We start from the raw sequence: 72,089 nt of genomic DNA, 5'->3' as shown, positions 1-72,089 counted from the left end.
CGCGTTCAAACTGTTTCTTAGCGCATAACACTATTGACAAATTTTCCTGTAGGTGTCGACGCCGGCGAAACACAGATCAGCGCGTCTACCTGACATATTAGCGCATGGACCCAAAGTTTTAGCGCTTCACCTCCTTATTCCAGCGCGTATCAATAGACAGTTAGAGCATTAAAATTCAAAATTTCCCGACAACAGACCGCGGAAAAACCAAACCATAAATCAACGCGTCTACTTGATAGACTAGCGCATCGGCCCAAAATATTAGCGCTTAGACTCCATCTTCCAGCGCATTTCAACAGACAGTTAGCGCATTGAAATTCAAAATTTCCCGAATAACAGACCGCGGGAAAACAAACCATAAATTAGCGCTTTTGAACCACAGAGTAGCGCATCCGGGAAACAGAATAGCGCACGGAAACAAAACAGTAGCGCATCCGCAGAGTATTGTAGCGTGTACAGTTTGTTCTGTAGCGCATCACAAATAAAACAAACAAAAAGATTTTGTAACCGAATAAAAAAAAATTTAGACTTGTGGAAGTCCCCCGAAACAAACTAACAAATTTCTTTCTATTTGCAGGATTTTTAACAAGTTTCTTGCAGGAAAAGCGAGGAGATTTGTTTTTACAAGCAAAACATTTTTCTTTTTGTCGACCTCGAAAATCAAAATTTGCTTTGTTGACGATCTATTTTCCATAGATTAGATAAATATTGCTATAAAGGATTAAAAAGAACATCATGCTTATTGGAGCAACATCTCCAATTAGAAGTTAGCAAATTATTGTCTTGAGGGTTAAAAAGAACAACTTGATTGCCTTGTCTCGAAAGTGGAAGGTATATGCTCTCCCCTTAACTGGGTGACCAAAAAGCCACACCACTCTTATGCTTTCAGTGTTTCAAGCAATAAATCCTTTAGCAGGCTTGCCTTCCCGAGGAGTTGCAATCAACTCTTAAAGCCGTTTATGGCCGGTGTGAAGGGAACGACCTAAGTGGGGAACGGTTTTGACGCCAAGAATTCCAACCCACTATAATCAAATGTGGAAAGTGACGAAAGTCCTTTTCGACGGTTGCGCGCAGCGATTAGCCTTCCCCCAGTATCCTTGAGATACGTAAAGCCTTTGTTTTAAAGGTTGGGAAGCCTCCTGAGGGAGTTTATCACTGACGGCCGAACGGGAAGCCTGATTAAGAACCTTAGCATTAGAAACTTTGAGCTGAGTCAGTATCCAAACATTTGTAACATCATAGTGCAAGGGTGGGGAAGAATCCGCCCACAAGATTACTCACCATATATCTCCCAATATAACTACTCAACTGTGAAGCAATTCACTTTGGGTTAACTTCTGGCAAAAGGCAAAAAAATGGGCGCCCTCTAGGGGGTGACATGGCTGTTTGAGCTGACGGAGTATCGAGACTAGTGAGCTATGATGTTGCTTATGACCCTTGAATAAAGAGTCTTTCTGAAGTGTTTATCTTGTCTCCAACCTGTTAAAACATTGGGGATTTGAAAACATCCTCGACAGAACATACACTTTATGTTAGATTAAGTGAAATGATTGTACTTTGTGTGCTGGGCTTACATTTTATATTTCAGAAAATCATCCATCCTACTTGAAAATTCTCTCAACAAAAGTCAAAAACATCACAAAGACACCAAAAGGAAAAATCAAAGCAGTTTAGCGCTTAAGAGCAACATATTAGCGCGTCAAACATTTATTTTAGCGCATCTGCAGAACAAAATAGCGCGTGCCACAAAAACAGTAGCGTTTCAAATGAAAAGCAAAACAGAAAGCAATATTTTAGCGCGTCCAAAACATATTATAGCGCTTGTTAGGAATCTTTTAGCACATTAACAGAAACATATAGCGCGTACATGTCACAGTGTAGCGCGTGATTTTCCAAAAAAACTTCACAGCAAATTTCAAAACAGCCTGTTTTAGCGCGTGGAACAAACAGCTTAGCGCGTAGAATTCCTGTTTTAGCGCATTAGCCAAACCAGTCAGCGCGTGGAAAACACAGTCTAGCGCGTGCATATTTCACACTCGGCAAAACAAAATTTTCCAGAATCAATCTTTTAGCACGTAACCAGGGGCAGAGTAGCGCGTAGGTAAATAATTTTAGCGCATAGAGAAAATTTAGTAGCGCATTGAGCAACTGTTTTAGCGCGTGAGAAAAAGGATAAAAACAGAGAGTTGAAAAACCAAAAATTTTGAAAATTTCAAAATATTTAAAACACAATTTTTCATCAGAACACGTCTTTTATCAAACCAGAGTGACAAAAACAAGCCGTAAAACTATTTCTCAAGTCAAATTTGTGACAAACAAGGTTGTCCGAATCTGAAAACGAATCGAGCAATAGAGGACGTCTTTCCTATCATAATCCAGAAACTTTTCATCATCAGTATCAATTCAATCCTTTAAATATCTTACGGATCTTATCTCAAAAACACTTGTCTAGAAATTTCCAAATTGTCAAAACCAGTTTCCAGATCGGAAAACTCTTATCCATATCATTTGACACACTTTATCGTGAAGGGGCAGCTAAACCTTCATCCTAATAAAGTAAAATTTGAAATTTTCAAAACAAGAATCAATTGAATCCAAACAAATCAAAGGAAATCATTGATCACTCATGCATGACTAATCCTCTCATTCTGAAAAGAAAGAACCTATATCGCAACATCACGTTGAAGAAACAACAACCTAGCTTTTCCAAATTCATCAAGAGAAATAAATTTTTATACATCAATTGTCAACTCTTTAAATCCCATCGGGTATTTCTTCATCACGTCAAACGTTATATCCAAAACAAATCCAGTGAATTTGACAAAGAACCCTTGAAAACAAGAGCATACTGTCAAAAGTCTGCTTTTAATCAAAAGATAAACCGCGGAGGAAAGATCAATCCAGCATTCCTGTCCGACGAGTGCATTACATATAACACATCTAGATCAGAACCACCAACGCCAGAGCAAAACATCAACGAGGACTTTGTTCCTTCCATCACTGAAAGTTTCTATTGAAATGCCTGTCACTCGCTCTCAACGAAACAAACGAAGCGAGACACCCGCGGAATCAAGTATGAATCGCAGATTATCAAATCCTTTTGAAGTTCCATCCTCAGAAGATCTTGAAATTACTGACGCAATTCTTCAGGAATGCCAAGAAAATCCTTCATTCCAAAAACTCATTGAAAAACTCATGGAAAATGATAAAGAAAAATATCTACTCATGCTTACAAGCAAAGGTGTCAAACTTCCTGAAGATTTCGACACAAACGTCTTTCAAACAGGATCTCAACAATACACATATCAAGAACAACAAAGGGAAGAAGAGACTCGCATACCTGAACAACATATTCCAGAACAACATATACCAGAAATGCGAGTACCTGTATTTGAAACCCAGAACAACGCATACCATTTACTGCACCTTTTCAGTTGAGAACAAATACGAGGGAAGAACTCTTCCCTCGGCAAGATAATGCGCCTTTGGTTGCTCTTACTCAACAAATGCAAATGTTGCAAAGACAAATACACGATATGCAACAAGGGACAAAAGTGCGGTATTCTATAAACAAAATCTGTCCTTATCCATTTGACAGAAGCTTAAACATGATACCTTTTCCTCCAAACTCAGATATTCCCAAATTTGATAAATATGATGGGAAAGGTGATCCTCGAGATCATGTTCGAGAATTTTGTACTATGAGTCTTGAATTTGCTCATAATGATACGTATCTGATGAGGTTATTCCCAAGAAGCCTGGGAGGACAAACAATGGAATGGTTATCCAAGATTACACCACCTGTTAGATCATTTGACGAATTGGTTAACAAGTTCATCACCCATTATTCTTACAACATCCAACATGCCATAACCATGTTAGATATCTGCAACACCAAACAAAAGAACAATGAAACATTTATGTTATTCCTTCAACGTTGGCGACGCATGGTATCAAGATATCCTTGAGATATTCCTGAAAAAGAGAAAATGGAAATCTTCATTGATAACTTGAATGGGGAAATGAGTTATAGACTCAAACTTCAATGCATATCATCTTTTGACAAATTGATCGAAAATGGCATCCAAGTAGAGGAAGCTTGTGTCAAAAAGGGAACACTCAAGTTCTACAAAGAAGGAACAAACTCATCAAACTACAATAACCAAAACAATACCAATCTAGACAAAACTCGATTTTGGACTCGAAACAAAAACGAAGGCAACAATGAATCATATGATCCTAAATCTAAACAGCCAGTGCTTGCCTTATCAGGAAATACTCAAAATACAAAAAATCCTAAAAATACTACTCCCAGTACTAATACATATGCACCAAACAATGCTCAAGGACAACTCAATACCAACAATGCCAACGATAATCAAAACAAAAACCTGAATCCAGGGCCTAACAACAATTCACACAACAACACCAACAATTTCCATAAGCGTATATTCACACCATTGGGCCAATCCTTAGAATCCGCATTCAGAGAGCTGTTAGCTAACAAAGTTCTTTCTTTACCTCCAATCAACAATTATGAACCCCCAATCAAACCACCTTGGTGGAATGATTCACACTATTGTGATTTTCATCGAAACAAAGGTCATAGAACAAACGAATGCATGAGATTGAAACACATAATCCAAGACATGATTGATCGAGGTGACTTAACGGTGGATGGTCTCAAAACAAATAATGATCACGAAGCCTTCAAAGATCCTCTTCCAAATTATAACAAAGATGGAGCATCCACTTCAAATGATACCCGCGGAGCTCGTATTAATCACATCTACAACAATACAATCAATCACATATCAGCCGAAGACCATCAAGTCAATGTTATAACCATTCGAGATAAACGTGATCATGAATCTGTCAATGTAACAACCCGGACTCAGAAATATGTCTTGAAGGGACATACTACACCTTCAACTACCACACCAAAGATCCAATACGACTTAGTTAATCAACTACGCAAAACTCCGGCTCAGATAGCTATCCTGGAATTGTTGAAACTATCTCCAAAACACAAAGACATCTTGGAGCAAGCGCTATTAGAAACAAATGTACCTCAAAATCTGGATACAGACAGATTTCAAGCTATGGTGGCCCACATGACAGAATCTCACAACCTCACCTTCTCAGAGCATGATAATACTTCATTGAGTCATCCGCATAATACTCCTCTACATATTGAAGTCATTGTTTGCAAACACCGTGTCAAAAGAGTCTTAATAGATGGAGGAGCCGGCCTTAATATCTGTACTTTAAAGCTTATCTGTGCATTAGGCTTCTTAGAAGAATCTATTGATCCTTGTAAAAAGATTACCATAAAAGCATATGATGATGAGGAAAGGTCCTCTAAAGGAACAGTGATATTGCCTATTCAGGTAGGACCAGTACAAAAGGATACTGTATGTCAAGTTTTAGATATTGATCTCACCTACAATATCTTATTAGGCCGACCCTGGATACATGAAATGCAAGCAGTACCTTCTACATACCACCAGTGTGTCAAATTTCCTTATGATGGACAGGAAATCTCCATATCAGCTGATCACAATCCATTTCAACATTGCAATGCAATGGGGGCAGCCCAAGACAGTTTGGTTTCTTATAACAGAGAAAAGCAGCGGTCTCCAACATCTGATCCACCAACCGTAAAATCCAACTCCTTATGGGGAGATTTCAAACAGAAAATGCAAATCAAAGACCAAGGCATGGGCGAATACTCTATGGAGCCTTTGTGTTTGACCAGATTGCCAACATCACCTAGATCGCATGGTTTACCTACTCTATCAACACATCTGGCAACTCAGCCCATAACTAAATTTGATGGTACCTTCATCCAATTGGGGACTCTAGCACATGAATCAGAAGATAAAGATGTTCTTAACTGGCTATACAAAGATGAAGAAGAAGCTAATAGAGCGGCCGCTCTAGACATTGTTCTACCAACACACCTGTATGGAAAAGGCTACTTGATCATGAAACAAATGGGATATGGCGGTAAAGGACCTATTGGGAAACGCCAAGAAGGAGTCACTGAACCTATAGATCTTCCTTCACAACCTAGTAGAAATAAAGCAGGATTAGGTTCTAAATTCACTTTCCTATTGAAAAGACCGCCACACACAAATGCAAAACCTCAATGGAAGGAAAAGAAGAAATACAAAGAAGAATCATGGCAGGAAGCTCTCTTTGAATCAACAGAAACAATCCGCAAGGCAAGAGAACGTCAAGATCAGAGGATGCATCAGGGAAAGCTTTTGAATCATAAGAAGGCCATATCTGCAGCAGTGGCCCATATTCACACACCGGTGGCTCAAGAACAAATCATTTCATCACAACTACCCATCATTCCTCCCCGAGGAAGCACAATATATGAACAAATTCAGAATGTAGAAGATGGATCAGATACATAATCAACACAGAATGTCAAAATAGTATCTATCATCAAGGATTTATTTTTGCCATACAACATACCTGTCTACAGTACAGATAGAATTTGGGATGATGCCTATGAGACAAATTCAAATGAATATGAATGGGGTACCTGCTCAGATACTACTACAAATATCCCAGATGATACTGATTTCATATCCATTTCTCAAGAAGAACATAACATAGAAGATAGACCTCTTGAATTTGGACCACAACATATCTATGACGTTCAGGAAAGCGAACAGAAATATTATGAACAAGTCTATGTAGAAGATGATACCATCGAAGACCTCGATAAAACCCTAAATTTCTTTAAAAACAAGACCCATCGCGATGATAACTCTATTCTAACACTTACAGTAGCTGAAATTGACCCGCCCAATGATTCCTTACCACTTGTCTTCCCTGATCTCATCGACTGGACTGAACCGGAGACTCACGATATCCCAATTTTTCCAGATGATAACTCTATTATCCACTACCTATGTACCATAAATCCCGAAACAGGCTCTACCAGTGAACCGCATGACAACGTCTATTCTTCAGGGAGTGCCGAGTCTCTTAGTCGCAGAAATGAATCAAATAATGAATCTAATGCTGAAAACCAGTCAATGGTAGCCATGGATCCCAAAAAAGTAAAAATAAAGGACGTATCGGAGGGTGAAAACCTTTTTAAGGCACCTAACGATGGGAGACTTGACACTCTTCCTGAGCACTTTCATGAGCGATCGCCCATATTGATTGAGCCCACTCAATCAATCAACATTGGTACTACAGAAGCAGCCAGAAATATACATCTTGCAGAATCTCTAACAGAAGAAGAAAGATTGGCATTCATCATCTTCTTTAAAGAACAACAAATCAACTTTGCTTGGTCATATGCTGATATGCCCGGAGTAGATCCACACCTAATCATGCATCACTTGTCCATCTCTGCAGGAGTCAAGCCAGTCAAGCAGAAACTACGAAAGATGAATCCACAGATAGCACTCATGGTCAAAACGAAATTAAAGAAATTATTAGATGTCGGATTCATTCGACCTATTGACTATGCAGAATGGATTTCCAACATTGTTCCAGTCTCAAAACCAGATGGTAGTATAAGAATATGTATTGACTTCAGAGATGTTAATAAAGCTTGCCCAAAGGATGACTTTCCTCTACCAAGTATTGATATAATTGTAGATCTCACAGCAGGCCATGCAATGCTCTCATTAATGGACGGTTTCTCAGGCTATAATCAAATCAAAATAGCTCCTGAAGATCAAGACAAAACAGCATTCACCTGTCCTTGGGGAACTTACTATTGGAATGTTATGCCTTTTGGCTTAAAGAATGCCGGAGCCACTTATCAAAGAGCAATGACAACAATATTTCATGATATGATGCACACATTTATGGAAGACTATGTGGATGATTTACTAGCAAAATCTTTCACCAGAGCTGAACATCTTGGCATCCTAACAAAGATCTTTGATCGGTTGCAGAAATTCAAGGTCCGACTCAACCCTAAGAAGTGTGTCTTCGGGGTTACATCAGGCAAGTTACTAGGTTACATCGTCTCAGCTAAAGGTATTGAAGTTGATCCAGCAAAGGTACAAGCCATCATGGATATGCCACCACCAAAGAATATCAGTCAACTTCGATCTCTCCAAGGGCGACTTCAATCAATCAGGCGATTCATCGCTCAACTAGCAGATAAAAGTCTGCCATTTAACCACTTGCTACACAAAAATGTGCCATTCAAATGGGAGACTAAATGTGCAGAATCTTTTTACCAAATTAAACAGTACCTGATGAATCCACCAGTCCTAGTACCACCAATTGCAGGAAAGCCTCTTATATTGTATATATCAACGACAGATGTTTCACTGGGGGCATTATTGGCACAAGAAGATCAACAAGGAAAGGAACGCGCCATATATTACATCAGTAGAACATTGAATGGCTATGAGCTCAATTATACATTCATTGAAAAGGCTTGCCTAACAGTTGTTTTTGCATCTCAAAAGTTCCGACATTATATGCTAGCACACACTATCAAGCTAGTAGCCAAAATTGATCCTCTCAAGTATCTACTCAGCAAGGCAGCTCTCACAGGCCGATTGGCTAAATGGGTTATGATTCTCAGTGAATTTGACATCCACTACACAGAAAGACGAGCCATCAAAGGACAAGCAATTGCAGATTAGCTGGCTGAAGCACCGCTACCAGGAAAACAAACCATGGACATTGACTTTCTAGACAGGGACGTTTTTGCTCTCTCCTCCAAACAATGGACCCTATACTTTGATGGATCCTATACACAACATGGTTCAGGGGCCGGCATTCTATTCATCGCCCTTGAAGGACACACTATGCCGAGATCATACAGGCTTATGTTTCCCTGTACAAATAATATGGCTGAATATGAAGCATTGGTCATAGGCATCAAAATGGCTGTCGAATGGAAAATCACAGAATTAAAAGTCTATGGAGACTCACAATTGGTCATCAATCAGATCAACAACAACTATCAGACAAAGGATGATAAGCTACTACCCTACAAACGGATGGTGGATGACTTCAAGCAGTATTTTGTGCACATCACCTTTGAACAAATACCAAGGTTAAATAACAAAGCAGCCGATGCAATGGCTACGATCGCTTCATTACTACAAATTCCAGAACAACAGAGTCGTTATGAGTTCCTGGTAGAGCAACTGTTCTCCCCCGCCTATGACCACTCTGAATCCCATGTTATATATGCCTTAACCAGTTCAGATTCTCCGTTATATGGACCAATATACGACTACCTCAAGCATAATATCTTACCCATTGACCAATCCCGTAACCAAAAACGTAACTTTATCCGACAAGCTGCCCATTACACCCTTACCGCTGATACCTTATATCGTCGAGGTCTAGATGGTACTCTTCTTCGTTGTCTTGATCGTAATGATTCTGATTCAGCTTTACACGAGCTTCACGAAGGTATTTGTGGCACACATTCGAGTGGCACTACTCTTGCTAAAAAGCTTCTACGAATGGGATACTACTGGCCTACAATGGAGAAAGACTCATATCATTTCGCCAAGAAATGTCCTAAATGCCAAATCCATGGCAATCTGATACATGCACCAGCACAGGAACTGCAACCATTTACCACATCCTGGCCCTTTTGTCAGTGGGGGTTGGATCTGGTAGGCAAAATACATCCTTCATCTTCAAATGGACACAAGTTCATCATAACCGCAACAGAATACTTTACCAAATGGATCGAAGTAGTTCCCATGACCACAGTGACTGGGAAACAAATTGCCTCTTTTATCCTAAATTATCTAATCTGCAGATATGGTATTCCAAGTTCAATCGTCACAGATAATGGACGACCTTTCAAAAACCAAGATGTGCAGGAACTATGTGAAAAATTCAAAATCCAGCATCGATTTTCTACACCATACTATCCACAAGGAAATGGTCAGGTAGAAGCATCTAACAAAACGATCCTAAAAATCCTCAAGAAAACGGTGAATGATGCAGGTAAAGATTGGCATGTACAACTCAATCCAGCTCTTTGGGCCTACAGGACTAGCATCCGCACACCTACAGGGGCAACACCATATTCCTTAGTATATGGATCAGAGGCTATTTTACCCTTGGAGGTAGAAATTCCATCTCTTAGAGTCTCTTTGAAAGGTTTGATTCCAGATGAAGAGTATCGAGTCAACCAACTGCAAGAATTGGAACTATTAGATGAAAGACGCCAACATGCTTATACTCATCTCAAAGCATATCAGCAACGCATGTGCAGGAGCTACAATCATAAGGTCATTCCTCGTAACTTCAAGGTTGGTGATCTAGTCTTAAAAGAAAATCCAAGAAACCAGCAAGATAGAGAAAAGAAAGGGCAATTTGAACCTAACTGGTTGGGTCCCTATGTCATCATTTCAGTCTATGGATCAGGTGCCTATCAGCTAACAAATTCTGAAGGAGATGTGCTTGATGATCCAACTAACAACATTCATCTAAAGAAATACTATACTTAAGGTAGCCTAGTGCACGGAAAACGCCAAAAACAAACAAACAAAAATAAAATAAAAATAATAATAATAATAATAAAAAATCCAGAAAAAGTCAAAATATAAAGTACAATAAAAACAAATGGTGAAAACCTGGTAAACAGGCGCCCTTGTGAAAGGTAGGCTCCTCTATCTATATCCATGTCAGTTTATTCATCAAAACACTATCGGCCATTGCCCGACACTTAGCATCTATCCATCCAGGACATACTTAGCGTAGTCACTATCCTGAGTTATCCATCTGTATCTATTCTCTTATCGCATTTCACCATGGCTTGGAAATCACTGTACATAATCATATCCGGGCGAACACTCATCTAGGGACATTACACTATTCAAAAACTTGCAAACATTCAAGACATACCAACTATTGCAAAACTCAGACATATGACAAACACAACAACGCTTCATCACAACAACCAAAAACACGAACAATACACCAGAAACTTAAGGATGGATGATTTTCTGAAGTATTAAATGTTGCATTATCACATTAAAGTCTTGATCATTTTGCATTTTAAACTTTTTAAATAAATTGGAATCTTTTCCTTATCTCATCAAAATCTTCACAGCCGGAGATCATGAGGAACTTCCAACATTTTCTTAGTCTTCTGTCTGGGAGACGATCACTTGTATTGTGTGAATATTTGCCTCGAGACGTGATCCATATCACTGAAGGCCTGATTCCATTCCACGCATATAACTGATCTAATCTTGTCTGTTTACGCAATACACACTCAGGTCGTCCTGGTTTAATTATACCTTGACGCTTGTGCTATCTTGCAAAATTAAAAATCATGTAAATTTTACTCAGGTCATTATGGTTCAATTATACCATTATGCTTGTATAAATTTTCAACATATCCTAAACAAATCAATGCTTAATGATGATATTTACAAAGAAAGCAAATAAATGGTTCTATCGGATGGCAAATACAGAATGAGAGATGCTTAAAAAACAATTAATTGCATTTCATTTTACAATTAATTGCATTTCATTTTACAATTAGTTGCATTTTACAAATTAGTCGCACATCATTTTACGCTATTATCCCATATCATTATTACATCATTATTACATCATTTCATATTACATCTCATAGCATATTAAACCACCATCTCATTTTCAAGATACATCTCATAGCATATAAAAACATACATCCTACATAACACATTACATCATATATGTAAGCATTACATCATCATATGAAAGGAAGTAGCACACATAAAATGCATCCATAAACACATCACATCGATCAAAAATGGTGCTCCGTATATATATATCTCTCAAAAAATGATCAAAATCTACAAAATATGTCTCAGCCATGTGTCCAGTACAAAGAATACAAAAATCCAAAAATACAATGGAGACCATGTCTCTCAAGTGTGACTATCCCCTGATGGAGATGGTCTCGCTCCAGATGCACCTGCCCCTGGATCTCCAGGAGGATCCTGCCTAGCTCCAGATACACTCGCCCCCGGATCTGCAGGAGGGTCCTGTCTCGCTGGCCCTGTCACTCCTCGGCTCTCCGATCGTGTCCCGGCAGTTCGAGATCGACTCGATCTCGACTGTGCAAAACTCGCTACACGTCGCTCTCTGGGTACTGCATCCTCATAATGTCGCCGATAATACTCGACCTCCTGTACCCTCCAGGTCAGCTCTCTCAGGGTGTCTCTCAAGGGACCACCCGCCGCTGCTCTCTGTACGGTCGCTAGGGCCTCCTCTGCTCGACCCCGTCGCTCCATCTCGGTATCTCTCTCAGTGGTCAACTGAGATATCTGCCGCTGATACGTCAAAATCTGTGCCTGCAGCTGCTGCACAGTAATCTGTAGGGTCCGGATCTGTGCATCCTCTACATGACCCGGCACTCGTACCCGCAGTGGTCCCTGCGCTGGAGGAACCCCTCCCACTCGGCCTGTCCTGGGTACAGGAGGTCGGAGTATATCTATCCTCCTCCTCTGTACTGGCCTCCCCACCTCCTCCTCTCCTCCCACTGCAGCCAGCACCTCCGTCACTCTGCCCTCTCTCCCGGCCCCAATGGCCAATCCTCCTCTCCCCCTCTCAATCTTGCCCTGTCGTACTGCCCTCTGCACACCTCTACCTCTCCTCCTCCCTCTATCTCCTCCATCTCCTCCATCATCCCCATCATCTCCCCCGTCTCCCTCCTCTCCCTCTGAATCGAATACCGGTCTCATCTCCTCTGGATCTGAGATCCTAGCCACGGCCCGAGCAGTAAACAAACGAGCAAACTCCTCTGTCATCCCGGCATCCTGTATCTCCGGGGCATAATCCCAGACCTGTCCAGCCAACCCGGTAAACTCCTCAATGGCCACAACACTGTCAATGGTCGGCCCCCAATCGGCCACATCCTGCTGCCGCCGTGCGTATAAGCACGCCCCCTATGGAATCCCCTGCTGTCTCCCGAACTGCCTCAAAACTCGGGTAACCAAAAACCGCTCTATAACGAATGGAGTCCTCCCGATCAGATACCTCGTCATAAAAATGAAAGGCATCTCCATCCCATCCTCTGCCCACACCTCACAGTCTGTATACGGTCTCTAGGTGACCATATCTATATCGTCGAACACCCTCCTCCAGTGCTCTAGTTTGCCCAGCTTACGCTGGACAACTAGGCCTCTATAACCATAAGCATAAGCCGCCCCTACGGGCCTATCCCTGTCTGCCAGTGGCCTCGCTGCTGGAATGTGCTCCCAGCACCATACCTGTAAAAGGGTCACCCCTGCTGATAAACTCCCATATCCGAGGTATACCACCTCATGCAGGCTCCTGTAGAGGTGGGCCAGCATCGCTGACCCCCATGCAAATCTCCGGCCCTGTGTGACCATCTGCTCCAGAACCAGCCCCCATCCCACTGAAAATCCCTTTGACCTGCGATCAGGACAAAGGAATCCTCCAATAAATCCTGCCAATACAGATGGCAGCGGTGCATAATCCAGATCCAGGAACTCCTGCCACGGGATCTCATAACCGCAGACACTCTCATCATGAAAAATCCGGCGCAGTGCCTCTGTGCCGCCCTCCTCCGTCTGCTCATAGGGCAATATGGCTCCTACCACAGGAATGCGCAGAATGCGATAGCAGTCCTCTGGCGTCACGGTCATCTCTCCCGTAGCAAAATGGAAGGTGTTCGTATCGCTGTGCCACCTCTCCGCCAAAGCTGTCAATAGTCCCCGGTTCACAGTGAACCGCGGCATATCCAGAAGTGAGGTCAATCCGCATCGCTCAATAATATCCAAGTCTGCCTATGACAGAAGTGGTATCAATGTCCATGGTCTCGGGAATCTCTCCCTCGACTGCACAATGCCCAATCGCTCCTGTCAACAAACAAAACATATCCAATATCAGATTCCACATCAACAAAAAGATATCAAAATAAAACTTACATCAAAACACATGATACAAATTTTCTCATCTACATCAAGTTCAAAATCTTATCATTTCATATCAACTTGTAAAACAACTCAAGTTCTCACAAGCCATATCAAAACTTGTAAAACAACTCAAGTACCACAATCACATAAACTTGTCAAACAACTCAAGTTTCCCACCCATATCAGCTTGTAAAACAACTCAAGTTTCCAACCCATATCGGCTTGTAAAACAACTCAGGCTTTCATACACATTTGAACTTAAAACAGATAACACAAATAAATCATGTTCTGATCACCACAAATAGCTTGATATCTATAAATAACTTGGAAAAATTCACATCAAAACAAGTTATACAAATGCTCATCTTGGATACATGCATCAAAAACACGACAGGCACGCAAAAACACAACTTTTCAAAAATACCAAAACTACAAATTTTGATGGATGCGCTAAAACAGACCTCCAAAACGCTAAAACAGACCCATGCGCTAGGCTGCTTGTCCTACGCGCTAACCTATCTGCCTTACGCGCTGGATTCCATCTATGCGCTACCCTTTTCAACTTATGCGCTATCTAATTTATTCTATGCGCTAGACTCTGTCTACGCGCTACTATTTTCCTCCCACGCGCTACCCAAACTAACCTATGCGCTAGAATATTTCTACGCACTAATCTATTCTCCCTAAGCGCTCCTCTTTTCATCCTATGCGCTAGATTTACCCTACGCGCTAAACTCCCTGTTTCATGCGAACTTCTGCGACTCCTATGCGCTAGGTTAGTCCTACGCGCTACCCTGTTCTTCCAACGCGCTACTCAACGCATTACCTGCGCTATTCTACGTGGACGCGCTAACCCAGGTGACCTATGCGCTAGCAAACTTATTTCGGACGCGACCCCTAAAATGACTTCTATGCGCTACTGTGTACTTCGTATGCGCTAATCTACCTCCTAGACGCGCTAAAATGATTTGTCCGAACTTGAAAATTCAAAAAGCACATAAAAACGACAAAACCAAAAATCAAAAAGAGGTCAAAAGAGTTGACTTACTAGTGGTCCACGCGCGACTGGTCTCCGGTACCTCCGAACACGCTCGAAACGGTGTCTGTGGTAGGGAATAGGCATTTTCTCTCCAGAGCAAATTCTCTTTTCTTCAAAGTCAACAAGCACAAATGAATCTAAATCAAGCCCTTTTCCCCTTTTATAGGAGGAAAATGAAATTAGGGTTAGCTAACTGGGCCTGTAATATGGTCGCGGTCTCCCCTATGCCAAAACATTTGTAATTTATCGGGAGATGAATCAATTTACACACTAACTACACGCATGAAATCCTACACATCATACGAACGTCATCAATTTAAATCAGAAATTTTCCAAACAAAAAATATTGATTCATCTCCCGAGGGGGCATCACCATCAAATCTCGAATCTGGGGCATCACATCAAATCTGGGGCACGATTGGCAAATCAAAAAAGTGACACAACAAAAATTGCATTTGATCATAAAAATACAAAAACACATCATTTTCTTTGAAATAACATGTGCACACATGTCACTTCAAAGAGGGGCAAAATGTAGACGTATAAAAATGACCATATTCCTAAATGAATATTTTATGTTCATTTCTCTATTTAATTAAGTCCAATTTAATTAAATTATCCACATTCTTCTATTTTATTAAATAAATTATTCAATTTATTTAAAATTCACTATACCATTTAATGAATAAATCATTTTATTCAATTAAATCCCCCTACCCACTTTTAATTAAATTCAAATTTAATTAAATAGTTATCCTAAATTGAATAAATCAAATTTATTTAATTACAACCAAATTGAATGAAAATCAAATAATTCAATTAAATCAATTATCCTCCCCATCCACTTGCAAAATCCCAAACCTCTTCCTAATCCCTTCTAGAATCTTCTAATCGCTTATAATTAACCTAACCCTCCCCTAAATTTTGTCACATCCCTAAGCAAAGGGAGGTCACTTCTCAAATGGCCCAAAGTCTTGGATAACCATTGAAGGTTTTCAACCTTCAACCACCAAAAACCCCAAAGTCTTTGAAAACCATTGAAGGCTTCCAACCTTCAACCACTTAATCCCCAAAGTCTCCAATAACCATTAATGGTTATTTCAAACCCTCCCACATGGTTAAAACATTTGTTTTGACTCAACCTCTACCCAACCCAAGGGTCTCATCAGGTCATTAATGCTTTGACCATTATTATCTCTTAATCATTTGCACAAAGGTTTATCTTTGGATTAGATCCTAATTCATTGGGTAAACCTAACTTAGACTTGACCCTTAGCCTTTAGATAACCATGAGGTCTTCTCAGGCCTTTAATGCCTCCAACCTCTTCTTTCAACCCAATCCTGTGTGGACATTTGTCACCCTGTCATTGGTGCAAATTGTGCACATGGATCCCCAACTTTCAAACCTGGCCCTTGATTAAACCTTTCAATCCTGACCATCCATTGCCCTGTTTGTGCTATAAATAGAGCTCTCATTCCTCCATTTTTAACAATCATCTTTCAAATTTGAAGCATCACACTTATGCTCAAATTGTTTCAAGCTTTCATTTTATATATGCTCCTCATTTAGCCTCTTTTAGATCATAAATTAATCATGAACATGCATGCTAAAGTAGTTTATTTATCATTTTAGCTCAATCATAGATTAAATATAGTGTGCTAGGATAGTATTCATACTAACCCTGTCATCTTATCATTTAGTTTGTTGCATTTCAAGCATCTCATCTAGCTTATAACACATCTCATACTAAGATAAGTTAAAAATCTCTCTCGTTCTCATATTTGCCATCCCTAGACCATTTTGCTCAGTAATCTGAGAGCAAAACATTGGTTTGAGGGACATTGTGAGATAGAGAACCATGGGACCCTCCTTGGGAAGCTGAGTAACGCATCGTTACTCCATAGCTTGCATCAAGAAGTCCTGTGTGTGTGTGTGGATTGGTATTTTACGTATTTTTCACATTTTAAATTCTAACAACCCACTTTTCCCACATACACAAATAAATACATGTTTGTCTTAAGAATTTTATCAAACTATTCACTACCTTGTTGCTAATGGTAAAAGCCTAAAATAGGTGCTTTTGAACAAGCTATGGATGCTTCGAAAAAATCTATCAAAGCATAGTACCAATCAATAGCATAGACAAGGTAGTAGACAAGGCAGTAGACAAGGCAGCGAACTGTTTGAAAAAATGCCTCAAATAAATGTGGTCTTATGGTGATGGAATTCCATGACAATCCATAGTAATTTGATTGTCATGGCATTCCATCACCATGAGACCACATTTATTTAAGGTATTTTTTCTGACAGTTCACTACCTTATCTATGGTTGCTACCATATTTTTCATGCATTGCTTATATTAGTGAAATCATGCAAAAGATATATTCAACATAGCTTGGAAATGTTCATTCGGATCACAAATTATCTAACATGGCATGAAAGTAATGAAACTTACTAATATACCTTCCAAACACTTAAAATCTAGGAAAGCATAATGATAATTCATATACATCCATGAGTGACTCCTTTAGATGTGTTGGGATTTCAAATTTTCAAAATTTAAAGCCCCATAAATTAAACCAAAATTAGTATTAAAGCTAACAACCAAGCATTGATTTTCACCTTATAAACATTAATATAGCCCCTAAGTCAAACACGAATAAGCCTTTAATATCCACTCACATATATGTGACTTAATATTGGTTGTCTTCGATCAAAGTTAAGATGTATAGCATCTAGGATCGAACATCATTGAGGTCATAGAAATCATTGAGGTCAGCATGTTTCTATGAGATAAGCACCTTCGATAAAAGTATTTAAATCTTCATTGGCATAATACATATCATTGAAGAGAACTTCGGTTGTAGGGTGGCCTAACATAAAGCATCGATGAACTCCGATATGCGATGAGCAGGGAATTAAAATTATCGAGGGACAAAACATCATTGAAGAGCATTAAGTAGCTTCTATTTTCAACTTCAATAAAGTACTAAGCCGAGATAAAACTCAAAGGAATGTTACTGAAGGGGAAATGTTAATTGACAAAGAACCTTGCAAGATGTGGTCCCCACTATAGCGGCCTTGAAGAGAATATAGTCGCAATGAAACTCAATGATAAGTGATCGTTGGGCTAATAATCATTGAAGGGAGTACTCCATAAAAGGACTTCGATAATATAAAGAGCTTCGATGAAATGGGAAAAATTGTCACCAAAGGAACAATCTTCATTGAAATAACATCAATGATGGCGATGAAAACAACAAAGTGATAAAGAGGAAAATTAAATTATCAGAGTCATAGATATCATCGAGGGCCTTTCCTCGATAAGAAAGTTGTTGGCGAAGATGATCAAATACACATCATTGAAGTGGATGCTCTCATCGAAGAGACAACATGATAACAAAAGTTAAAGTCACGGTTTCAATGAGACTTAGGGTTTCAATAAAATGTAACGAAGTTTCATAGAAGAAGAAAATATTATTGATAACCAGAGACAAGGAACCCATTTCGATAAATATTAGGATTTAGATGAAGGCATATCAAAGGTCATCGACAGGGTGAAAATCATAGAAAAGAAGATGATATGACATTTAAAATAATTTCAATAAATATTTGAGGATTAATGCTCACATGAGTAGCACTCTTTGAAGCTGGTATATCATTAAGGAACTCAAGTTGGTGAAATTTACTGCCGCGAGCACATCAGTCATTTCTACATTAAAATTCAAAACATAGAGAAGAAGCCATTGCAGAGGGGATAAATCTCAAGCAGAATTTGCAGAGACAAAGTTAAACAACTTAGATAAAGCACAAGGAGAATTCAAAGTCGAAGCCATAATTGTTCTACAAGCCTAAATCAAGTGAGTTGCTAACACTTCTTTTACTCCATATTTGCACATTATGGAATCATCTTCGACTACTAGGCCTTTCAAGGGTAGAAAACCAAAAAATCCTCCACCTGCAGACTCCAGTGAGACTAATAAGAGAAAAAGGCAAAAGAAAGAGGGCAGGGCATTAAATCAAGACTTGTTAGACCAATGCCCCGCCTCTAGTTTAAAATCCAGAAAAAAAGTAAAATATGAGGAAGAGGGGTTTGAAGACAATCATGAGCATCTAGGGGATGTCTAGATGGAATTGAGGGGATATGAATTGTTCATGTTTCATTTGAAGAGGAAAGACAGTCTTGAGCCTGCATGCAATCCATGGAATATGAATATAGGAAGGTTAGTGGTCCCAAACATCTTTACTAGCCCTAAATTGATGAGAGATTTAGTTGAGAAGTGTGATATTAACACAAAAATAATATATGATAGGTTTGCTAAACCCCTATTACCAATTAGAAAAGATGTCATTGAGCGGGTGTTTGGTTTAGAGTAGGGATATGAGACAACCATTGAACTTAGGAAGCTAAAACAGGAGTACACATCTCTTGAGAGTGTGTACAAGGAGTGGAGATTGCCTTTCCATAGAAAGAGGGAAAAGGGAAAGAAACTTGAGACATTTAAGGATACTGATCGGGCTCCCTTTCATGTGAACCTGTTTAGACCACACATTAAATATACCTAATACTCCATAGGACAGGTCCTTGGAGTTGAGGCATCCCAACTCATGGAAATTGCACTAATGGTCCTTATTGTTGATGGATAGTCCAAGGACCCTAGGGGATTTGATTATGCTTCCTTCATTGTTGATCAGAGGAATCACGACCTTGAAAAGATAAAAGGGGATCCCAATCAAATTGCATTCACACATTATTCATTGTTGATGAATATGTTATTATTTGTTAGAGAGGAAAACAACTTATGGGGAGATGATTTACCCAGACATATGTATAATAAGCAAGGAATGAAGAAGTCGATGTAGTTATGGCTTTCAGTATGGGATCAACCTTATGCCAATTATTAATATTATTTCTTTGAAGATCAATTTATGAAACCACTAATGGGTTTGTTCGGCTATGATCAAGATTTTTCACTTTCTCTTGAAATCAAGAAGTTTTTGAGACCTGAAGATTTCAATCCAGAGTTAGGAATTGATCACAATTGGGGAGATTGGCATTCATTTGAGACCCATACTCAAGTTAGGGTCTATGGATTTGAAGGAGCCCCCAATGTACTGCCTAAAACAATCCCAGAAAAAATTTCTTAATTGGAGATTATTAGAAAGATGCATGAGTCCAACCATTTGCATCTGAGATCAAAAGGCAAACAATCCTTCCTACCAAGTTATTTATCTTTTGGAGATTTTGTTGTAAATAATACAAAAAGTTATGAACTTATTGGTAAGAAGATGAAATGCTTTTCATTGTCACCTGCAGATGCAAGGGTCCAATTTGACCCTGAAGGCTATATTCAAAACGCCAGAAATCTACAAGGGCTCAAGGGTTATGAGCATGTCCCTCTGTTAAAATAAGATTTCATTAGAAATTTTAAAAGGAATGAGGCATCATAGAATATGGATCTATATAATAAAGTGATGAGTACATACAATTGGAAGCTTGTTAGGGATATGATCAAACATGATCTTGAAGATATCACATAACCACTAGCTAAAGAAGATAAACTTATGGATCTAAGACATGAAATCCTTGAAGGAATCCCTGAAAAGGCTCTTTTGCACAAGCCATCTGAACCAAGGATAGAGGTTCATCTTGATCATTTGTCAGCAGATTCTAGGGTCCATGAGAGGCACGATGAGATTCCAACAGAGACTATTGAGGGAGAGGGAGAAAATGAAATTCTTTTTGAGCCCTTGGAATATGCAATTTCAGATGAGAGAATTGATGATTATGAGAACTTTGTTTCGGATGAGCAATTCATCCAAACCTCAGAATTTCATACATTTATATATCAACATAAAGTAAAGTAGTTGAGGATTGAAGGAAGAGAAGACATTAGTGAAGAAGCTTTAAATAAGGTTCAAGAGTCCATTGATGAGGAAATGAAGACAATAACTCCAGCCAAAGGGAGACAAATGCTAAAAGATGCTGGCATAATCATTTATCCTGGTTGGAATATGAAGGGTGCATTAACGTTTGACACATATGCTAAATCAATTGGTAAAGAGAACTTTAAATTGCCTAAAAATATTGATACCGTGTATACTGGATTTGGATATGATCCAGGGAAAAAGGCATTACTACAATAGGTTGTGTACCCTTGAGATAGAAGGCCCCTTCTAATTAATATAGGTGATCTATTTGCCACATTGACTATTCAATAGGTGGGGATGAACAATCCCATGGAGACTGCAATGCTAAATTTAAATGTGGCTAGACTAATTGTAGATCAAGTGGATTTTGTCACAACATAAATGCTTCACTACAAGGATGCATATCATGCAGAGGTCGAAGAAAGACAAAAGTGGCAAGAGATAGCCACTCAATTGCAAAAGGATCAAAGGATTGCAATACGAGAATGACCTATTGATTATGAGGAAGAGCAGAGGATCGTGCTTGCATCTCAAGATGCCATATATTGGAAATACAAAGCAAAAAAGTTTGAGAAGAAAATGAACGAGGAAAATAAGAAGACAGATTACGTTGTACATGCATTGATAACATGGATAATCAAGCACATAATTGATGCAATGAACGCTCAGGATACTCCATTCTAGTTTGCATACAAAGGCACTTTCACAAGCTTGGATAACCATATGACATTGAAGGAGAGGTTGTGTGATAAAACGGGGCCAGAGGCTAAGGAGATGGTCGCTACTCATGATCATTACTATAAACTGTTAAAAAGCAATGTGGATAAGTTTGAGAATGCAGAAGATATTCTGAATATGATGAGTGATGGTGAGCTCTTGAGAATGGAGCAATTCAAGACCGAATTGGGCAAAAATTTAGAGCATAGAGTATCGAAGATCAAAGAGGATGAAGAATTGGTACCACAAGTTTCCAAAATCACTGATGAAATATATGCCCAAGAATACACGATGAAGAAACTACTCGCCGAATGTGTAACACACAAAGAACAAGCATACATTGAACATATCAACAAAATTAATCTAATGTTAAGAGATTGATTACTCTTAGTTAGATTTGTTACTAGCTTTATAAATAGTTACAATGAAAGCTTTGTTACTAGTTAGATTTGTTACTAGCTTTATAAACAGTTACGATAAAAAGTTAACAGACAAATGGTAAAAGTGAAAGCCATTTTGAAGCGATCCAAGAATTTAATTGTGATTGAGACAAGGAGTTTTGTAGGGTTAATCCAATATTTTAAAAAGCTTTTCACGTCATATTCCACAATTGCAATGCTTTATATCTATAGACACAAACTCTTTTTTTAATAAACTTAAGGTCATTTCCATAGAATAGAGATATAGAGAGAATAAAATAGAGTTTAACCCATGAATTGTAGAAAACAAATTTTGTTGTTTATATTCATATTGCTGATTACATAGGCAAATATTCATTTAACTTTTTAAAAGGGCAGTCACCAACAATCAAAATGGCTTCCGCTTTTACTAAATTCCTAACAATAAATAGATCTCATTCTGATAAATTTTGATATTAGCTACTTCATAGACTTAGGTAATGTTTGATCTCAGACTTAGACAACTATTTGGTGTATTTTGTGACAACCCTTTTAAAAAGTTAAATGAATATTTGCCTTGTGATCAACAATATGAATATAAACAACAAAATATATTTTCTACAATTCATGGGTTAAACTCTATTTTATTTACTCTATATATCAAAGATTAGCTAAGTATACGAAGTAGCTGAGATCAAAATTTATCAGACAAAGATCCAACAATCAAAATGGCTTCCACTTTTACTAAATTCCTAACAATAAATGGATCTCATTATGATAAATTTTGATCTTAGCTACTTCATAGACTTAGATAATATTTGATCTCAAAATTAGACAACTATTTGGTGTATTTGGGTAAGACCATTCGCCTAATGGGCATTATATTTCATTAGTGTCATTAACCCAAACTCTTTTGTAGGTCACACATTTTTATTTATGATAACTAAATACTACACACATTGGATAGAAGCTATAACTTGTAAAATCTGTATCACATACATGGTCATTAGATTTGTCGAAGATAACATTATAACCAAGTTATCTATGTTGTTCTCCCTTGTATGTGACAATTGCCTTACTTTTTTTTCTTCTCAATTGATGTAATGGGGCTATCGATTTAAGTTCAATTTAATTTTTTCTTCCAATCAGACAAAAACTATGATTAGAACCGACGTCTTAAAACCAATAGTTCCAACCCAAACAATAGCCTCCATGTTGTGTGTTTCTCGGTACCCTAAAAATGCATCTATGGGATACCCAGGAAACAATAGCTATGCAAATGTGATTATGCTTGAGATGCACAAAAGATGAAGCTAAGTGATGGCTCACCTATAAATTGATTAGCCTATCTTCACCATCTCACCTACCCACATCAGAATTAGGCCACCCAATCGAAGCTATAGCCACCTCGGGGTTCAGTGCAGCGCATTTTGATCCAAACTATCTTTCACTCAATGATTTTTGACCAGGTTCTTCATTCACCATCATCTCTCATCCTATGAATCTTCTCTTCCTGATCAAGCTCCTTTTTTCAATGAATTCGCTACTTTGGTCACACTTCCTTTCATAGCTCTTCCTGTGAATATCCTCTTCCCGATCGAGCTCATGCACGCGCAAATGAAGTCTTATTCTTTGCTTTGCGGGAATAAAGTATTTTGAAGTCTTTTGCTTTCCATAGTAATTTGAATTATTTTACTATGAAATTTAAATTGACCTATGAGATATTATACATTTTTATATGTAATTATAAGTAAACATTGGCAAGCTATGGGATATTATATGAAATATTATACATTTAAAAATTTGAAATTGACCTATGGGATATTAAACATTTCTATATGTGATTAGAGAATTTGTGATCTGAATGAACATTGCCAAGATATGTTGAATATATCTTTTGCACTATTTCACTAATATGTTTCAATTGTTGACAAAATCCAAAATTATTTATGATATTTTTCTAAGGTCTATTGCTCACAACCTATTAGTACATTGATGCAATATTTTGTACCATGTTCTACAACTATGTTGTGTTAAGGCTTTTAGTTTGAAAATTAAGTAAGGCTAAACACGAAGAAAAATCTATTCAAATTTTAGAGGGGGAGATCAAGAAGGAAAGTTAAGGTTGACATTATGCTCAATATGACTAGTTCATAGTTTGTTCTAGGGTGTTCCAAATAAATGCACTAGAGTATTGCACTATGCACTAGCTAGACAAAGTGTGTGGATGTTCATTGGAGCAAGTAGAGTGTGGGTTGGGTGACATGTAGTTCATGTCCCCACTCTTGGAGTAACGTGTGGGCTTTAGGACCTAGTTGACTAGACATTGTGATTGAGAAACTAGCTTGTGGATGAGTTGTAGATATTTTGAATATAATCTATGCCAACATAAGGTGGTAATTATTATGGGAATGCATATATATTGTTGATCAAATTCATTCCAATGAGTCGTATGTGAGTATAACTGATAACTCTTTCTTCATATTCTCTTCTCACTTTTAAATCTATTCTTTCTCTCTAAAAAAACTCTCTTGGTTCTGTGTGTGTGTGTGTGTGTGTGTGTGTCTATAACTCTCTTTCTCTCTCAATTATCTCTCCTTACCTCACTCCCTCTCTCCCTCTTTCTTTTCTTCTTTCCCTCTCAAGTCTCTCCCTATATCTTTATTTATCTCTTTCCATCTCAAGTCTTTCCCTCTCAAGTCTCTCCCTCTCTCCCTCTCTCCCTCTCTCCCTCTCTCTTTCTCTCTCTTCGTCCCCTTCCCCTCTCTCTTTCTCTCTCTTCGTCCCCTTCCCCTCCCTTTTTCTCTCTCTCAGTCCCCTTATCTCTCTCTCTCTCTCTCTCTCTCTCTCTCTCTCTCTCTCTCTCTCTCTCTCTCTCTCTCTCTCTCTCTCTCTCTCTCTCTCTCTCTCTCTCACACACACACACACACACACACACACACACACACACACACACACACACACACACATACACACACATTTGTCTCCATCCCATTTTGTATATTCTCTCCCTCTCCTTCCTTTCTCTTTCTCTCTCACATCTCTCTCTCTTTTTCTATTACTCTCTTTCTCTCTCAAGTCTCTCTCTTTCCCTCTCTCCCTCTTTCTTTTCTTCTTTCCTTCTCAAGTCTCTCCCTATATCTCTCTTTCTCTCTTTCCCTCTCCCCCTCCCCTTCCCCCTGCATTCGCCTCTCTCTCTCTCTCTCTCTCTCTCTCTCTCTCTCTCTCTCTCTCTCTCTCTCTCTCTCTCTCTCTCTCTCTCTCTCTCTCTCTCTCTCTCTATCCTTTCCTCTCTCTCAATCCTCTCTTCTCTCTCTTTCCCTATAACTCTAATTTGGTTAAGGGATATAGAAGGTCGTGGGAATGAATCATTGTGTTATTGCATAATAAACCATTAAAAGGATTCATCCATTAAATTTTCCATAAATGTCTTAGTAGGGAACACAACATGATGCAAGTATTTGTAATGTAAAAGTATGAATGACATTAATCATTAGGTATAACATCACCTTGAATAATCACATAAGGAAGTATTATCATTTTGAGACACATCATTATCACTCATTAAAGGAGAGTAATTACTATGAATTAATTATGTAATGACGTTAAAATAAAAAACATAATGAATTAATTATGTAACTATATAAGTCAAATAAAATTCTATCAATCATTTCATTGATCTTCTTCTTCATCCAACTCTTTGTCTATATCATCCGATTTAAAATTTACATTGTAAGGATCGTCATCGTCATCGTCATCGTCATCGTCATCGTCATCGTCATCGTCATCGTCATCGTCATCGTCATCGTCATCGTCATCGTCATCGCCATCGCCATCGCCATCGCCATCGCCATCGCCATCGCCGTCGCCATCGCCATCGCCGTCGCCGTCGCCGTCGCCGTCGCCGTCGCCGTCGCCGTCGCCGTCGCCGTCGCCGTCGTCATCGTCATCGTCATCGTCATCGTCATCATCATTAACTCCTACATCATCGTGATCTTGTTGCTCTTCTTCGACATCTTCGTCAGGCACATCATCAACTAACTCTTGATCCTGATCATCATCTACATCATCTTCTAGTTTTTCGGTATCTTCTTCTTCCATCACATTATACTTTACCAACCTTCCTCTAGGATAATGTCTAACAACAAATGAACAACCCGGTTTATGTGGAACCTCTGAGTAAAATACTTGCTCACGGTGGCTTGGAAGAACATGGGGCTCATTTCTAGCTTGCTCAAATGACCTTGTATTAACCATTGTAAATCCATTATCATGTTCAATAACAGTTATGTCAGGATCATTTTCATTCAATCATAGCCTGTACCATTGGACGACAAACATAACTAATTTGAAGGACCTAAAGTCACACTTAAGTATATCATCCAAAATCTCATAGTATCAATTTTCTAAGACTTGAGGATGTATGTTGCTTCTAGATGAAACATTAGACATCTGAAAGACTGTAGTTATCCCAGAATCACAAGTTTTCTTCGTGTCATCCAACTTTTTGATGCAAAATTTATGACCATTGCACCACATAGCCTTGTGGTGTTTGGTGCAGGAGCACCTGAGCACCTGAATGCTCAAATCCTAGCAGGTATAACATTTTATTGCAAATTAAGCATGTGTGTTTATTTTATGCTTCTAGTAGGTTTAATAGGTTTGTTTTGTGGTGTAATAAGGTTTGGAACTCATTTTGTGAGTTTCCAAGATTTTTTTTGGTTTTTTGCTCGGTAGGCTAAAAATTGTCAATTTTGGGTCCAAATGAGCATTTTTGAATTTTTGATGTTGTAAAGCCTTGAAAGGAATTGGAGCATGTTTATTTATTGTTTCTACATTATGTTGAGTCATTGGTTTGAGTGCCAAGTCACCGGAAGTCAAAATGCAATTTTTGAGCAACAAAAAGTTGTCAAAAGTTGTCAAAAAGTGGTTTTTGGTGGTTTTGGTTAGTTCCAGCCTGTACCTGTCCGTACAAGGGCTTCAATAAGTTGGCACATGTATAAAAACCATGTTCCAATCATTGTTTGGGTTGTTCATTTTGGAAAATTAAGAAAAATACTTGTTTTGCTCTTGTTTTCTGTGAGTTTTTAACTAGTTTTCTGCACTTTTTAGAGTACAGTCCATACCATGGCTCCATGAGTCCGTACTGAACTTGTTTTTGATTGATGTGATCTCCTTTGATGTTTAATTAGTGATCTCTGATCTTTTCTTGGGGTTTGGAACAAGTTTTGTTTGAAGTGCTCTTGAGAAAGGCATTGTTTTGTGGTTCCAATGGAAGACCATTCATGGTCCAACTAATTTCTTCAAAGTCTCTTCATCAATGGCTTTGAGGGAATTTGTTGGATCTGTACATACTGTACCATACATCCATTTTCCTGTTCTAACAATGCACAGGTGTTTGTAAACCCATGGCAAGTATGTGGAGTGAGCAACTTGGCTTGGGTATTCTTAGATTTGTTTGAATGGTACTTTGCTGTTCATAGCACTGTACTTTGAAATTTTGAAGTAGACTTAAGTTGGCAAGAGTTATTATTGCACTTTACCATCCTTGTCTCTCTCATGACTTGGTTGGATGCAAGAAGAAAAGGTGTAAATAGACTGAAAGACAGTGTGTCAATGTTTCACTGTTAAAACCTCAGTGCCAACCTCCCTCAAGGACAACATGGAATGATGGATTCTTTTGTTTATGCATCATGGAATGTATTTGTAAATGCCTTCAATGTTAAGAAGGCAAGATACACACTTTGGTTGTAAAGGACCTAAATAAGGATCCTAGAAAGGTGTATTTTCTGTCATAGTCTCATAATGCTGCCATGCCTTGTGGCATCTTTCAAGTGTACAAATTAAAAGATCTTTGAAGAGATTATATGTATTTGTTTTTGCCTTGCCATTAACACCTTTTGCAAGCTAGGGACAGAGTAAAGAAGCAAACAAAACAAAGAAAGGAAGTTGCATTAACCTTATTGCTGTCAAAAATGCAGTGTTGACTGTGTATGAACAGCAGTTATAAAATCCTTGCTTATTTGCTGTGCAGGGTGTTCCAACTGATGTCAAACCATTTTTGCATCCCTAATTGACATACTTTCATTGTATTTGGTTTATCAATGATCAAAGTGTATGCAAAATCTTAAAAACGTTGCTGTCCCAGTCATCTAGACTGTTATTTCTGTGTAAGGGCAGCAGTATGACACTTGTTTGATATAATGATAGTAGTCTAAGATAAGTTTTGAATCTTTGGAAGTGTTTGGAATATTTTAAAGCAAGGTGTGAACATTTAACTTGGGTCTAGCATCATGGAGGAAATCTTTAATTTGCAAACCCTCACCAAAACTCTTAAAAACCCTTGAAAAGTGCCTATTTTGTGGGACAGCACTCAAACAGTCCGTACAGTACTTGCCATAGCAAAAATCCTTGATTCTTCATCATCAATAGACCACATCTCCAGGGGTTTTCCATGAAGTATAACAGATTGAGCAGGGTGAACAAATTTCACTAAAAACTAGGGCTAATTCTAGTAGCCTTTTTGGAGCAAATTTGACAATTTCATGAAATCGGTAAGGAAGGAGGAGTAAGTGATGGTTTCAAATCATCAAAACTGATAAGTTAAGACCTGAGACACCCTACTACAAGCTCCTCAGCATTGCACTAAGTCATTTGATTAAAATGACCATTTGAACCTAGAAGTTGCCTTGAGTAAAATAACGTTCTTTGCACCCAACTTGGAGATTTTCATTCTTGAAAGGTGAAGGATAGTCATCACACTTTGCAGACCTGTTTAGATGCTCAGTCAACACATTAATATGATTGAAATCCTCAAAGGTGCAAACATGGTTAGGTAAACCATGGTTCTCCAACAGTTGCCCATTCCTGGAAGAGAGGAGATTCAGCCAGTTGGACAACCAAACTTGTTCATTTTTGGTGACACAGAAGAGGATCTCATTTCAGACTTGAATGCCTTAGCATGGAAGGTAAGGAGGAGTGATGTCCAATACAATAGGGTGCAAGCAGTGTTGAATAGAGAGGAGGATATAGGAGAAAGGTTTAGAAGAATCCCATTTGTGCCTAGGGATTGATTTGGGAAGTACATTGAGAACAAAGCCCACCAACCTCAAAAGAAGACTAACCTTCTATCATCCCTCCTCATCAGTGTTTCACCTCCAATATGTCAAACATGTAAAAATTATTGCATCGCCAGTTGATAAACATATTTATTCTTGGTTGAATGTATGCAAAAAGCAACATATATATATATATATATATATATATATAATATATATATAAAATTAAACAAAATTAAATAATATGGGTGATTAATATATTTATACGTACTTGTGTATCTTTGAAACCATATGCTAAATCAAATTCCCTTGGTGTAACATTGGAATCTCCATTACGATGAGCTTCTTTAACCAATGAAGCTGCACCTTCCCATGTTAATGCGCGACCAAATTATTGGCATCGTTCAATTCATACCGTCATCTAATCAAGATTGTTTGCGACACACAAATGTAGTGTATCCCACTCTTGACCAACTGTATAAAAAATAAATAAAAATTTACATTAAGAATTAATTAACTACAATATATATAAAAACCAAATGTAATTAAAATGTATTAAGATTAATGTCCATGAACATCTTATAATTACCTCTCACTTTCCTCAATCTACCTTTCCCCATCAGGTACTCCCCTTCAAATTTGTTAATGGAGTTGGGATCCCAAATGCGATCTACATGGATCTTTGTCGCAAACTTAGGAAGATATTTAGTAATGTACACCATAGTCTGGTATACCATATATCCCTCTACCATAGAACCCTCAAGATGTACTCTTTGTCGAACCAATGCCTTAAAAAATTTCAAGTGCCTCTCAACCATCCACATTGACCTTTTGTGTACAAGTCCACACAATTCAATCTCCTCAACTTGGTGTATGAGGTAGTGTTCTTGTGCATTGAAAAATATCGAAGGTAGACACTTTTGCATTTCACACATTAGACGAGGAATTTTTCTCTTCCAATAATTTATATCTTCTTTATGGATTTCTTTAGATGACAACCATCTACAAGTAATTCAAGACACAAATATATTAACAAGACTTAACAAAATAATATACAATATATTACACAACAAGTAAAACAAATGGAAAATATAATATCTATACAACAAATTAAACAAATATCACTACTTACCTCATGTATTTTCCAAGATCATATATAACTTGCTTGACATTGTTGTCGAAGTGGTCAGGGAGAGATAGAGGTAGAACATACTGCAACAATTATAAAATGATCTTTTCATTGTTTTTCCAAAACTAGTAAACATAATACAATGAAAAGTACATGCAGTATACAGATATATAGTAAATATACAATAACATGAATTACCTTAATGAAGGTATGCCAATTATGCATTTTCATCCTTGGCCCAAATTCACCTTTCTTTGTTATGATATTGTTTATGTACGCAGCAAATCCTGTGGGAAATTGAATTTTTCATATGACTTGTTTTATAGCATTGGTTTGCTGCTCCATTAATAACCAAGGAAGGGCACTTATATTAATTTGGTCTCCATCGCTATTAATTGAATGACATTTTTCATTGCATGATTAGATTCCTAAATGTCACTACAAATTTTGACAATTTTTTCTTTGTCACGCCTTCCATCCAATATTTTTCATAACGTCTCTACTATATTATTTTTGATATGCATAGTATCAAATAAATTCACATTTTGTAGTTGCTCATAGTAGGGCAACCTACTAAATTGTCTGGGATAACTTTTTAGTCCCTTTGGAAGCTGGTCATTAATGCCTTGACGACCTTCATGAAGCATATAAGTTTAAAAAGTTAACAATGATAATCATCGTCAATTACAACATGGGTAAACAACACAATATATACATATAAATTTCAAACATATCATATATGATAGATAAACAATTTGATTGAATGACATTACCTTGACGATTAATTTTATTATATTCCAACTTCCATAGGCGAGGTGTCATTCTTCGTGGTTTTGATGTAGTCTCTTCTTTCCCATTGAAAAGATGTTTTTTAGTAGTTCGATACTTATGATTTTTGTGGAGGAAGTGCCTATACTCAACAAACAACTGCTTTCGTAAACTTTTTGAATGACGATATTTCGTCTTTGGACCACAAAATGGACATGCAAATTTTCCCTTTGTTTGAAAACCTACAAGATCATGTATAATTGGATTAAATATGTTAATTTTTATAATTATATATATATATATCGAATAGATTATTTTTAAAAATGCATGAGTTATACTTTAAAAAATTAAATATTATTAAAGTGTGCAAGTTGAACTTTATAACATACCACAAAAATGGGTTAGCCATGGGGCATCATCAATTGTCCATACAAGCATTGCATGGAATTGAAATTGTCTTTGTCCTATTGGTCTAGAGATGTCATACATAGTAACGTCATTCCATAACTCTAGTAACTCGTCGATAAGAGGCTCGATATATACATTCATATCTTTAACTTGGTACTTACCTAGTTGAATGAACATAAACATTACGTAATTATTTAACCATTTTACTACAATATATATAATTTAATGTACATGACTATTAAATGATAAAAATACTTGGAACAATCATTTCCAACATTATGTGCTCCCTCTTTATTGACATCCATGGAGGAATGTTATTGTTGATAACAAAAATAGGCCGCACCGAGTAAATAGATCCCTGCTCTCCAAATGGATTGACACCGTCTGCTACCAGTGAAAGCCTGGGATTATGAGATTCTTCTTTAAAGTGTGGTCATTTTTCCTCTACATCCCTAAATGCAGAACTATCTGCAGACATTCAAATAATGTCATCTCCACTTCTATTTCGTGCATGGTAATCCATAAATTGCGCTAAGCTTTCACACCTAAATAATCGTTGCATACATGGAAAAATGGAAATATAATGAAGAATCTTGTGAGGCACTTTTTTTGTTAGTTGATCTGTTCGATATCTACTGATATGACATTCAGGACATTCTGTTGCAAATTAATGTTGTTTATGATATATAATATGATCATTGGGACATGCATCTATTGCTTGATACTCCATTCCAATATCTTTCATAATGACTAATAATTCTTGATACGAGTGAGGTAGAATATTTGATGGTGGTAACAAAAATTCACCTATCAATCTACAACGAATTTTTTTTTTGTTAATATAAAGAATATTAATGATACATATTTCACCTTTTATTTACTAGTGATGAAATAACAACAAAAATAGATGGAAAAAGATGACATATATGACATACCTTAACATATGTGAGATTTTTATGTTGAATAAACCACTTATAACCTTCAAGTTAACCAACAAAAATTCAACAAAGAGGAGTTGTTTATGAGGCTCGTATGCCTTCTCAAGTATAGGTAAATCATGAACAACATCAAAGTTATCTTGATCATCATAATCAGCAGTGTTAGTACTAAATGTGTCATGGATCAATGTATTTGTACCATCATCTTCAACCATTTTTTTTCTTCTGGTGCATGATCATCTTCTTCCATAGGATCATTATCTTCATCTTCGATATTCACACCTCCATGTTCCTCCACTTGGAAAATCACATTCTAAGGGTCGTGGTAGTCCATATCATGTGCCCTAGGGCACCCCACCTATATAATAATGATCAACATAAATAAACCATGATCACGATCTCATTATCAAGTGATTTTTTATGTATATAAATTGTTAAAACGATATAAACATTTACAAATGCAATCAATATAAACACATATAATGAATAACTTACCAATGGATGATAATCATGCCCCCCTTCAATGTTACCATGTTTCCTACAATGTTTCTCAGTTGTTGTGATTAAAATTCTTCTCGTCTTTAAGCCCTTGTAATTTTTGTAGGGACAATAACATTTCCCATCACCTTTTCTTTTCAAGCTAGACCACAATCTAGAAATTGTCTCCTTATTTTGTTCTTGACTAATATTATTTGACATGATTTTTATTCACAGGAAACAAAGTTAGACTATAAAAAAATTGGCCTATAACCTTCACAAACCTAGAAAAACGTTGTCCCAAGTACGAAAAACATTGTCCGCACGATTTTTTATATTTGTTACTTGACTAACCCAAAGGTTTTTTTTTTTTTACTTTTTTACTTTTATGTTTTTTGTTGAAATTCCAATGACTGCTCGTCGTAACTTCGACAAAATTACTAACTGTCGAAACTTCGACAAACGTCGGTCAAGTTTTTTTTTTTTTAAATATCAAATTGACACATTTAACCTCATAATATCCGATAAAACAAGAAAAATCCCATAGTTTGTCAGAAATTTTCGTCGGAAAATGCACCCAAATGAGTTAGTGGAACTAGTTGTAAAAGATAGGAGTAAATGGTTGGACTATTTCATTCAAGACAATATGTTATTCAAAGGGATTCAATTATGTATTCATAAGAGCTTAATGAGGAGAACTTGATCAAGTAGAAACATAGTGGTGGACCAGTAGGACACTTTGGTATAGATAAAAAAAATTGGCTTTGGTAAGAGAAAAATATTTTTGGCCTCGAATTTATAAGGATGTAAGGAAGTCCATACAAGATTACAAAACTTGTCAAGTTGCAAAAGGGGTGTAGTCAAATGATCAGAATATATCAAACTTTAATAGTGTTGAAAAGACCTTGAGAGGACATAATCATGGATTTCATATTGGGTTTGTTGAGGACACAAAGAGGACATGATTACATGTATTTGTGGGCTAATTTTATAAGATGGTGTATTTCATTCTTCATAAGAAGACCTATGAGGTTGTACATGTTTCTTACCTATTTTTCAATAAGACTTCATGGATTACCATAGAGAATCATTTCAAATAGGGACACAAAGTTCACAATATAGCCTCACAAATATTATGGAAAAATATGAAGACCAACCTAAAATTTAATTTAGCATTTTACCTACAAAAATTTGGACGGTTGGATATCATTGGCATATGATGAACTGGCATGTTGATATGATGATAATGTATGTTGTCATTGATGTCAATAAGTTCAAGTGAACCGGTATGAGTAGGTAGGAAGAGATGCAGTGAACCGGTGTCAGGGTTTCACTAAGTGTGACTACCGGTTGGCAGTCTTAGCTCTAGGGTTATTGGTTTGGTGATCTAGCTTGTGCAATGCAATCGATGATACTCTATGATGAGTTAGCTAAGAGATGTGAATGAGATCGAGGTGCCACGACATATTTGTGCACGTGAAGGATTTCCTTGAGGATCTTGCATGAGAAGATCGACTGCGTTTGGAGTCTACCTTGAGAATGATCATTCTTCTTGGTGGTATGAGAAGAAAGCGTGATGAGTTACTGATTCCCATGTGAAGTGATTAATGAACGATGCAGATTGTCTTGTGATATGTTTGAAATTGTAATACTCTATGCAATGTGTTTGGAAAGATCAGGATTGCACCGCCTGTGTTGTAAACCTAAGATTCTTAGGGTTTAGGGTTTATGCTACCGACCTAACTATTGTCTATAAGGTCGATGATGTTTTCTATTGTAAAGTTGTTGGAAAAAGTTGTGTGTGTATCCGAGTGTTGAGATACTTGCCATACCAGTAAGAGGAAAACTGCAGAGTGTGATTGCAGAGTAGAGGAAATGAAAAGGATTTGCCTTGGAATGTAGTGTTGTTATCATATCATAAGTTTTACCTGTTGTCTTCTAATCATTTCAATAGTTGGAAAATCCCTTTACCGGGTAGCTTTAACAGGCTTATTGTAAAACCTGTAACCAAGTGACTCAAGATCATTGAGTTCTTCAAATCCTCTAGCGAGGTAACCTCTAACAAGGTTTTCAACCTTTAATAGGGTATATAGCCATCTCTTAACCGGGTGATCTCTAATAGGATCGGTTCCTAACATAACTTTATTGTATAGTCTTTAACCGGACTAGGCTCTTAACAGGGCGAGCTTCAAAAGAGTTCAAAAATAAGCTTGTGGGTATTCATCCCTATCGTGGTTTTTCCCATTTGGGTTTCCACGTGAAAAATCTGTGTGTTATGTGTTATGCATTTTTCATGTGATGTTTATGAATTATTTGGTTGAAAGATTATGCATGCAGAGTTAATAGGTTATGGTATTACTAGTATACCACATGCATATGTTTATGGGTGAAGTTGATATCAAGTATTGATCGTATTTGAGGTGTTCAGACTTATTAGTTTATGGTATCTGATGTCTTACTGTGTTTAACCGGTATTGCCATGGTTAAGTTCAGTAATGGTGACAACTAGTTGGTATTGCTTTAACTAGATAAGTTGTTGAGAAAGTTTTTTTGCCTGTACTGATTCACCCCCCCTCTCAGTACCAATTGGGGTATCTGTTGTTTATCATTATTCATCATGGACAAATAGAGGCAATAAACAAAAGTTTGGACAATTTTTTGAGATGTCTAGTGGGAGACAAACCAAAAAAATTGGACATAGTTATACCACAAGAAGAGTACAAGTATAATAATTTAGTGAACAAAAGTACAAGAAGGACACCATTTCAGATAGTGATTGGAATTCATCCTAGAGGATTAGTGAAACTTAGGGACATCAATAAGGAAGATAAAAAGAGTGAAAAAGCAGAGGAATTTTGTACGATATGTAAAAACAATGTATAATTAGGTTGGGGAACACTAAAAAACAATGAACAAAAAATACAAAGGTCAAGAAAAGAAAAAGAGGAGAGGAATTTGTAGTTGGTGTTGAAGTTATGGTATACCACAAAAAATAAAAATAAATAAATACAAGTACATACATTTTTAAGATGAGGAAGTTTTCTCTATGTAAGATTCTAGAGAAGTTTAATTCAAGGAATGCCCATGAGGCCAAGTTATCAAAATCATTAAGAATATTACTTATATTCAACATTGTACATATTCATCATTATCATGAAGGATAGTTAAGTGATGACACTGCAAAATTTTCCTTTGAGGAACAACTATTGTAACAATGACATGAGCAAATAGAGAAAATTGTGGACAACAAAATTGGACATAATACCATAAATAGGGAGTATAGAGAATACCTAGTTAAGCGGAAAGGAAGAATAATAGATGAATCATCTTGATTTATAAGCTAAGATAGAATTCTTTGGATTTTTTCTATAATCGACAAAGTGTGGGACTCACTTTCCAACGACCCTGGATGTTTGATGGAAGATCATCCTAGAGAACCAAACTGCATTCCATTGCATAACTTGAATTTGGCCCACAACAAAAAACTGGATTTCAAAAAATTCTCATTCATTTCAAATTCATAATTCGGTGCCTTTAGATCAGCCAACAAAAAGTTACTATCACCAAAAGTTCATAGTTCATAACAATGAATACTCAATCCATCAAGAAAAATTTGCTAACCTTTCTATACCTAGATCATGATTTAGTATAGGACCAAAGGAACCTTCAATTGAAACCTCGATGAATTTTATTGAATCTTGGAGGTTCGTTATCAAGTTTAGGTTGATCTACAATTTTCATAGGATATCAAGTTTAGGGATACATTGCAACCAATGTGGATCAATCCCAAATCTTGAAATTGATATATAAACATCTATTACATTAATTGAGAAGTAGATTGGGGGAATATTTGGAATTTTAATTTTTTTTATTCTTAGTCCAAAAGATAATAGTTCGTTAGCTAGTCTTTGATGGTATGATGAAAGAATAAGGTTCCAGTCAACTTACTGAGAGGGGGGGTGAATCAGTAGATAGAAAAACTGATAATAACTTCACCAATATGAGAATCAACCTCTCAAAGTAAAACTCTAAACTAACAAGTTAAACCACATAACTATAAATGCAATATCACTCTCAAGATAAATCGGTTGACTGTTACAATAGATTAACAGTAAACAACTTGAAACTCGCAAACATCCATATACTTTACTGACATAAGTAAAACCTTATTTCAAATTGTTGTTGGTTATCATAACTTTTCAAAGTGGATTAAGTAGTTAAGCAAATCAACCATAATAAACATAACCACAAAAACATTCATCACTTGACACAATATTTTTGACGTGGAAACCCAAATGGGAAAAACCATGGTGAGATGAGACTCACAAGATAACTATCTGAACTCTTCTAAAGTTTGCCCTGTTAGGAGCCAAGCCTGTTAAAGCTTTACAAAAAGTCCTATTAAGAACAAATATTGTTAGGGACCACCCGGTTAAGGGATTGACTATAATGCCCTATTAGAAGCAACACCCTGTGAGGAGTAACCTCAGTAGAGGATTTGAAATCCAAGATAATGGACCACCTAGTTAGAGGATTTGAATAACACTAAGCTTGTTAGAGCTTACCCGATTAGGGTATTTTAACTGTTGTAATTGTTAGAAAACAATAGGGGTTTTACTGATTTGTTTGAATAGCACTACACTTGCTTGTTCAGATCCTTTTCATGCTCCTATCTTCCTTTACACAAACTGTAGATACATCATCCGGTTTGGCAACAACACACTCAACTAAAAATTTGCCAACACTTAAACAAAACAAGTCATCGACCTTATAAACAAATCAATAGGTCAGTAACACAACAAAAACCTAATTCTCTCATAGAGATTACAAACAAGTCGGTTCAAGTATGACCGTTGGATTACATAACAATCTCTCCACATCATTCAAGAAAGCCTTGACCACTCCTTGATCACCGCTTCATCGAACTCAGTAACTCATCATGCGTTTTGCATTACATGCACTCTACTTTCTCATTCCCAAGATAAAAACCGTTATATCAACACATCAAGAACACTTTGCAACTCTCTTCATACAACATGCATACGTGTCATAATCATTACAGCTCATCATTCGATCATAAACCAATACAACAAACTTAATCGGTTAGGGTTTATCAAATCAATAGGTAGGGTTTACCGGTTCAAATCTCCATTACTTATCAATACCAGTTCACTCCACAAACTCACCTACCAGTTATAGTTTCCTTAACTAGCTCTTCCTACCGGTTACAAAACAATATTATAACAATATCATTACCGATTAATTGACATCAATGACAACATAACATATCATTAATGCAATCTTCATGCAAATGCCAACAATCTCCCCCTTTGATTGATTGGTATGATTGTGAATAGGAATCCTGGTTTACATTTTACCATGTACTCTCCTTGTCTTCAACTAGTCTTCAACTGGTAGCTAGCTGTAGATCTTCTATCTGTCAATCATACAATTCTTCTTCCCATAATCAAATAGTTCTTCTCCCCCTTTGACAACAATGCCAAATTAAAAGTAAAACATGCAATGTGAAACTTCATTGTTCAACATCAACAACCTGCAACTTGATGTCCCCCCTTTGGAATAACTCCACTTCTTCATCAATCCTATTGTAAAATTCTGCAAGTAGCTCCGGGATTGATGTACTCTACATAATGCTCAATTCACCTCATGAAGGGGTACAACCCTTAGCTAACTTATAAGATACTCAAAAGTAGTCTTAGGTAGAGGTTTGATAAAGATATCTACAAGATGCTCCTTGGTAGAAACATGCTCCAAGGTCACATATTTAATTTTCACTTTTTCCCTCAAGAAATGATACTTTAATTCAATATGCTTGGTTCGTGCATGCAAACCAAGGTTCTTGGAAATATTTATGGCACTGGTATTGTCACATAAGATCTTTACAAGATCTGTAAACTTCATCTTGAAACCTTCCAGAATGTGCCTCATCCAGATAGCCTGGGTACAATTCATATAAGCTGCAACATACTCAGCTTCAACAATAGACTGTGATATACAACTCTGCTTCTTGCTACTCCATGAAACAAGTCTTCCTCCAAGAAAGAATGCTCCACTGGTTGTTCTTTTCATATGATCAATATTACTTTCCCAGTCTGCATCTGTATACACCTTCAAGTCAAAGTTACCTTCATATGGATACCATAATCCATAGTCAATAGTGCCTTTCAAATATCTGAATATCCTTTTGGTTGCTATCAAATGTGTTTCCCTAGGATTCTTCTGAAATCTAGAAACTAGACCAATTGCATGAGCTATATCCGGTCTGCTGTGAACAATATAGTGTGATTTCCTAGTCATTGACCTGTACTCCTTCTCATCAACAGATGCGGCTTCATCTTCTTTAGACAATTTATATCCTGTAACCATTGGTATCCCAACTTGTTTACAGTCACTCATACCAAATGTCTTTAATACCTCTTTCACATACTTAGACTGTGTGATGAAAATACCACTCTTCATTTGCTAAATTTGCAAGCCTACGATTTTTTTTATCTCTCCCACTAGAGACATTTCAAACTCACTTTTCATTTCATTTGCAAAATCATTGCTCATTTCATCATTGCCTCCAAATCTAATATCATCTACAAACACTTCACTAACCAGTATCTTATCTCCTTCAACTTTGAGATATATGTTGCTATCTTCACCGATTCTTTGAAAACCTATCTTCGTCAAGTGTGCATGAAGCCTTTCATACCATGCTCTCGGTGCTTGCTTTAATCCATATAATGCCTTGTGCAACTTACATACCATGTCTTTTTCATCAGTCAAATCATAACCATCTGGCTGCTCAGTGTATACTTCTTCTTCCTGTATTCCATTCAAAAATGTTGACTTCACGTCCATCTGATATAGTTTGAATCCCTTATGTGCTACAAATACAAGTAAAGTTATGACACCTTCCAGTCTAGCAACTAGTGCAAAAGTCTCACCATAATATTCTCCTTCTTCTTGTGCATAACCTTTGCAAACCAATCTAGCTTTATTTCAGACTACTATACCATCTTCATTCAACTTGTTCTTGAATACCCACTTAGTACCTATCACATTTTTATTTACCGGTCTGGGTACTAGGGTCCATGTATTGTTATTCTCAATTTGATCAAGCTCCTCTTCCATAGCTTTGACCCAATGATCATCTCCAAATGCTTCCTTAGCAGTTCTAGGCTCAATAATGGAGATCATGCAAGAATTCTCTCTAATTCTTCTTCTGGTTAACACTCCAGCATCCTTATCTCCAATAATCTGGTTAGTATTGTGATTGAGTCTCACATACCTCGAAATAACATGATCATTATCTTCAGGTTCATCATCTTCATTATCATCATCTTCTTCTGAATCTACCTGTTTCAGTTGAACTGGTACAACAACATTCTCTTTGCCAGTTTCAAGTTTCACAGGTTCTTGTTCCAAAAACAAAATGCAAGGATCTTCATCCTTTTTCTCCACACTAGTTTCTCCTGAGACTTCTGGATACTCATCCACTCGAACATCAACACTCTCAATGATTCTTTGTGGCCGGTTGTTATAACATTTGTAGGCCTTACTCTTGGTGGAATAACTAAGAAATATACCTTCATCGCTTTTAGCCTCAAACTTACTAACATTGTCACCTCACTTAATAAAACATTTTCTACCAAATATCTTAAAATAACTAACCTTAAGTGATCTACCATACCAGTATTTATAAGGAGTCTTATCCTTACCTCTCTTTACCAAAATCTGGTTCATAGTGTAGATAGTTGTGCTGAAAGCTTCTCTCCATAAATTTTTGGCTACACCTCCTTATATCAACATCGTCCTATCAGCTTCAATGACTGACCGATTGTTCCTTTTTGCAATACCATTCTGCTATGGTGTCCTTGGTGCAGAAAGTTGTCATTTGATACCATTTTCTTCACAATATCTAGTGAATTCCTTAGAAGTAAATTCACCGCCTTGATCAATCCTCAAACACTTTATCTTCTTACCACTCTCCTTTTCAGCTAAGACCCTGAATGCCTTGAACTTACTAAATGCTTCTATTTTATCCTTCAAGAATGTGACCCATATCATTCTTGAGAAATCATCAGTGAAGATCATAAAATATATGTCACCTTGAATACTTTTAGTCCTTATTGGTCCACAAAGGTATGTATGAACCAAATCTAATAGATATTCCGCTAAAAAAGATTTGCTCTTGAAAGTTGAGGATGTCATCTTTCCCAACTGACATTCCTTACATAGAGCATTAACCGATTTGTCCAACTAAGGCAAACCTCTCAGTGTCTTGGACTTACTCACTTTAACAATGTTATCAAAATTTATATGACAAAATATCTTATGCCAAAGCCAACTATCATCTACTTTAGCAATTAAACAGTTGCCGACTTTAGGATTCAGGTGAAACAGGTTACCTTTAGTGTACTTGCCGGTGGTAATCAGTTCACCTTTGCTCCCATATATTTTGCACATACCATTCTTAAACTCCAATGAATATCATTTGTCATTGAGTTGAGCAACACTCAAAATATTGTGCTTTAAACCTTCAACCCAGTAGACATCATCTGCATTGCTCTTCCCATTAAGAGAAATAGTTCCCTTACCTTTAACCATGCAGGGTGAGTCATTACCAAATCTTACAACTCCGCCATCAAATTCCTTCAAATAAATAAATTTGCTCTGGTCACCAGTCATGTGATGTGAACAACCACTATCAATGATCCAATCAGCAGGATTATCCATGCAAGAAACTAAAGCCTTTTAATCAGATGTTTCCTCTTTAATGGCTACAAAAACAATGTCTTCATTAGCATCACCCTCAGATTCCTTATCAGTGATACCACCATCAACGACAATAAGACAATCTCTTTTGGATTTTCCCTTTTGCTTCTTGAATTTCTCTCGCTTGTGCTCATTATCACCATTAGGACAGTTAGCTGCAATGTATCCAATCTTGTTGGATGCAAAACATTTCAAAGGTAATTTACCTCTATATTTACCGATACCTTTGGGCAACCACTTTTCCAACAATGCTTCAAGCTCAACCAAACTGTCTTCATCATCAACTTCTCTGCTAGATCTAGATTCATAACTGTGACTAACATCTCTACTTTTCCTCATAGATGGGTTAGAAATTGAAGCTCTAAATGCAGACTCAGATTTTTGAATACTACCATCATAACCATTTAATTCAAAAGTAGTAAGCTTACCAATGATGGAGTCAAGGGTTACCTTCGTTTTATCAATATATTTTAGCTCCTGAATAGCTGCAACTCGGATAGCGTAGACCGATAGTATGGTTCTCAACACCTTACTAATCACTGTGGCATCTTCCACTTTACCACTAGCACTCTTGATCTCACCAACTATCTCTTTTATCCTCTGACCATACTGTTGGATATTCTCACCTTCATCCATCTGCATGTCATCAAACTTTCCTCATAGACTCTCTTCCTTGGCAATCTTCACATGTTCATCACCATTATAAATCTCTTCAAGTTTCTTCCATACTTCATATGCAGTCTCTAGACCATGAACATCTACATATTCTACATCAGACAAAGAACTGATAATAGCCTCTAGTGCTTGATTGTTTTCTTGTTGCTCTTTCTTCTAATCATCAGTCATAATCCCACTAGGTGCAACATATTGAGTACCCACATGTTCCCAGTATTGACTTCCTGGATTCTTAATATATATTTTCATTCTATCACTCCATATTTTATAGTTCTCTCTATTAAACTTTGGACCTTCCTTGTTTATCATGTTCTACAAGATCTTTACCTCAAGTTGTTAGGCTCAAACCTTCAAGGACTTGAGATGCTCTGATACCAATTGATGGTATGATGAAAGAATAAGGATCCAGTCAACTTACTGAGAGGGGGCGAGGGTGAATCAGTAGATAGAAAAACTAATAATAATTTCACCAATCTGAGAATCAACCTCTCAAAGTAAAACTCTAAACTGACAAGTTAAACCACTGAACTATAAATGCAATATCACTGTCAAGATAAATCAGTTGACTATTACAATAGATTAACAATAAATAAATTGAAACTCACAAACATCCAAATACTTTACTGACATGAGTAAAACCTTATTTCAGATAGCTGTCGGTTATCATAACTTATCAAAGTGGACTAAGTAGTTAAGCAAATCAACCATAATAAACATAACCACAAAAACATTCACCACTTGACACAATATTTTTGACGTGGAAACCCAAATGGGAAAAACCACGGTGAGATGAGACTCACAAGATAACTATTTGAACTCTTTTGAAGTTCACCCTGTTAGGAGCCAAGCCTGTTAAAGCTTTACAAAAAGTCTTGTTAAGAACATATCCTGTTAGGGACCACCTGGTGAAGGGATTGACTATAATGCCCTATTAGAAGCAATACCCTGTGAGGAGTAACCTCAATAGAGGATTTGAAATCCAAGCTAATGGACCACCTGGTTAGAGGATTTGAATAACACTAAGCTTGTTAGAGCTTCCGGTAAGGGGATTTTAACTGTTGTAATTGTTAGAAAACAATAGGGGTTTTGCTGATATGTTTCAATAGCTCTACACTTGCTTGTTCAGATCATTTTCATGTTCCTATCCGCCTTTACACAAACTGCATATACATCATCCGGTTCAGCAACCACACACTCAACTAAAACTTTGCCAACACGTAAACAAAACAACTTATCGACCTTATAAACAAATCAATAGGTCAGTAACACAACAAAAACCTAATTCTCTCATAGAGATTACAAACAAGTCGGTTCAAGTATGACCGTTGGATTACATAACAATCTCTCCACATCATTCAAGAAAGCCTCGACTGCTCCTTGATCACCGCTTCATCGAACTCAGTAACTCATCACGCGTTTTGCATTACATACAATATACTTTCTCATTCCCAAGATAAAAACTGTTATCTCAATGCACCAAAAACACTTTGAAACTTTCTTCATACAACATGCATATGTGTCATAATCATTACCGCTCATCATCATATCATAAACCAATACAACAAACTTAATCGGTTAGGGTTTATCAAATCAACAGGTAGGGTTTACCGGTCCAAATCTCCATTACTTAGCAATACCGGTTCACTCCACAAACTCACCTACCGGTTACAGTCCTCTTCCTACCAGTTACAAAACAACATTATAACAATATCATTACCGGTTAATTGACATCAATGACAACATAACATATCATTAATGCAATCTTCATGCACATGCCAACAATCTTTGAGTTTTGAGTTTCAAATTTGAATTTCATTGAAATATCTTGCATGTAAATCTGTAAGAAGGCTGCAACAACTCGTGAACCAATCTATACCTATAATCTACATGTAGTAGGTCAATAATATTATTGTAATTTTTATATTCTATGTTATTTCTGTTGTGTTGAACTCTAAGTTGAATGATTAGAAAATCCTTTTTTTGGATCTTCCTTCCTTGATTGCATCAAAACATAATACGTTAGCATTTGAAAAAATAATTCACAAATCTTATATAATTGAGATATATGGAAGTAACATGTTAACTATTAGTGTTGGGGTAGAATAAGTTATACTTTAATTCCATGTAGCATAGGTTGGCTGGTTATGTAAGAACATAAGAGATTTGGTTCAAAGCTAAATCTCAAACAAGTTTTTTGGGTAAAAAATGTGCATAAAATATATATTTTAAACTTGTTTTTAGGTTGTGAGACATATCAATTATTGTACAAAAATTTATGGGTAAAAGTGTGTCTAGAAGATTTTATTTAAAAGGTGTTCATGTAATATGAGAGAAATAAAATACTATAATGATGGCCAAAATTTGAAAACAACTAGCTCACGTGGTAAAACAAAGCAATTGTTATAATGCCTCCTAGCTCACCTAGAAAGATAAAATAGCTATTGTCATGAAGTTTAAAGCCTACTAAGCCAAGTGGTAAGATTAAGCATCTATTGCAACAAGGACTAAGGATACCTTGGTCCACTAGGAAAGTAATCGATTATTATATTGAAAACCAAGGTTCAAAAGTACTAGCTTAACTAGTAATAAGAAGTAATAATATAGTAGAGGCTAAGGTTCATTTGATATGAGTAAATGCCCCATGTAAAATTCATCTATTGAGTTTTAAAAGCCACTAGCTTTAGTGGGACGAAAGCTAGCTACTCCAATATCCTAAGTACACCATATTAAAGAGATGGTCTACCATGAAAAAGTGGCATATACTTAGGTGAATATGCTAAATATTTTAGTGTCATTAGAACTTAGTTAGGTAACTGTATATGGTGAAAATGGATAGCAATAAACAACAATATTGAAAGACCAAAATGGATTCAACCACCAAACCCTAGCCTAACAATGAACAAAGATCCACCATAACATATGAAGATAACCTAAGACAATGCAAATAACTCAAAATCACAAAGATTATACCATCACATGTCCACTAGGGTTTTGATCTCCATTCTTCCTATCTCCATTGATCTTGTTTGATATGCTTGCTCTCAGATTTTTGTATGCACAAGAGCTCAATAAAGAACGGAATGTGGTTGCAAGTAGAATTGTAGTGTAACCAAGTCCTCCAAAATCAGTCATTAGGGTTTGTCAATGAAGAAATCATCTCCTTAAATAGAAGACACAATAAGAAATGGAGGGTTAAGATTGAGAGGTGTAAAAAGAGAGGTCGGCTAGGATTAGAGGGTAGGTATAAGAAATACCAAAATAATGAAAGAGGTAGGTAGTGTAGGAAATAAGAGATGAATGACATGTGTCATGTGTAGAAAAAGATAATGAATTAATTTAAATAAATAAAGATTTATTTAATTAATAGAAGAAATAGGACAATTAAATAAATAAAATATTTATTTAATTTAGGAAAGGGATAATTTAAATAAATAAATGTATTTATTTAAATGAGAAATAAGGCTAGAAGAAGATAAATGAATTAATTAAATAAATAAAAATTTATTTAATTAATAGAAGAATTAGGCTTGGATAATTAAATAAATAAAATATTTATTTAATTAGACATGACAATTTTGAGTGTCTACATTTTGCCCCTCTTTGAGACAATGCGGCTTGTCGCGTTGTTTCAAAGAAGATAAGATGAACTGATACAGAGTTGCCCCAGGATGGGAATTATATGCCCCCTCGAGAGATTGGATGAAAATGTCTGAAAAGATTGCAGACAATCTCTCGATAAGAAAGATGGGAGAGAATGGGTGAGCGAATAGAGTGACAGAGTCATGGGATGAAGAATACTGACTCGGGAAAATGCAGGCGAGGGCTAGGGTAGGCTATAAGATAGGCCACGGGCAAAAGACATCCTCATTGTCATCCACACCCTTAGAAGATCACAGTGCAGAGCGAGAAAAGACCAGCAGCAGTCAGCAGCGATGGCATTCATTCATAGATTCGGCCGTGTCCGCCGATTCCAGCGACCAGCCGATGCAGGAGAGCCGGTAAGTACCCGAAAACCTCCTCGTACTTTCACGTATTTCGAGTTTTGTCATAAATGCATGTTTAGGAGCAATAAATGCGCTAGGAATAGGATAGTTTAAAAGTGCAAAAATGCGCAACCACGTCTGTGTCAGCGCCAGGCGTGTCTGTGTCCAACAGGCGCGTCTGTGTCGGGTCCAGGCGCGTCTGTGCCTGGAACCGCGTTTGTGTTGAATGCGGACGCGTTTGTGAAATGTAGCAGCGTCTGTGATTTTTAGTAGCGTTTATGTCATGTAGGGACGTCTGTGTTCCCTGGTCGCGTTTGTGTCTGGCATAGGCACGTTTGTGTTCAGAAAGCGCGTCTGTGTTGCAGAGGCGCGTATATGCAGTCTATAAGCGCGTTTAGGAGTTAAAAGCGCGTTTGTGTTGTAAGAGTGCGTTTGTGTGTTTAAATGCATGGTTTTAGTCTTTTAGGTCAAATCGGCAGTTCTGTGATGAACATACGCTGTCGATTGGATAAGTTGTTGAGAGGATACACTCAAGCAGGTCCTCTAGGAAGATTAGGATAGATTAAGGCACTTTGTGATGAACAGGGAGCACCAAGATAGACAACACTTTGTGATGAACAGGGAGTGCGAATGTGAGTGACACTTTGTGATGAACAGGGAATGTCACACACGTAGTACTTTGTGATGAACAGGGAGCACTACTAGGATAGATAGCAACACTTTGTGATGAACAGTGAGTGCGAATGTGAGTGACACTTTGTGATGAACAGGGAATGTCACACACGTAGTACTTTGTGATGAATAGGGAGCACTACTAGGATAGATAGCAACACTTTGTGATGAACAGTGAGTGTCACTAGGGTAGATAACCATATGCATTTAGGTAGCAAGTAGCATTTTGTGATAAACAGTGAATGCCACGATAACTGACATGATTGAGTTGCTTGACTGCAGGAGTATTTGCCGATGTTGGAGTCACGGGAGAGATTCCCATCGACTCAGAGACTGCGACCAGAGTTGTCGATTCAGGACATGATTTCCATTGAGGAGATGGGTCTCACACATATGCTCTATGTGCCCGAGTTTCGGGCAAACATGGGGTTGCTGACTGCGTTGGCCGAGAGATGGTACTCAGAGACATGCACGTTTCACCTGCTTATGGGTGAGATGACAGTGACATTAGAGGATGTATATAGGATTCTACATGTTCCTATTGATGGAGAGCTGATCCCCTATGACCGTGATGGTGACAGGGAGGCATTGAGACGGGTTTTTTAGGATCCTGAGTTGGAGATGCGAGCAGGTCATGTAGCCTGGGACACCATGACTGCCACAAGATTAGCATTGCCGGCAGTTGTTGGGGGAGTCATCAGTGGATATTTGTGTCCAGACAGGGCCACACGAGGATTGGCGGTGGGTTGGGGAGGGGCCTTGGAGACGCTGATGGCAGAGCACACTAGGTATGCATGGGGGCCATGTGTCCTAGCACATTTGTATTATGAGCTGCATCAGTTTGTATACCATGGATCAGTGGGTTTGGGCTGCGGTGTGACTCTCTTGCAGGTGTGGGCCTATGAGCACCTTCCCATCACACGGCCGATTCACTTCAGAGGCAGAGGACAGGGACAGAGTTTTGTGCACCTGTATGCCATGATTACATCCCAGCCTCGGATTGGGAGATTGGAGCACTGGAGGAGAGTTATTGATGATATTGACATGGTGATCTGGAGGCCGTATCTAGGATGCGAGGAGTGGGAGGATGACGCAGTGGAGTTGCCCTACACCTTCCGGAGTAGGTACCTGATTGGGTGGACGCCCTATATTCTAGAGAGACAGCTGGTGGACAGGGTATGCAGGCAGTTTGGGCGGATCCAGCGGATGCCATGAGGCTCGGGCATGTATGCCCGTACGGTCAGAGATCAGGTGCAGTTTGGCCCACTGCTATCCTATGATCAGGCAGTGATGCAGCTAGCGGAGATGATGCCGATGCCATGGGACATGTGGCCAGAGGTAGATGATGCAGGGATGGACGCAGAGTACTCTGCGTACTGGGCAGAGCATCCATTTCCCAGATTGACAGATCCAACAGAGCCAGTGGATGGAGAGGGTGGAGGAGAGGATGATGATGGAGGAGGGGATGGAGGTAGGGGCCGGCGGAGGCGGAGGGGAGTGGTGGGAGAGAGACGGGTAGCACCTCGGAGGGAGGGAGGACAGGAGAGAGCAGCTCCAGTGGTGAGAGGACGGGGTGGACTGCCCCTACAGGTGCCAGCAGCACAGGGTCCCAGAGAGGGACAGAGACAGGTGCAACCAGAGGGACAGAGACAGGTACAGCCACAGGTACCTATACAGGCACAGGGATAGGTGCAGGCAGAGGCACAGGGACAGGCACCTGTAGAGGAGGAGCCACAGGCAGGGACGGAGAGCGGAGACTCTGAGGAGGATGAGGTGGTGAGGCTGCGGGAGATCTGCCAGGGCCAGGCAGATGAGATTGAGGATTTGGTTCGACAGAGGAACCACCTCAGGATCAGGGTCCGAGACACAGAGCGGGAGAGGGATCAGGCCATCCAGAGATACACAGAGGCCGAGACAGCTCTGAGGGCAGGTAGGCGGGCAGCAGAGGATGCAGGGGCAGGCTACGCATATGTTTTGCGAGCCGGAGAGGAGATCGCCTACTGGAGGGATCTATACTATGCAGCCGTGCCAGCAGATCAGCGGGCTAGGAGCTTCCATAGATCGTCGCGCACAGCGACGGCTACGGGAGGGAGCCGCAGGAGACAGGCATCCAGCGGTGGGGTCATGGGGCCTCCACCACCACCAGAGAGACAGGGGGATCCAGGGGCGGGTCCATCTATAGCTCAGACTCCGTCGAGGCGAGGCGGCTCCGAGGGAGGGAGTTCCTCATAGCTATAGTGGGCTCCCATTGTATCAGTAGATGTACCATTGTTGTATTGTAGACACCTGCGGGTGATTCTTTTGTAGCCATATGATTCTTTTGACATCATTGTATTATGACACATTTGATTATATATGAGATGATTCATTTTTGCGGCAGCTATATGCATGTGTACCTTATGTGATGAGATGTTCTTATGTGATACCTGTTTTATGATATAGATGCTTATATGATGCAATGCAATACATCTTTGTTCTTTTATGTTGTATATGTGATGCATGATGCAAATGTGAATGTATGTAATGCAGATGAATATGATTATTTACATAATGAAAATGTGAGATGTGCTAACATGTGTTGTATGCAGGATGTGATGCAATTGTGATATCTATATGTATGTATGAAATGCTTATATGTGGTGATGCAGATGTAGCTATATGAAATGCAAATGTTTTTGGTGTGTCATTATACTCAGTCATGTGATAGCAGGCTACGTGGACTCAGAAGGACAATGGAAGTCAATCAAGAAAGGGGGATGGAAGACAGAAGATATGAACGTGAAAGAGCTTCTTGTGCGTTATCATCATTGAGCTTTATTATGGCAGAATAGGTTATGACAATCGAGGCATTTGTTCGGCCCAGAAAGTCATTGTACCTGTTTGCATGGAGATAAGACAGTCACAAACAAGGAATGCCCCAGTTCATACTAGACTCACAGTGTCCTCATATCCTTGGACAAGTCATAGCATTACTAAAAGACAATCCACAGACAACAAATGCAAATAGGTGACGATACCCCATCCTCGCCTTTCTAGTCAAAGACATCCTGGAGATAGAATCTCTAGTCAAAGACATCCTGGAAAAGCTAAAAGACATGTCACCAAAAAGATAAAATCAAAAGAAAACCAAGACTCGACACCAACATCCACTGTAGTCCTCAAGTTTAGTGTCTCTTGTCACTTGTATAAGTCTTATTTTGATCGTGGTCACAATGTTCACTTTCACAAAAATGATAGATAGCACTGAACCATAATGTTGTCCGAGTCTGTTGAAAGATTTGATTTTGTTGAAGCTCATTGTTGCTGCTGTGTCTTATCTGAAACTGACTGAATCCATGAAACTGATACTTTATTGCGGAGAAGGCGGAACTTTATTGTGGATCTTCGATGCAGATGTTGCTTTATTGCGGATTATGCGTAGATAGATTGAAGGAAGCTGGCAAAACTGTACTCCTCGAAACATGTGATGTTCTTAGTTCCCACACCCATCACTAGACGTAGGAATTGGCCATAGTCACAGATAGGATCTGATTTATTATGGATGGAAAGGGAGTGAAAAGGGAGGGTTATGGATGGCTAACCAATCTTAGGTAAATCAATAACAAGCCATGATGGGAATGGACAAGTTTATTGTGAGCGAATAAGTTGTGAGTGTGTGCAAAGTGAAAGGATGAAAGAGAATCCTGAAGGAGGGAGGAGCAAAGTCCCTACGCATGGCGCTGGTGACCCAGTTTTCACCATGGTACTTGCCCAGGGTGCCACCGAAGTGGTTTTCACCGTTGGACGAAATTATTTCTCTTTACTTTTTCTCGATTTTTCAATTTTTTTGTTTTATAATTTTTTTTTGTATTTTTGAATTTTTTTTGATTTTTTTGTATTTTTGAATTAGGATGTTCCGAAGAGCTTATGTGTAGAACCTGCGAAGGTGCATGCTGTTGATAGGATCCTCTAAGGGGTCACCTTCTGTAGTTGAGAGCTGATATGCCCCAGATCCATATACTGCTGTGATGATGTAAGGATCCAGCCAGTTGGGTTCAAATTTGCCCTTCTTTTCTCTATCTTGCTGATTCTTGGGGTTCTCTCTGAGGACTAAGTCACCTACCTCAAATGTGCGAGGCTTGACCTTGTGATTGTAACTGCGACTCATTCGTTGTTGGTAAGCCTTGAGATGATTAAAAGTAGTGTGTCGTCGTTCCTCCAGCAGTTCTAGTTCTTGTAAGCGAGAGACCCTGTAGTCTTCATCGTTGATTATGTTTCTCAAGGAGACCCGTAAAGAAGGTAACTCGACCTCAATAGGTAAGATGGCTTCAGCACCGTAGACAAGTGAGTAGGGTGTAGCTCCTGTAGGTGTGCGGACACTGGTACGATAGGCCCAAAGTGCGGGATTGAGTTGGACATGCCAGTTACGGCCAGCGTCGTCGACTGTCTTTTTAAGTATTTTGAGAATTGTTTTGTTAGACGCCTCAGCTTGGCCATTACCTTGGGGGTAATATGGTGTGGAGAAACGATGAGAGATATGGAAGCGCTCACAGAGTTCACGAACATCCTGGTTCTTGAAAGGACACCCGTTATCGGTGATAATGGAAGTAGGAATCCCGTATCGGCAAATGATGTAGTTCAGGATGAAAGTAGCGATTTGTTTCCCAGTAACTTGTGTGAGGGGCACAGCTTCAATCCACTTTGTGAAATACTCTGTGGCTGTGATAATGAATTTATGTCCATTGGAAGAAGGAGGGTGAATCTTGCCTATGAGATCGAGTCCCCACTGACAAAAGGGCCAAGGAGATGCAAGTGGCTGTAGTTCCTGCACTGGTGCATGTATGAGGTCTCCATGAATTTGACACTGCTTACACTTCTTGACAAACTGATATGCATCTTTTTCCATAGTAGGCCAGTAGTATCCAGTCCTGATGAGTCTCTTGGCCAAGGTAGGACCACTAGTATGCGGACCACATATCCCTTCGTGTACTTCTCGTAACGCAATCTGAGCTTCGTCACTCTCTAAACATCTAAGGAGGGTGCCATCTAGACCTCGTCGGTATAGGATATCAGCTAGGATAACGTATCGGGAGGATTGGCGGATGAAAGTGCGGCGTTGGTTGTTCGATAAATCGGGAGGAAAGATGTTGTCGCGAAGGTATGTGAATATGGAACCATATAACTGGGATTCAGGACCAACAACACATATCATTTCCGTAGGAGTGATCTCATATGACGGAATCAGCAGGTTGTCAACCAGGAACTCATAGCAGGTCTCATTTTGCGGTAGGTCAATGAGCGAAGCAATTGTAGCCATGGCATTAGCAGCACGATTCTGTTCTCTTGGTATCTGCTCAAACTCTATCTTTGCAAAGTGTTGTTTCAGATTATCGACCAGTTGTTTGTAAGGCATTAGCTTTTCATCTTTTGTTTGATAATCATCAGTTGCTTGACGGATGACAAGTTGAGAATCCCCAAAAACACGAAGTTCTTGGATCTTCCACTGAACTGCAATTCTTAACCCAGTTGTTAATGCCTCGTATTCTGCTATATTGTTGGTACAAGGAAATGATAAGCGGTATGACTTTGGTATAGAATCGCCTTGGGGAGTTATAAAGAGTATACCCGCTCCTGCCCCATGCTGTGTGTATGAGCCATCAAAGTATAGTTGCCATGGCTTTGCAGGTGATATTGTTAGAATGGACTCATCTGGAAATTCTGACTGTAGAGGAACATCATCTATCATGGGAGCATCTGCCAATTGATCTGCAATGGCTTGTCCTTTTATGGCTTTTCTGTCCACGTATTCAATGTCGAATTCACTCAAAATCATTACTCACTTAGCCAGCCGCCCAGTAAGTGTAGCTTTGTTGAGAAGATATTTTAGTGGATCAATTCTGGCAATCAACTTGGTCTTGTGTGTAAGCATGTAATGTCGTAATTTTTGTGAAGCGAAGACCACAGCAAGACATGCACGCTCAATTGGTGTGTAGTTCAGCTCATATCCCACCAATGTGCGACTGATATAGTAGACTGCTTTTTCCTTGTCGTCAGGTATTTGCTGTGCTAGTAGTGCCCCCAGCGCTGTTGGAGTAGCTGATATGTAAAGTAGCAATGGTTGATCTTGAATTGGTGGCATCAAAACTGGCGGGTTTAAAAGATAGTCTTTAAGTGCCTGAAAAGCCTGTTGACAGTTCTCATCCCATTTGAACTTAATGTTTTTGTGTAGCAGGTGCTGGAAAGGATTGCACTTATCTGCAAGTTGTGCTATGAATCTTCGTATGGACTGGAGTCTCCCTTGTAAAGACCGAAGTTGACTGATATTCTTGGGTGGCGACATGTCCAAGATAGCCTTGATTTTTGCTGGATCAGCTTCTATTCCTCTTTTAGACACAATGAATCCTAGGAGCTTCCCGGAGGTTACTCCAAAGACACATTTCTTTGGGTTTAATCTTACCTTGTATTTTTCCAGCCTATCAAAAGTAACTGAAAGTATATCCAAGTGTGTATTTCTGTCTATTGATTTAACCAAAAGGTCGTCAACATAATCTTCCACCGTTACATGCATGAGATCATGGAAGATAGTAGTCATGGCTCGTTGATACGTGGCACCTGCATTTTTCAGCCCAAAGGGCATGACATTCCAGCAGAAGGTTCCCCATGGACAAGTAAATGATGTTTTATGTTGATCTTCAGGTGCAATCCTGATCTGATTATATCCAGAAAATCCGTCCATTAAAGATAACATCTCATGGCCTGCTGTGAGATCAACAATTAAATCAATGTTTGGTAATGGGAAATCGTCCTTCGGACAAGCTTTGTTGATATCCCTGAAGTCTGTACATATTCGGATGCTGCGGTCTGGTTTGCTAACAGGTACTAAGTTGGAAATCCATTCAGGATAATCAATTGGGCGTATGAATCCGACATCTAGTAATTTCTCCAGCTCTGCCTTGACTAGCAATGCCACCTGTGGATGCATTTTCCTCAATTTCTGCTTTACTGGTTTTGCCCCCGGTTTGACTGTTAAATGATGCATTACTAAGTCGGGGTCTAGTCCAGGCATATCCGCATAAGACCATGCGAAGTTGACTTGTCGTTCCTTAAAGAAGCTTATGAACCTTGCTTTCTCGGCCTCTGTCAATGATTGAGCCAAAAATATGTTGTGGGGAACCTCTGCTGTACCAATGTTTGTCTTTATAGTCTCCTCTACCAACATGGATGATTTTTCCTCGTATGATGCTGGGAGAATGTCAAGCCTTCCATCTTCGGGCGCCTCAGAGAGGTTTTTACCCTCAGATACGTCCTTTCTTTTTACTTTTTTAGAGTCAGAGAGCGCCACAGTGTGGTTTTCGCCATAAGACCCTTGTTTTGTTTTTATTTTCACATTTTTGCGACTAGAAGGCCCGACACCCTCACCAAAGTATGCCATGTTATTTAGCTCTATGGCGTATCCTGCTTTATGGTCTCCAAGAGGAAGATCATCGCGAATGCCCAGATAATCAACAATAGCTTCGTCATTTTGAAATGTATCAAATTGTGGTGGTCCATCCTGATCCCAGTCAATGAGTTGGGGGTGAACGAGGGGAAGGTCTTTAGTGTTTTTAGAGTCCGCAAGACTAATAGTGAAGATGTGGTTATATTCAGGTATGTCAAGATAGTCATCGAGGTCGTCAATGGTACTCTCCTCATCAGTTTCGATCGTGAGTGAGTCCAAATTATCATCACTAGTAGCACCCTCAGGGACAGGTGTCCTCATCCTATGTGATCCTGACCTAGGGCCTTGAAACGAAGCTTGTGCGGGATCCTTATGGGTCGGTTCTTGACCAACTCTGAATTTCTTGTAAAACTCCTCCTCCTCTGTAGGTTCATCTGGCTCTCTAAATGTCTCATTGAGTTCATAGTCGCTGGAGGATTTGTCTGAACCCCATTCCCACTCATTGGAGTCTGTGGAATAATTATCCTCTTGTTGAACTTCAGCCACTTTGACTCGCCATATCTGTTTTGTTCTTTTGTTTTGAATCTTGGGATTTAGAAAACCAAGCCCCTTAGAGCGTTCCCTTCTTGTAGTTAGCTCAGGTTGTAGAGGCTCCATGACACCTTCTTTGCGTAGTCCGAGAGGGCTTTTTCCATCATACCCGAATCTCTGCAGAATTTTGAAACCTTTACCATAGTTTTCACAGGGTATTATAATTTGATCATGTGTATCATCTTCAGCGTCCTTATATAGCATTTTATATAAATTTTCTTCCTCTAGTTCGCCCCATTTTTGAAAGACGGTAGGATCCCATTTGAGGAGCATGATGGAGATTTGCTTATTAGGATGTGGCCTCCCATATTCCTTGGGGGAGTTCATGACTTGTCGTAAGAACATTGTTTGATTCAGAGTGTATTCTCCCATGCCTTTGTCTTGAAACTTGGCTCTAAGTTCACCTTGTTTGGATGTCGAGGGCTTTAATGACTCAGGATCAATATATGCTGAAGAAGGAGTAGCCTCACGATTGCTAGGAATGATAGTCTCAGTATGTGATCTCAAGTTATTGCAATATATGAATGGATTTGGATCACCATTGACCGTTACCTCGACTCCATTATGAGGAAACTTTATGCACTGATGGTACGTTGATGGGACCGCTCTCATTTCATGAATCCACGGACGTCCTAGCAATATGTTATACGTGAGGTCTAGATCCAGGACTTGACAAATCACGTCCTTTGTGACTGGCCCTATTCTTAGTGGTAAGATGACCATGCCCTTGGACGAACGCTCTTCATCATCATAAGCCTTAATAGTGATTTGGTTCATAGAATTCACAGCTTTGTCAGAATATCCCAATTGTCTGATGGTGCTCAATGTACAAATATTAAGACCTGCTCCTCCATCTATCAGGACTCGTTTTATTCGGTGTTTATGTATGAAGGCTTCAATATGTAGAGGTGCATTATGAGGCTGACTTATGGAGGCGTCATCGGCTTCTGTGAATGTGAGGGAGTGTGGAACGGATAGGTATCCCACCATGGCTTGAAACTGGTCCACGTTCAGATCAGTAGGGACAGCAGTATCTCTCAAGGTTTTGTCAAGGACAGCTTTATGTGCAGGAGATATACGTAAGAGCTCAAGAATAGAGATGAGTGCGGGTGTTTTCCCTAATTGCTCTACAAGATCGTACTCAGGCTTAGTTGACGGAAGATTGGTATTCTTAGTAGAGGTACCTGGCAATGTGATCTTACCTCGACGGGTTGTAACATGACATTCGGAGGTAGATGTGGACGAAGATCCCACACCTTTTAGGACAATTTTAGGTCACTGAGGAGGATTCTCAGGATTTTTATTTTTGATAGTAATGGTAGAAATATGATTGTCCATTGAGATGTGATTAATAGTGGAATCATAATTGTAAGATGTTCTGGTGTAATTGGCTTGATCATCTGTGACTTTGCCTTTTCCCTTGTCATGTTTTGGGAATGGTTCCTTAAACACCTCATGCTCTTGGTTAGACGAATGTCCCTCAATCTCAATATCTCCTCTGTCAATGAGATCTTGTACAATGTTTTTCAATCGATGGCAATTACTTGTCTTGTGACCCTTGCTCTTATGAAATTCGCAATATTCATCATCATTCCACCAATTCGGTTTTACCTTTGGTTCATATGGAGGAAAATCTGGGACCGTGATCACTTTGTTTGCTACAAGCTTTTTGAATACTGATTCAAGTGGTTCTCCCAATGGAGTGTACTTCCTTCGTGGTTTAGCAGCCGTTTGATTGTTCACTTGATTGTTGGTAGAACTTGATCCAGAAAAGACGAACTTTGGTCTCACTGTGTTGGCATCAACAACACCATCATTAACTGTGTTCTTGTTCTTGTTCCAAAATTTTGGTTTGTCCTTTCCTTTGAAGTCCTCTTTGTTTTCTTTGAATAGTTTGATAACTCCTTGTTCAATCAAGACCTTTTCTGTTGCTAGGCCCTTTTCAATGACATCCTTAAATGTAGACAAACAAGCTTTTCTGAGATCATAGCCAATAGCCTTGTTAACATTTTGTGTGAACATCTCCACCATTTGTTTCTGCGGGATTTCACAAGAGCATCTGCTAGCTAAGTTTCTCCATCTTTGTAAAAATGACGCAAAAGATTCTCCTTCTTTTTGTTTCGTATTGCACAAGGTAGTAACTGAGACATCTGTTTCAATGTTGTAAGAAAAATGTTGAATGAATGCTTCTGCTAAGTCGCCCCATGACTTAATACCAGGAGGTAATTGAGAAAACCATTCCATCGCTTGATCTCCTAAGCTCTGTGGGAACAACCTCATCAAGTATGTTTCTTCTGCCGCTACCTCAATGCAAGCTGTGAAGAATTGTCTTATGTGTGCCTTGGGGTCTCCTCTCCCTCTATATTTGTCGAATTTTGGTGTTACAAAGTGCGGAGGAAACGGAGGCATTGGAATGCTCTTATCAAATGGATAAGGGCATATATCTCTCATAGTATATGTGGGTTTTGATGTGCCCATGTCTTCCACTTTCTTTTGTAGATCTCTAATTTGTTGCTCCAAATTATTTTTGGGAGGAGATGGATTTCTTGTAGCATATCCCATGTTTGAAACACCCATTTGAGGAGGAGCTTGTTGCATGTATGGATGATACTGATCGTAGACATGTCCATATGGAGGTCTATATTGTTGCGACATGTATGGAGCACTTGGCATAATTTCTTGCTGAGGGACCCCATATCTGTTTTGTGTATATAAACCATATTCAATGGGCCTTTCATTTTCCATTGTGTTGCCCCCAATTTTGGCATGAGGTCTCCTTGTGTCAAAATTTTGAGGAAGTCCTTGAGTATCCATTTGTCTTGGTTGACCCATATCTTGAGCATGTGTTTGAACATAAGGCCTCCATGATGGTCTTTGAGTGTAAGTATCATGCATTTGAGCTTGTGTATGTGGGATTGCTGGTTTCTGAAGCAAAACTGATGGTGACTCCGACATCATATTATTTGGTCCTCCACTATTAGGTTGAGTTTGTTGTGAAGGTCTACTTTCCATAAGTTGAGATAAGTCAAAATCATGTGGTATTTTAGCTCCACTTTGTGCCATCATGTTTAGGAAATATTGACGATCTCTCCTCATTATCTCTTCAACCAATCTATTGAATTGAGGATCCATTATAGATTCTTGTATGTCTGCTGATAGTATTGAAGAATTGTCCACATTATCATTGTGTGTAGCGTTGTGTATAGCATTTGCGCTTTCCATATTTGGATTGTGTCTATAAACATTCATGTCTGGTAATGTAGTGTGCTCAGGATTGTAGAAGACATCATTGTCATACTCATAAGAACTCATGTTTGCGGATTTTTGAGCTTCTTTAGCTTTTCTCCTAGATTTTTGAAGACGGGTTTCAACCATGAACTAGGTGTTTAGCAATATGTGAGAGACTGGACGAAAAATGACAAGAGTATGGAAGACTAAGAGTTGTATGGAATGTAAATGAATCTGAAGTTTACTTGCAATGTCCAAAGTGTAAGACCAAGTATGTATGTAGTAGAGTAGGTGTGACTTCCAAAGAGAGGATAGTTTCTCTTGATGAGGTAAGCTGACCTTGACTCTAAGTAAGACCAAATGAGACCCAAAGGTAAGAAACCTTGATGAGGGACCACTTAGCAAAGTGTAGCTGTATGTAGTGTGTTGACAAAGTATGATGAGGACAAGCAAGTGACCTTTTGACTCAAGTTTAGACAAGTATGAATGAAAAATGAGATGTGAAGCAATGATGGACTATGTGAGACCCAAAGGCAGGTTGAATGCTAGATGAAACCTGAAGAGACAACCTAGGAAGCTCAAGTATGCCGAAACTGATTTCTTTGTTTGTTTGACTGTTAAAATTTTCAAATCCTGACACAGACGCCTCTGTATACTTCACAGACGCGGTTTTAAGACACAGACGCTACTCTGTTTGACACAGACGTGATTCAGAGATTTTCCTGTTGATGTTTGCTGGACTTTAACAGTTTTTTTTGCAATTGTGGACACAGACGCGCCTGTATACTTCACAGACGCGATTTCCAGACACAGACGTGTTTCTGTTCGACACAGACGCTGATAAAAACACAGACGCTATTCTGTACTTCACAGACGCGTTTTTCCGACACAGATGCGGTTTTAATAGACACAGACGCGTTTCTGTAACCTTAGTGCAATCTTTCCTATCTGTGAATTTGTTTTGCTGTGACCAAATCTGATTTTTCGACTGTTTTTCGTGACAAGAGGACACAGTGTTGATGACCCAATGTTTGCAGACTGTTTAGACTCCAAAAAGTGTGTTGTTTGATGTAAAAAGTTTTTTGCATACACTTGAAGACACAAAAGACACAATGTTTTGCTGTTTTATCTTGATTGTTTGAATGTTTATCATAAGTCAAGCACAATTCTTATGGCTGGCCAGGACAATAATTGTTGATCCCACATGGGGTTTTACCCCCAAGGCTACGCTATTCAGAGCGGATACTTAGATGCTTGACCTCACTGGCTCCACCCTCGGCACTCACTTCTCGGGTCAGCCAAGCATCAGTCCCCATGAAAACTCCCCATGGCGAACTTTGTATCTCTACTAAGAACCGTATGTGTGTGGGCCGCTACCAGAGGTCCGACCTCCTGCCTCAACAACTAGAAGGATTTGGGCATCTAAAACAATGAGGTGCTAGTAAGGGCATCCGCTCGTGTGGCCATACATGCGGCACTTTCAGCTCTGTAAATACAGAAGGCTCCCAGCCGGTAGGGGTTACACCCTACAAATGATCAAATAAATTTGATCAAACGGGTTTATGGGGAGACATAGTGTCGGTATGAACTAATCAGCACACGTTATTCATAGTTTTCACCATGAATACATTTGATTATAGTGGCTTGGAAGAAGATGGCTTTTCTTTTGCTACCACTTGGGTCGTTCTCTTCTCACTAGTAGTCCTAATGACCACACGGGAAGACAGGCCCTCTAAAGAATAAACAAAAAGAGCCTATTGCTCAAGACACAAAAGACAATGGTTCAATTTTAGTGCACCAATTGAAGTGTTTGCTAAGCTATGAAAACAAGGCACACAATAAAATTACAAAAAACCCTAGCCAAGGCCCTGCAACAAAATTGTTAGTAGTTTGGGTTGTTTCAAATGATAACCCCTTCCTGCAAGCACACAAGTTAGGTAAATTTTAGAAAACCCAAAAAGACTTTGTGAAAAGGGGCCTTCAACAAAACGTATTTGCCTCCAAAGCAAGCTGCACAAACCAGGTTAGCTAGATCTGCAAAAGGTTAGCCAAAAATAAACCAGATCTGGAACCCTAAGTACAAAATCCGAAAACCCGAATCGAAAAACTTGAAAAATTTGCAAAACAGAATGCACAGACGCTGTTATACCAGACACAGACGCGTCTGTCCGACACAGACGCGGTTCTGTGATTCTCAGACGCGATCTAAGAACACAGACGCCTCTTTCTTCTACAGACGTGATAATATGATGCACAGACGCGATTCGGAATCACAGACGCGACTTTCGGAAACCTGCAAAAATAGAAAATGACAGAAACACAGACGCGATCCAAGATATCACAGACGCCTCTGAAATACAAAAACGCGATCCGAACACTCGCAGACGCGGAAAAAACCTAAAATGTCATCGAAATCGTCCGATCTGCAACTTCAAAAATGCAAAATCTGCCACAAAAATGTTAAATGCAAAGGGACAAGGGTCCCACCGGGCGTGCCAAAATGTATATGGTGAAAATGGATAGCAATAAACAACAATATTGAAAGACCAAAATGGATTCAACCACCAAACCCTAGCCTAACAATGAACAAAGATCCACCATAACATATGAAGATAACCTAAGACAATGCAAATAACTCAAAATCACAAAGATTATACCATCACATGTCCACTAGGGTTTTGATCTCCATTCTTCCTATCTCCATTGATCTTGTTTGATATGCTTGCTCTCAGATTTTTGTATGCACAAGAGCTCAATAAAGAACGGAATGTGGTTGCAAGTAGAATTGTAGTGTAACCAAGTCCTGCAAAATCAGTCATTAGGGTTTGTCAATGAAGAAAGCATCTCCTTAAATAGAAGACACAATAAGAAATGGAGGGTTAAGATTGAGAGGTGTAAAAAGAGAGGTCGGCTAGGATTAGAGGGTAGGTATAAGAAATACCAAAATAATGAAAGAGGTAGGTAGTGTAGGAAATAAGAGATGAATGACATGTGTCATGTGTAGAAAAAGATAATGAATTAATTTAAATAAATAAAGATTTATTTAATTAATAGAAGAAATAGGACAATTAAATAAATAAAATATTTATTTAATTTAGGAAAGGGATAATTTAAATAAATAAATGTATTTATTTAAATGAGAAATAAGGCTAGAAGAAGATAAATGAATTAATTAAATAAATAAAAATTTATTTAATTAATAGAAGAATTAGGCTTGGATAATTAAATAAATAAAATATTTATTTAATTAGACATGACAATTTTGAGTGTCTACAGTAACAAGGGAGATAAATTATATAATTAATGACTCAAGTTCAAAATTTGTGACTAGTTCCTCAAGATAAGACATTACCACAAAAATATAACTAAGACGCGTCACTTTCCAATTATCTTAACAAATGTAGACCATCTTATAGAATACGTGGCTTAGCTTTTGTTGGGTGCCTTTTCTTAAGTTACGTAAAAGGCCACCAATTATTATGGTGGATAAGATTCAAAAATTAACAGGCATGCTCCTTGTGTTAAATGGTTCTTGTACATAAACTAATTTTACTAACTTGTGTACATGACCTTTGTTAGCATTAAAATATCCAACACATTCTAACATCTCAATAGTTGAGGATAGTCTCATACAAAGTATACATTAGGTCCAATAACACCTTGTAGACTAAACTTAATGCATACAAATGATGGATAATAATACAGGGCTTATACCTTGTTTAAATTAATTATTATCTAAACATCAACAACCCAACCTCCATTGATGGATAACCTACATCACATGTGTTTATATGTGTTAGAATACTTAATCTTTACTTTATTAGGTTTATTTGTATTTAGTTTAGGATATTCCTTTGGAATTCCTACATGTAATTTGTCCTCTAGTACATGTGTGAGGACAAGTCATTTCTTTTATTTTCCTTTATTAAGGAATATTAGATTTCCTCCATAAGAGGATGTGGACACATGGCACACACATTTTATGAATGGTGGCATTCATAGATTTGGGAGTTACTTTGTAACTCCTCTCCTCATCTCTATTTAAGAGATGTCTCCTCTCTCATTTCTTCTTAATGACAATATTGTAAAGAGCTTCTTGCTCTCTCTCTCTCTCTCTCTCACACACACACACACACACACACACACACACACACACACACACACACACACATTTTACGTATTGCCTCATTCATAATATCACAAGGGGTTTTTCTTTGCTTTTCCCCTTTCAAAAGTTCTTGTGCTTCCTTCTTCACATTTGGGTGATTGCTCCAAGGTTTTTGCATATCTCTTGGTAACATTTACTTCATCAATAAACTTTCTTGGATTTTATTTTTCTTTCATTGCTCTTGTATTTCCTTTCATGGTATCAGAGCAGGTTTCTAATCCTTGTTTTAAGTTAACATTGATGAAGGTTACCATTCTGTGGAGTTCACCTTCTTGGAGGCATTCTTGAGAGGAGAAGAAGTTCTTTCTCTAATATTTTCTATTGTGCAGGTTTTTTTTAATTTCAGATTTTAATTTTTTTTCAAACTTGTTAACAAGTTTGCCTGCAGGTTTAATCTTCTATTCTAGTTTTTTTTAAAAAAAAAAAAAAAAAAAGCTTTGGAAGGCTTGCCGCCAAAGTTTCTGGTTTTTTATTGTGAATAGTTTGGAAGGTTTACCGCCAAACTCAGCCTTCTTAATTTGTTTGGTCGGCTTGTCGCCAAATCTGATTTATTATTTCATTGCTTCTCTGTTTGTTTGCAGGTTCTAAAATTTTATTTCACTTGCAAATTATTGTTAGTTTATATATTTTCTAGCAATTTATGTTTGCAGATTCAAAAAAAACAAAACTATTTATGTTTCTCTCTGCTGTAGTAATTTTGTTTTTATATTATTTCAATCTTTTGTTAAATCTTTCATCTTTCTTTTAAATCTATTTAAAATAATTCTATTAAATCTAAATTTATTTCATTTTAAATTTGAATCTGTCCATTTCAATTACTTCAACCTCTGTGTTTTCTAACCACTTCTTGTGCAGACTTTAATTTCAAAGATCTCTGGTTTCAATTTCAGTTGCAAATTTTTGGATAATCTCTATTCTATTAATCTGTGTTTATATCTTCTGGGTATATCTTCTATATTTTTTGGCTGCATGCAGATTGTTGTATCAATTCTTTTTATTGTTTTCTGCTATTTGTTCCTATCATATTTCTGGACCTATGCTACTTCTGCTTAATTAATTTTGTGCGTTCATAATTTCCTTTTCTCTTTGGATTTTCTGCATTTTCTGTTTGTAACATCTCTGTAGTTTCAGTAATCATTATTTTATTTCTACCAACCAGCATTTTTTTGTCCTGCAATAACATCTTTAATCATCCTTGCTTGTAACGTCTTCCTTTTACCTGACTTGCATTGATTATATTTGCTGCAGTTTTCTTCTTATTCCTTTCACAAGTATTACTCAGTTTAAAGCAAAGTTTCAAAGTATTTATATGTGAAAAAAAAAAGAGTCTTAAATTTTTTTTATCTAATTTTCACGTATAAAATCAAGTCTAATTTCTTTCACATAAAATAAGTTTACTTTTTAAAATTAAACTCTCATTTCTTTTACATTAAGTAAACTTTATTTAAAAGTTTAGTTTAATTTAGTTCTCCTAAATATTTTATAATAAATAAAAAATTTTATATATAAAAAGCTTCAAAAGTTAATTTTTTTTCAAAAAAAAAAAAAGTTTTTTCTATATATGAATTTTTTAATAAAGCTTTTTAATTGTTTTCTTTATTAATAAAGATTTAAAGTTTAAATATTAAATTCATTTATTTAAAATTTAAGTTTTTTTTTAATTTAAATCTATGAGTAAATTTTAGAAAATTTATTTTTTCATATATATATATATATATATATATATGTATATATATGTTAAAAATATTATTAAAATTTGATTCTTTTTTAATCAAGGAGGTTAATTTTCATTTTTTAATCAAAGGGAATTTTTTTTACTAACCATTATTTTGCTATCATGTCTACATTAATTCCGAAAATCAAATTAAATAGTTCTAATTATCATTCATGGAAAACACATATTTCTTTTATTTTTCGTTTCAAGCATCTTTTGGATGTTGCAACTAATAAAACCTTTGAGCCCGCTACAACTGCTCGTCAAGCCGACCAAGATAGATGGAAGGCTCAAAATGAGGAAGCACTTGGTTTAATTGGTATTTCCATGGTTCCTGATTTGTATGTTCTAATTGGAAATTGTACAAAAGCGTATGAAGCTCAGGAAATTTTAAAAACAACTTATGATAGTTCAAATGAATCCCGAAAAATTCAACTCCAAGATCAACTCGAAGATCTCAGGTATACGGATTTTAAAACCATGGATGAATTCTTATTAAAGTTTGATTCTATTAATAATCAATTAACTGGTTTAGGAGTTACGTTAGCTAATTTACGTTTAATTCATCTTATTCTTAAAAAATGTCTTCCTCGTCAATTTCAACAATTTATTACGAATATTCATGCTCAACTTGCTATTCCTAGCTTAGCTACTCAATTAACTTATGATATTTTTCGTAATCTCTTACATCAAGAGGAAGCTAAATTAATTCAATTTGGTACTCTTAAAAGTAGTGAACATGCTTTTTTGTCTAAAAATCAAAATCATAATAATAATTTTAGATCCAATAATAATAATCATAATCATAATAATAATAATAATCACAAATCTTCTAATTATCAATCTCATTCTAAATCCCATCATAACAATTCTCATAATAATAATCATAATAATACGTACAATAATCAAAGGAATAATTCTCAAACAAGACCCCATTGCACATATTGTGGGAAAGATGGACATATTACTAATAATTGTTTTAAGAAGCAAAATGGTAAAAAGCCCATGAACCAAAATAATCAAAATAATCAACAACATAAACCTCATTATAAGAAAGGTAATAATAATGGTAATTCATCTCGTCATGCATTTACATGTACTTATAAAGTTTCTCAACCACTTGAGTGGATTATTGATTCTGGTACATCTCAGCATGTTACTTCTCATAAAGAATGTTTTGAATCTTTGCATCCTGATACTTCTAATATTCCTGTTCAATTAGCTAATAATCATAGTTGCAAAGTTGAAGCTATTGGTGATGTGAATGTTCCTAATGGGAAATTACATGATGTTCTTTATGTTCTTGAATTAAAATCAAATTTGATTTCAGTTCCTAAACTTTGTCAAGATTATAAAATTAACTTTTATAGGGGCATATGTTATATCATTGATCCAAAAACTAATCATGTTATTGCTCCTGCTAAAATGGATAGTGATAACTTATTCAAGTTCTATGAATTTGCTCCTCCAAAATATTATTTGCTTACAACTGTTGATTTTACTATATGGCATGAAAGACTTGGCCATCTCAATTCTGATTATATTTCATTGATGCAAAAAACAAATATGGTTGATGGATTGCCCACTATTGTTCCTTCTCAAATTGTTTGCAATGGTTGCATGAGTGGTAAGATGCATAGGGAACCCTTTCCTCATGGTCAATCTTGGAGGGCATATACTAAATTACATTTAGTTCATAGTGATCTCTTGGGTCCCATGGAGAATCCCTCCATCCAAGGTTCAAGGTATGCTCTTACCTTTGTTGATGATTTTTCAAGAAGAACATGGATATATTTCCTTCATAGTAAGGATCAAGTGCTTGATGTGTTTACTGAATTTCATATGTTTGTAGAAAGGCAATCTGGTTCTAAAATTAAGATTCTTCGTACTAACAATGGAAGAGAATATGTCAATAATGCATTTAATGCTTATTTGAAATCTTTTGGAATTAAACATGAGCTTACCATTCCTTATACACCACAACAAAATGGTGTGGCGGAACAGAAGCATAGGACAATTGTTGAAATGGCTAGATGTTTATTGCATGCAAAAAATATGGATTACAAGTTTTGGGCTGAAGCTATGGCTTGTGCAACTTATTTAATTAATAGAACACATACCAAAGCCTTAAAAGATAAAACTCCTGAAGAAGCTTGGTCTGGTAGAAAGCCCAATTTGCAGAATTTAAGAATTTTTGGTTCCATAGCTTATGTTCACAAACCTAAGGAGAAAAGAAAAAAATTAGATGCTAAATCTTCTCCTTTTATTTTTGTTGGTTATGATGAAAATACTAAAGGTTATAGAGTTTACAATCCTATTACTAACAAGGTAAAAGTTGCAAGAGATGTTTGTATTGCAGAAAAAAGGCATTCATGATTGTTCTAAAGTGGAGGATAATGAACTTTCTCAAAGCAAAGTTGTGCTTGTGGAGGACCAACCTCCTTCTCTTAACCCTACTCCTAATGCATCTCTTTCTATTCCTTCTAGTGATAGTGATGATGATAATAATAACTCTACTCCTCATGACTCTTCTTCTAGTGATGAATCCATTACTTCTAAAAGAAGACCTAAATGGTTCAAATCTTTAATTCAAGATAGTGATGAATACTTAGCTAGAATGGATAGACTTCAAGCTAGAAGAGTTAATTATTGTAATTATGCTTTAATAACTACTATTATGAGTTCTAATGATCCTAAAACATTTGATCAAGCTAAAAATCAACCACATTGGCAAAAAGCAATGAAGGTAGAATACGATACTTTAATTTCTAACCAAACTTGGGATTTAGTTCCCTTGCCTCATGGTAAAAATCTTGTTTCTTGCAAGTGGCTTTATAAAACTAAAGTGAATGCTAATAATCAAGTTACTAAATTTAAAGCTAGATTAGTTGCTAGAGGTTTTTCTCAAATTGAAGGCTTAGATTATACTGAAACTTTTGCTCCTGTTGCTAAAATGCCTTCAATTAAAGTTGTGCTTGCTTTAGCTTCTCGAAGAATTGGCCTATTCACCAAATGGATGTTAAAAGTGCTTTTCTTAATGGTGATTTACATGAGGAAGTTTATATGTCCCAACCTCCTGGCTTTATTAAAGAAGGTAATGCACACTTAGTTTGTAAATTAAAGAAATCAATTTATGGATTAAAGCAATCTCCTAGGGAGTGGTATTCAAAGATTAATGCATTCTTTCTTTCTCAAGGCTTTATTAGAAGTAAAAATGATCCTAACTTGTATATTAAACATAGTGAAGATGATATTATCATTATTATCTTGTATGTAGATGATTTGATTCTTACTTCAAGTTCCAATACTTTGATTTCTGATATTAAGTTTCAACTTAATCAAAAATTTCAAATGACTGATTTAGGTCTTTTACATTATTTCTTAGGAATGCAAATTTGGCAAACCTCTAAAGGAATTTTCTTATCTCAAATTAAATATGCTCAAGATCTCATTGATAAGTTTAAAATGAATGATGCTCACCATGTTTCAATTCCTATTGAATTAGGCACTAAGTTAATGCTTGATATGCAAACTCCTCTTGTTGATCCTACTTTGTATAGACAATTAGTTGGAAGTTTGAATTATTTAACTCTTACTAGGCCGGATTTTGCTTATAGTGTTGGTTTGGTTTCAAGATTCATGTCTAAACTTCAACAAACACACTTTAAAATTGCTAAAAGAATTTTAAGATATATTAAAGGAACTATTAATGTAGGTTTGTTTTATGATGCAAATCCTGATTTTACTTTAAAAGGTTTTACTGATTCCGATCTAGGTGGAGATCCCAATGATAGGAAATGTACTTGTGGTTATTATTTTTTTGTTGGTTTAGGAGCAATTTCTTGGAAGAGTAAAAAGCAACAATCTACCTCTCTTGGATCCATTGAAGCTGAGTACAAAGGATGCACTAATGCTTCCAAAGAAGTCTTGTGGCTTAGAAGACTACTTGAAGATTTGGGTCTACCTCAATACGAACCAACTCAATTATATTGTGACAACCAAAGTACCATTGCCTTGGCTAAAAATCCAGTTTTCCATGCAAGGACAAAACACATTTCTCTCCAACACCACTTTATTAGTGTAGACACCTAAAATTGTCCAGTCTAATTAAATAAATATCTTTATTTATTTAATTATTTTAGCCTAATTCGTCTATTAATTAAATAAATTCTTATTTATTTAATTAATTCATTTATCCTCTTCTAACCTTATTTCTCATTTAAATAAATACATTTATTTATTTAAATTACCCTTTTCCTAAATTAAATAAATATCTTATTTATTTTATTGATCCCACTTCCTCTATTAATTAAATAAATCTTTATTTATTTAATTAATTCATTAACCTTTTCTACCCATGACACATGTCATTCATCTCTTAATTCATACACTACCTACCCCTTTCATTATTTTATTATTTCTTTTACCTACCCTCTAATCATAGCCGACCTCCTTTTACACCTCTCAATCTTATCCCTCCATTTCATATAGTGTCTTCTATATAAGGAGATGCTTCCTTTATTATCAAACCCCCCCCCGTTGACTACTTGACTACACTACGCTTTTGAACATAGGCGATCCTACTTGCAACTACATTCCGTTCTTTGTTGAGCTCTTGTGCACACATAAAATCTGAGAGCAAATATATCAAGCAAGATCAATGGAGATAGGAAGAATGGAGATCCAAACCCTATTGGACATGTGATGGCATAATCTTTGTGATTTCATTTGATTTGCATTGTCTTAGGTAATCTTCATATGTTATGGTGGATCTTTGTTGTTGTTAGGCTAGGGTTTTGTGATTGAATTCATTTAGCCTTTCAATATCGTTATTATTGTTATTCGTTTTCACCATATACATTTTGGCACGCTTCGTGGGACATGGATTTTTGTTAGATCTATATTTTTTGCAGATTTTTCTAACTCTATATTGTTGTTTTGTAAAACAATTTGGAGAATAACCTTGTGCAGCTAGGGTTTTGGACACAAAATCAAGATCTTGGAGAGATTTGATCATATCTCACAAACGGCTTGGAAATTTTGCACCAAATTTTTTTGCAGGTTGAAGAAAGTATCAAGAGCTCTCAATCCAAAATTTATAATTTTTGGAGAACATTTTCATTTTCTATGAATTTTTTATGATTTTTCATAAAAAATTAATTTTGAGAGAAAATGAGAGAATTTTTTGGATTTTCTTACATTTTTGGAAATCTCTCATAATTATACATAGGATCTGTTCTTTGTGATTTTAATTTTGATGTAAAATATTTCCCTAAAAATCGGATCTTTAAAAATTAGGGTTTTTCCTTATTTTGATCAGATATCACAAACAGCTTCGAATTTTGGCATAAATTTTTTTGTGCAGGTTAGGAAAAGTATAAAAAGGATTTAGTAAAAATTTCAGATTTTTTGGATCACTTGTTCAATTTATATGAATTTTTTATGACGTTTCATAAAAAATTAATTTTGAGAGAAAATTAGTGAATATTTTAGATTTTCTTACATTTTTGAAAATCTCTCAAAATTATACACAGGATTTGTTCTTTGTGATTTTAAATTTGATGCAAAATCATTCCTCCAAAATCAGATCTTTGAAAACTAGGGTTTTGCATTATTTTACTCATATCTCACAAATTGCTTGGATTTGTTGCAGAATTTTTTTTATGCTAGTTTGGAAGACCATCAAGACTCTCCAGTAAAAATTTCAAATTTTTTGAATCAATTTTGCATTTTATATGAATTTTTTATGATTTTTCATAAAAAATTAATTTTTGGAGGAAATTAGCAAAATTTTGGATTTTCTTACATTTCTGGAAATCTCTTGAAATTTTACAGGTGGTCTTTTTTTTATGATGAATCAGATCTTTGAATTGGTCAACAAAATACATTGTTGAAGGCCCCTATTTCACAAAGTCTTTTGGATCTAAAATTTACCTAACTTGTGTGCTTGCAGGAAGGGGTGACTATTTCAAACAATCCAAACTACTAATAAATATTTGTTGCAGGTCCTTGGCAAGGGTTTTTGGTTTTTTATTGTGTGGCTTATTTTCATAGACTAGCAAACACTTCAATTGGTGCACTAAAATTGAATCATTGTCTTTTGTGTCTTGAGCAATAGGCTCTTTTTGTTTAATCTTTAGAGGGCCCGTCTTCCCATGTGGTCATTAGGACTACTAGTGAGAAGAGAATGACCCAAGTGGTAGTGAGGAAAACCCACCTCTTCCGAACCACTATAAACAACTATATTCATGGTGAAAACTATGGATAACGTGTGCTGATTAGTTCATACAGACACTATGTCTCCCCATAAACCCGTTTGATCAAATTTATTTGATCAGTTGTAGGGTGTAACCCCTACCGGCTGGGAGCCTTCTGTATTTACAGAGCTGAAAGTGTCACATGTATGGCCACACGAGCGGATGCCCTTACTAGCACCTTTTTGTTTTAGAAGCCAAAATCCTTCTAGTTGTTGAGGCAGGAGGTCGGACCTCTGGTAGCGGCCCACACACATATGGTTCTGAGTAGAGATACAAAGTTCACCATAGGGAGTTTTCGTGGGGACTGATGCTTGGTTGACCCGAGAAGTGAGTGTCGAGGGTGGAGCCAGTGAGGTCAAGCATTTAAGTATCTGCTCTGAATAGCGTAGCCTCGGGGGTAAAACCTCATGTGGGATCAACAACTATTATCTTGGCCAGCCATAAGAATTGTGCTTGACTTATTTTAAACATTCAAAACATTCAAGACCAAACATCAAAACATTGTGTCTTTTGTGTCTTCAAGTGTATGCAAAACATTTTTACATCAAACAACACACTTTTCTTGGAGTCATTTTTAGTCTAAACACTTGCAAACATTGAGTCCTCATCAACATTGTGTCCTCTTGTCATGAAAAATAGTCAAACATTCAGATTTGGTCACAACCAACAACTTCACAAATTGGAAAAATTTTACAGTCCAGCAAACAAGAGCAATCAGTTTCGAAATTCTTGAGCTTCCTAGGTTGTTTCTCTAGGTTTTCATCTAGCATTCAACTTGTCTTTGGGTCTCACAAAGTCCATCATTGCTTTACATCTTGCATTAAATTTACATTTGTCTAAACTTGAGTCAAAAGGTCACTTGCTTGTCCTCATCATACTTTGTCAACATACTACATACAACAACATTTTGCTAAGTGGTCCCTCATCAAGGTCTATCACCTTTGGGTCTCATTTGGTCTTACTTAGAGTCAAGGTCAACTTACCTCATCAAGAGAAACTATCATCTCTTTGGAATTCACACCTACTCTACTACATACATACTTGGTCTTACACTTTGGACATTGCAAGTACACTTCAGATTCATTTACATTCCATCCAACCCTTGGTCTTCCATACATTTTCTATTTTCATCTAGTCTCACACATCTCGGTCAATACTTAGTTCATGGTTGAAACCCGTCTTCAAAAATCTAGGAGAGAAACTAAAGAGGCTCAAGAGTCTGCAAACATGAGTTCTTATGAGTATGACAATGATATCTTTTTCAATTCTGATCATACTACATTACTTGACATGGATGCCTATAGAAACATTCCAAATGTTGAGAACATGGACACTACAAACAACAATGATACACACAATGATGATATGGACAACTTTTCAGTACATTCAGCAGATGTGGAAGAATCCATTATGGATCCCCATTTCAATCGATTGGTTGAGGAAATGATGAGGAGGGATAGACAATACTTCTTGCAAATGATGGCACAAAGTGGAGCCAAGATACCTCATGATTTTGACATGTCTCAAATAATGGAAAATCGACCTTTGCAACAACCTCACTCCAACATGGATCAAAGGAGGCCTAATAGTGGAGGCAATAGAAGACCACATCTTTTGCCTGAATCACCATCATCTTTGTTTCAAAAACCAGAGGTCCCACATACACATGGTCAAGCATATGATTCTCACCTTCGCAGACCATTATGGAAGTCTTATGTAGAGAAATATGCTCAATCACATATCAATGCTAAGGATCAACCACCAAAGCAATTGGATATTCAAAGGCATGCTCAAAATTTGGACACAAGGAAACCCCGTGTCAAATTTGGGGGCAACA

The sequence above is a fragment of the Cryptomeria japonica genome, chromosome 9 (assembly GCF_030272615.1).
Source record: "Cryptomeria japonica chromosome 9, Sugi_1.0, whole genome shotgun sequence".
NCBI classification, from domain to species: domain Eukaryota; kingdom Viridiplantae; phylum Streptophyta; class Pinopsida; order Cupressales; family Cupressaceae; genus Cryptomeria; species Cryptomeria japonica.
This window is presented reverse-complemented; position numbering follows the sequence as displayed.